The sequence below is a fragment of the Eurosta solidaginis genome, chromosome 4 (genome assembly GCF_040869045.1).
Source record: "Eurosta solidaginis isolate ZX-2024a chromosome 4, ASM4086904v1, whole genome shotgun sequence".
Lineage (NCBI taxonomy): Eukaryota > Metazoa > Arthropoda > Insecta > Diptera > Tephritidae > Eurosta > Eurosta solidaginis.
Window position 1 is genome coordinate 45,106,460 of NC_090322.1, and position 72,089 is coordinate 45,178,548.

Sequence of the window (72,089 nt, forward strand, 5' to 3'; positions counted from 1 at the left end):
TAAATTAAGAAATTGAATTTTTCAAATTACTTACATACATAAAACAATTATATTGAAATATAAACATATAAACATTTAAATATCGCCAAAAATTCGAATGCACATTAAATATAATTTCAAATATACGGCCATCACATGCATATTATCACGCATATATTACTATATTCTTTCTTTTTCGAACATTAATATGGAACTGGAATTTTTTATTTTAAATGCGAACATTGCTTCGTAATAAATACAATCGAAAAAATATTTTTTTCAAATTCATACATTTTTTTAAAAAACATTTTTTGGAACGCAAATTATACATCAATTTTATATGTATAATACCAAAAATATCAAATCTTTTCGCCAAAATTTTGCGATAGTTATTCAAACCTAATCAATTTTGAAAAATTCTCATTGACTTTAAATATCAACATAGACGGGTTACAGTCAATCAGGGTAATGGTGAAAATTTATTTTATCGGTGAAAGCTTACTTTTCTCTTTTTCCAATTATTTCTTCGGAAATTAAGCATCATAGATGTCTAAACATTTACATATTTTTTTTGCAACAAATACAGTGCCATTCAAATAGTTAACAATTCCTTCGAAGCATCACACGAATACAGTGTATTCCAAATATTTCAACATATCTTACATTTGCGACTCTTTTCAAACTGTGTATTATATACAGTGTCTTTCAAATATCCCAACAGTTTTTTCTCTTTGCATTATTAAACGAATACAGTGCGGTTAAAATATTTCAACATTCACTTGCATTTACAAAATAAGTCTTAAATACAGTGCCTTTCGAATATGCGAATCTTTACCATTTACCAATTAACTCATCGATTTTGAATATTTCGAATATTCTCTGATTTTTAAACAAAAAAAAAATTTTTTTTTTAAATTACAAACCACAATTACTGAGCGAATGAATAGTTTCAAATTCATTCTTATATAAACAGTGCCTACAGCGTTAGTTTTAACATTTTTCCGAATTTTTTTTATGAAACATTTTTTTTCTGCCACGGAGGTAAACATTTTCAATAAATGTAATAAAGTTTTCAGATGTCAGTTGTCAAATGTCAGATTTTGATTCCAATTTCAAAAATTTACGCTCTAATTTCACTAAAGTTACTAAACGAGTTTTAAATAACCGATCTATCTCAGCGAAAAAATCAATAGAATATGAAGATGCTTTAATTAAAAGCTATAACCAAATCATAATACAAGTAAATTCATATTTTGAAAATCGAGATAAGCCTAGTTCAATAATCGAAAGTTTGTCAAAGTGCAGAGAACAACTCACTAAATGTTTTTCTAGAATTAACTGCAATATAAAAATACCCAAAGATCTTTCTGAATTAATACAAGAAAGCGAATCAAGTTCGGATTTTGACACTGAGGAAGAATTATCTGACGCATCGACAACTTCAGCTTACAAAGCTAGTATTATTAAAAAAAGTCACGTATCTTTTCTTGAGGATTTCCCTGGATTTTCCAATTCACTCCACAATAATAATTTAGACACAATTAGCGAAGAACAACCAACAATGGCGACTTCAGAGCAAAAGAAAACTTTTATTACTATGTGTGCATCCATAATTAGAGAAAACTACAGCGGCGATCCGCTTTCACTTGCATCCTTTATAGATAAAATAGTTTTGATAGAAGATTTGATGGAAGAAAACTTGACAAATACTTTCATTTCGTTTATAAAATCCAAGTTAGAAGGGAAAGCGCGTGAGGCAATTCCAAATGAAGTAACAACAATTCAACAAATAAAAGATGCATTAAAAGGTAGAATAAAACCTGACAACTCAAAAGTTGTTGCAGGAAAAATTGCATCGTTAAAAGTTTTTAATAATAATCATACTGAATTCGCTAAACGTGTTGAGGAACTCTCCGATGCTTTAGAACGATCATTAGTTATAGAAGGAATGACTCAGGAAAAAGCGCACGAAATGGCAGTCGAACAAACCGTCAACGTTTGTCGGCTTAACACTCGCTCAGACCTAGTAAAATCAATTTTAGCGTCAACTACGTTTACTGACTCTAAGGATGTAGTTGCGAAAATGATCGTAGAACAAAATAACCAAACAAGTGAAAGGCAGGTACTAGCGTTCAGATCACGTTATAACAGGCAAAATAATAGTTTTCGAGGTAACTTCAGGTCAAATCATTATAATAGGAACAACTTTTCGAGGTACAACAACAATTTTAACAGAAACAACAATAGCAATTATAGGCATAATAACAACAATAATTATGGCTCGCGAAATAATGGTAATTTTCGAAATAATAGCAGGCCCGTAAACAGAAACAACAGCAATAACAACAGTAACAACAACAATCGACGTTCAAATACTACAAATAATGCTAGTGTACGCACTTTAAACGCCAACGGCCCTCAGGAGCGAACACTGGGGGACCAGAATCTGAATTAAATAACGTCTTTCAAAATAAATCAATTTATTGTTTAAACCTGAACTACTCAGATTTTATCGAACTGAATTGCAATGACTCTTTTAAAACATGCACTTTCTTAGCAGATACACAGGCTGACATATCAATTATAAAACTTTCAAGTTTAAAACAAAATGTTTCTATAAATAACAACAATATTATAAATATAACGGGTGTTACGACAGATACAGTTTCAACATTGGGTACCATTAAAACAACTTTTTTATTCAAATTTTTCAATTCCACATACTTTAAATGTAGTAGATGACAAATTCAATATACCGTCAGATGGTATTTTAGGCAAAGACTTTTTGAAAAAATACAATTGCATCATAGACTATGCAAACGAGAGCATAACTATTGGCATTGGCAAAAATATTCATAAAATTTCAATTTTACATAATACAACCGATAATACATTGATAATTCCTCCTAGATGCGAAGTTTATCGCTTATTTAAGCTGAAAAAATCTAAACATCCAGTTTTTATAGACGCACAGGAAATTTGTAGTGGTGTGTTCACCGCAAAGTGTATTGTTGACACTAACAATCCGATAATAAAGGTATTAAACGTCACTGACGAGGTAAAATACGTAAGAAATTGTAACATAGTTACGGATGAAATCACCAACTATAACGTGTATAAAATCAATGATCTTTCAAAAGATTCGAAAAGGTCAGAGGAATTAAAATCAATTTTAGAAAAACAAATGCCAAACTATGCCAAACCAAAACTTCTCGATTTATGTCTAAAATATGATGATATTTTTGCACTAAAGACCGATCGTATGACACTTAACAACTTTTATGAACAGAAATTACGATTGACAGATACAAATCCTGTTTACATAAAAAACTACCGTTTACCATATTGTCAGAGAGAGGAAATTAATAAACAAGTTGATAATTTATTGCAAAACGATCTTATAGAACACAGCTATTCCAACTATAATAGTCCATTGATACTTGTGCCAAAGAAAAACCCAAATGGACAGAAATCCTACAGGATGTGTGTTGACTTTAGAGCCGTAAACAAAAAATTGATAGCAGACAAATTCCCACTTGCACGAATAGACGATATTCTTGATAATCTAGGCAGAGCCAAATATTTTTCTACATTGGATCTGTATTCAGGTTTTCACCAAATCCCATTAAATAAAGATTCTAGAGACATCACTTCATTCAGCACTGATCGCGGTGCTTTTCGATGGAAAGTTTTACCATTCGGCTTAAACGTAGCTCCGAATTCATTCTCAAGAATGATGTCAATTGCCTTTTCAGGAATTTCTCCAAACCAAGCCTTTTTATATGTCGATGATCTTATAGTCATTGGGTGCAGCGAAGCTCACCATCTTAAAAATTTAGAACAAGTCTTTCAAACATGCAAAAAATTTAATTTGCGTCTTAATCCCGAAAAATGCAACTTCATGCGTTCAGAAGTCACTTTCCTAGGACACAAATGTTCGTCAAAAGGTCTACTTCCAGACGATTCCAAAATAATTGCAATAAAGAAATATCCGAAACCTTCCGATAAAGATGCAGTAAGACGATTCGTGGCATTCGCCAATTATTACAGAAGGTTTATACCAAATTTTGCTTCCATAGCAGCACCTTTAAATAAACTTAGCAGGAAAAGAGTGGAATTTAAATGGGATCAATCATGTGATATAGCATTTGAAAAACTTCGAAAATCTTTAATTTCTCCTCAAATTCTCCAATACCCAGACTTCAAAAAGGAATTTATAATTACTGTCGACGCTTCAAAAATTGGTTGTGGTGCCATTTTAAGTCAAAATAAAGATGGCATTGACTTACCAATTTGTTTCGCGTCCAAATCATTTAATAATTCAGAACAAAAGAAATCAATAATTGAGTTAGAGCTTTTAGCTATATTTTTTGCAATAAAACAGTTCAGACCATACATATATGGCACACACTTTACAGTCAAGTCCGATCATCGTCCATTAGTTTACTTGTTCAATATGAAAGATCCCTCTTCAAAACTTTCACGTATCAGACTTGAACTGGCAGAGTACAACTTCACTATTGAATACATAAAAGGTAAAACGAACGTAGGAGCAGATGCACTCTCTCGCATCACAATAGAAGAAATAAAAAATTCAGGAACATCAATTTTAGCAGTACAGACAAGATCACAGACAAAACAAGAACAATTAATGCAACAAGAAATACTCAAAGAAGAAAAAGTAAAAGAAAAGATAAAATTACAAGTTTATGATAATTTTTCAAACAAATTTTCAAAGAAAATACCCAGAGCAAAATCCCAAATACGTTATGATAAAAGTGGTAAAATTACGAATTTTGAATTAAATGCGCATCTAAAACACAAAAAGATTGAGTTAATTAAGGTTGCGTGTGCTAACAAAATAATACATTTAGATGAATTACTTTTGAAGCTACAAAAAGAAGCTGGCAAGCGCAATATTAATATAATTGAATTGCAAAAAAATGATAATCTTTTTAAATATTTTTCGATATCAGATCTGAAAACCACTGGGAATAAAATTTTAAAACATTTAGTAATCGTCCTAACCGAACCCGTAGAAACTGTGACAGACGAAGACAAAAAACAACAATTAATAACAATTTACCATACCGACCCAATTTTAGGAGGACATTTCGGTAGCAAAAAAGTTTATGCAAAACTCAGAACCAAATATTATTGGAAAGGCATGACGCGCGATATAGCGAAATTTGTTAAAAACTGCGAAAAATGTCTTTTGAATAAGGTTAAGCCAAAAACAAAAGAAAATTTAGTCCTAACCGAAACACCATGTAAGCCATTCGACATTGTTGTCATTGACACTATAGGACCTCTACCTCAATCCGATAATGGTAACAAGTTCGCTGTCACCATTATATGCGATCTCAGCAAATACTTAGTAACGATTGCGATACCTGACAAAAGTGCAAAAACGGTCGCATCAGCTATTTTTGAAAATTTCATACTAATATATGGCATTATGAAGACGATTAAAACTGATTTAGGTACCGAATACAAAAATGAAATTTTTTCAGAGTTAACAAAACTATTAAAAATAGAACATAAATTTTCCACAGCGTACCATCATGAAACCCTTGGCACAGTAGAGCGAAATCACAGAGTTTTCAATGAATATTTAAGATCTTTTCTAAATCCCAATTTTTCCGACTGGGATGTTTACTTGAAATATTTCACTTTTCTTCATAACACAACAACAAACACAGTATTCGATAATAAATTCTCACCATATGAATTAGTCTTTGGCAAAGCAGCTAATTTACCAAAAGAACTGCAAACCGATAAAATAGACCCGATTTATAACATAGAAAACTATTCGAAAGAAGTTAAATTTCGTTTTCAAAAAACTCACGAATTAGCGAATAAAACAGTTACAGAACACAAATTAAAAAATCAAACCGGATATAACAAAAGTTCACAACCAATATCTGTCAAGGTATTTGACAAGGTATTGCTTGAAAAAGAACCCCGCGACAAGCATAGTAGTATCTATATTGGTCCGTATACCGTAATAGGTATTGACGGCGTAAACGTCACGTTAATTGATGACGAAACGAAAAAGAAAAAAATAGTACATAAAAATAGAATAAGAAAAATTAATTAAATTAAATTTTTAAATTCAAGATTATTTAAAGTTAATCTCTATTGTTAAATTAGAAATAAAATGTTTTTCTTCCAAACCTGAAAAAAAGACAATGAATTCAAATAAATTTAAACAATCATTAAAAATTAAGAACTTAATTCATACAGTAGAATTAAAACACAAAAAAATTGTTTTTAATTATAAAAATTAAATTTAAGTCCTACTTTAGAATTAGACTTTAGAATTTCATTTTTAATTTAGATCTAAACATAGATGTAGATTTAAATTTAGTTTAACAGTCTTAAACTTTTATTAAGATAAAATACATCACGTTTGGGACAGAAGAATTTGGCCAATTCTTCTTTTCCAAAGGGGGATGATGTAAGGCAACCCTTATGATAAGTGTTGAGTGACCATAACATCAATCATTAAATATTAACCACGTCAATTTTTTGACCACACCAATCACTCACCATGAGGGTTACCTTCATAAACGTCACTTTGAATGACGCCAATTAATTTCGCGCATTCAACTCGTCAAGAAGCAAAAGTTTTCAGCAGCTCACATATATATATATAAATACATATATATTAAATTCTCTAAGTTTGTGAACATTTTATATTCAACAAATAAAATTTTAAAAAGACTATATTTAAAAAGTAAAGTTCATCAGTTTCTTGTTTTGGTATTAGAAGCAGTGTATGTGCGAGAAGTCTACGCAATTAATATTGTGTGCTTTACTTAAGTTGCGCTAAAGCGTTTGGGCGATAACCTGCGTCAACTACGACGCAAGAATAAAGATGACCACGATGGTCATCTTACAGTGCTGGAAATCCTTCCGATATTGAAAGTCCTTGATTAGTGTAATCCCCACGTAGTGAACTACTCCTGTGACCGCGTCCGCGGTAACTATTACATCTGAAGGCGCTTAAGTTACAGGCATAGCTGACATCGCTTATATAACAGGTTGACTCTAAAGTAAAAACCAAAACAAAATATTAGAATCAGTGTTTATGAATAACATATTTAAAATAAGCTCTTACAACAACGTGATCGGTGGCTACATCCCCGTGAAAGTAGTGTGGTGTTCCTCCTTGTATAAACGTAGATACTGGATGTGCTCAACCGTGCAGTTTTCTTCTAATTTGAGCAAATGTATGTTCTTACAGCCACAGCTGGAATATTTGGGATATTTCTATCCTCACATCGTCAAAATCAAATTACCTAGAATGAAAAAGAAACTCATATCAGTAAGAATAAATTAAAAGTTTTTAATATAAGCCGAAAAGTGTTCCATAAATAGGGCTCCACACATAGCTCTTTTCCAAAGGCACAAGAGAAATTTCAGATAACTAGAATCAGGACCTGGTAAAGTAACTTCAAAGGCGATTTAGTCCCCACTACTTCGTATGCGCATTTCTCTACGCTCCCTTTCGGCATGCATCATCAATTTCGTCATTACTATAAAGGCCATCTTGCTCACAGCAATCCAACAATCTATTTGTCCGCAAATTCGTGGAACTAAATTCCTAATGGAAGGTTCCTCTCCAAAAACTCTGTTTACAGACAGTCTTTCACCGTGAAAACGAGGGCAGTGAAATATTACATGTTCTGCGCCTTCCAATTCGGACGGACAGCTTGGACAGAAAGGATCCTCCTCTATCCCACGCTTATGTAGATATTCCTTCAAGCCACCGTGCCCGCTTAATATCTGTGTGAGATGGTAATTTAGTTTGCCGTGTTTTTGCTCGTACCATTCCGCTATATTCCGGACTAGCATGAAGGTTCAGCGCTCTTTTCTCGAATCTTCCCGCCGTTCTTGCCACCTAACTATTGTTCGTGACCTTGCGGTTTTCTTAGCATCTTCAGATGGTCGGCTGAATCCAATGCCATACAGATCGGCCATTTCACCTGAGAGTAGATCTACTGGGATTTTCCTGGATAAAACATGGATCGCGTCGTCGGAACAGCACATGCTATTCGTATAGCAGTAATGCGGTAGGCTGCTAGTATATCTTTTTGGTGGACCATTTTAGATCTGTGCCATACTGGTGCTGCATATAATATTATAGAGCTGGTTACGTTGGATAATCGCTGACGGGTAGCTTCGCTTGGGCCGCCGATGTTGGGCATTATTCGCGTTAGGGTCCCCCACCGCCCTGAAGTGCTCCCTAAAAGTTAGTTTTGAGTCAATGATTACTCCTAGATATTTCAAGGAGGGCTTTGAATTTATTTGAAAATCTCCTATGGTTAGGACCAACTCATCCACAGTCCGCTTTGAGCTCATCAGAACCACTTCTGTCTTATTGCTAGCCATCTCCAGCCCCGTGTTCGTTAACCATTCCTCTATTCTTCCCATGGCGTCATTACATAATGCTTGGAGCAGATCAAGTTTCTTGGCCACTGCTACTACGACAATATCATCTGCATAGCCGACAATTTCCGTGCCTCCGGGAAGGTGGTTTTGTAGCACCCCGCCATACACCGCATTCCAAAGAGTTGGACCTAAAACAGATCCCTATCTAATCTATCTATCTATCAAATTATTCGGAGCAGGTACGGAACTTGTCTTGGGACACCCAAAGTGCACCCACGCTTCTCATGGCTCCAGCGGGTTAGCGGCTTCCTAGAACTTAAGCCACTTGCTGCTTCTAGATCTGACATCTGTCAGCTGGAGTCTTAGCCCGGCAAGCGCAGGGCACGAGCACAGAATGAAATCGATCGTTTCCTCCTCCAACTCGCACTTCCTACATCTGCTATCACTGACCAAGCCTAATTTAAAGGCATGTGACGCCAGGAGGCAGTGTCCAGTAAGAATACCCGTCATGAGTCTAGTCTACAGTTTAATGATAATAAAAATATAAGAATCAGTGTTCCACCTTGTATAAACGTAGGTACTGTATGTGCTCAACCGTGCAAATTGACATTAGCAGTAACATTATTTACATAAACATAGCTTGGTATTTGTGCAGGCCTCAATATAGCATACATTGGTCCAGTTCGGTGTGCACCAGTCACTGGTACAACCACTTTTGAATGCATAGCTTTCATATAGGATGGATGTCCAGCAGTGCTCCGGTTGTGCCAATATGTAATGGGCTGCTCCGTCTCTTGGTACGGCTGTATAGGTATAGGCGGGTGCAATGTATTACTAGGCTCAAGATCGGAAGGTACATAGATGGCTCGAAGACGCCAGAGGGGATTGGAGCCAGAGTTTTCGGACCCAGAACCAAAATATCAGTAACTCTAAAAGCACATCCGAGCATTTTCGAGCGGAAGTATTCGCCATAAGTTAGTGCGCTAAGCTGAACCTTCAGCGCTGATACCCCAAAGAAACAATTGCCATACTCAGTCAGGCAGTCAGGTTCCACTAAAGGCACTTGCGGCGTTCGAAATAAAGTCAGCACTTGTCCTTCAGTGCGTAGAAAAGCTGAATCAATTAGGAGCACACAACGTAGTACTGTTGGCCTGGGTCCTAGGCCACAGGGGAGTGGAGGGCAATGAGCAGGCGGACTCCATGTTTAATTTGTTGCGTCTCTCCCACAAATTGTCAACCCCCCAGCAGATCCTTGCAGCGGGTCTGCGCCATACTCTCCTCTTCCGGGAAGGTATCGACCCCAATCCGGGTCCTTCTCCTGACCCCAGTACTGAGAAATGGGTTTGCTGCGTTTGCCGGAAAAGAATCTTTTTAGGACGGTCATATATATAAGGGCCTGAAATATTTCAATGAACTTCCTAATCACATAAAAAGTAGTAATAACTTCAATACTTTTAAAAAAAGTTTATTGGAGCATTGTAAAACCCTTCGAATAAGATAGTTTTTTTTTCTTTTATTTTTTTACATGATATACCGATACTGGAGCGCGAAAAGGGAATGGTAATAATGGTAGCAGCAAAATACAATGCATCCGGCCCTAAGGAAAAGAAAATCGGTCGCCACCTGTAACTCCAGACAGTTCCAACAACTAATTTCGCTGGAATTCGGTATTTCCAGCTGGTATTTACTGTTGCTGATCGGAATCATTCCCATTCCGACAGCATAAATATAACAATAAAATTATATAATGTGTAACAAAATTAACGAAAATAAGGCCGAATAAAAGTTGGAGCAAGGGGGATTGGAAACACGTCCTTTTCAACCTCCCATTATATGTTGAGCTGTGCTAATCGGAATCTTCATGCATTCCGACAGCGTCTTTACTAAACAAAGTTGAGGGGTGATTGGATACACTTATTTTCAATTTCCAACATCCAAAAACATGTTTAGCTTCATTGATCGGAGACTAATACATTCCGAAAGCTTAAAATACACATATAATTGAAAAATATAAGTTCCAAATTTTGTTGCCTTAAGCTGGGAGCACTGACTCGTCCCTCTGTCACGCTAGTAAATATGCTGATCGGAATCACATGGCATTCCAACAGCATATTCAATAGAAATAAGTGATTATAACAATGAATTGTACTTAGTAGTTTAAGTTTTGGGCCTAAACAGCCGTAATAATAAATAAATTAAATTAAAAAAATAAATACTCTTGTCAGTGTTTCACGTGCAAGGGATGGTTGCATCGGACAGGTTGCTCTGGGCTAGATTCCAAAATCCAGCGTCCTCGTAACTTTTATAAATCTTTTGTGGCTCTTGTTGTTCACGGCCTCATTACATTATGAGGAAATACGGCACCTGAGAACACAGCCGTTTGAAGCTAAAAAACACAAGCATGTCTTCAGTGAACTCCACAAACAGGCGTCGGACCTCTATGCCGGTGATTACTGTACTCAAAGAACAAAACTAGCAGAGGAGGAACGCACTCTCCCTAGGGAAACGAGAGTAGTCACTCTAGCCCAACTTCGAGCTGGATAACGTAACAGGTTAAACTCTTACCTATCCACAATCAACCCCGACATACAAAACATTGTCCTGCTTGTAATGTGTCCCCACATGTCACCAACCATCTCTTTAACTGTATTGTGCAACCAACGCCTCTAACACTCCTTCCATTATGGCCCACCCCTGTTGAAACGGAAAGTTTCTTTGGACTCCCATTAGAGGACATTGATGACAATTTGTGATCGGTCGCACCTATTGGATGGGGCGAAGCACTGCTACTACAACAACAACAGGCGGACAACACGGTAAGAGAGGCAGCAACTGCATGACCCATCGATCCCGAGCCGTTCCTGCCAGTTGGCCCACAGGGGCATCTATTAGTAGAAGAAAGGGAAATAGGGAAGAACACTGGCGCAATATGCCAGGCCTGAGTCAATCTAAGTTACTGTTAGGGGGTTACAGGACAACTCGATATAGGGCATTAATAGGCCTCTCAAAAAGATAACCTAAGAACCCCAACGGCTATTCTTACAAGACACTGTAGACTGAACAGTCACATGCAAAAGCTGGGTATAGTATCGAACAACATATACTGATTTTGTGATGGATCAGCAGACGGTGGACCATATCCTTCTAGATTGCGGCGCAATTTCAAGACGTAGGGCTAAGTTTATGGGCTCACCATGGCCAGAGCATTCCCACATTTAATCCCTCAAGCAAAGAACACTGCTGGGGTTCATCAAGGAAGTCGGCTAGGATGAGGTGCTGTGAAGGAGATGTGCAAGTCACTGTGCAATCCTCAATAAATGATCTATCTATCTACGTTCCGGTAACAAGCACCATTGTGGTACTAGCCCCACCATCTCGGGAACTATTGATATGACTACATTAAACCTTCTAGGGATTGAATATTAATAATGCCGGCAATGCGAAAGTCTGCTAAAATGCACCATTCTCCATGGAATGCTCGATATATAACTTTCCACGTTTTGAAACAGTGATGAAAAGAGCAAAATTTACAATAATTTTAACTGGCTGTGGGTAGTAAGGTGTTGATGTCCTCTCTTAACGCAATGTAATGACAACTGCGATGCAGGGGAAATGACAAAAATCTTGCAAATCTACTGATAATAATTCATTTTTCCTCCCCTTCTATGCAGTTCTATGCATACATACATATGTATTTTTCTCTCCAAATGCTAATTAAAAAAATTAATTGGTTTTCACATGAACTTCGAACTCTGTCGTATTTGCATTCTTCAGTTGATTATCAACAAAAGCATGACAAATTATCACTAAAAAATTCATACATGTTGCTTATATATTTAATATGGTAGCCAATTTACTTACCCTTTCTGGTGCGATGATTCCTGGACAATCGGGCCTGACTAGACGCGATTTTTTTTGCCTTAAGAGAGCGTGCTTAACGCGAACCCTATCATGTTATGGCACAACTTTGGTGATGCAAAAAATCAAAGACATTTCTGCTTCTAATGCTTCTAGGATAGCAGCAGCAGCTCCCGGTGGCACCACATAAATAACAGTTGCAGGCCGATCAGTTGCCTTTTTTGCTCCGGCTACCTATTCAATTTTAATTCACATTACATTATCTACTATTGCAATTTTTAATCACTACAAATCAACATAAATTACCGAAGCAAATACTGGCAAACCAAGATGCGTAGTTCCAGCCTTTTTTAGGGAAATACATCCAACCAGTTTGGTACCGTATTCCAAAGCATGTTGCTTGTAAAGTACCTTGTTTTTGTAGATTTCCTTTGATTTTGGCATATTCTGAGCTGAATCGCAACCCGGCGGAGATGCTATCTATTAGAATAATATAACATTTTTTTTATTATTTAAAAATGCACATACGTATGAATGAAAATCAGTAAGTAAATAATGTTGTTGTTGTTGTAGCGATAAGGACACTCCCCGTTATGGACTTTGGTGGTCCTTTGCCGGATGCAGATCGGGTACGTTCCGGGAAGCCCCATATCGGGAGCGATTTAGTTGACATAAAACCTTGTAGGCCATCCCGTCGATTCTATACAACTTAATATGGTAACGATTTAAAAGACGGTGCACCACCCAATTTTTATCAAAAATTATCAAACGTGGAATCAAAAGGCGCGCTTCGAGCTCCGTTTTTATTATTATTTGATATTTTTAAATTAGGTGGTGTACCGTCTTGTAAAACTTTACCCTTAATATTATTTTGGGCGAAGGCCGCCAACGCAAAAAGATGGTCTCTGCAGCAATATTCTTAATTTCCGTCACATTTCACAACTCAAATTAACTTAATGTTATTTTGGGCGAAGGTCGCCAACGCAAAAAGGTGTTCTCTGCAACAAAATTTTTAATTTCCGTCACATGTCACAACTAAAAGCACAAGATATTTTTCGTTGTAAACAATTTATATTTTTTTGCGTTTCAATTTTTCCGGAATAATTAATGAACTGTCATTTCGATGACAGCATGAAACGTCGATGTGTTAGTGGAGAGCGAAAAAAGCTTTGAATGTGTGGGTGAACTGGTTACCTCCGTCTTGTAGGGCAGTAACGTTTTAAGCGCCAAATACACGACACGAACATTTCCGCGAACATTCCGCAATCTTGTTCGCAGCTTTGACCATATACCATACGAACTTTTGGCCGAACATTAGTTCTCTTTCAGACAGCGATGAATACGGACAACAATTGTGCTGCAGCAATATTGCTCGCTGTGGCAATTAAGCGTAAAAAATTAAAGAAAAAAAACTTTTAAAAATAAGCTTTTATTATTTTGGTTAATAAAATTAACTAAAAAGTAAACAATAAATTGACTCTAAAGAAATATAACACTTTATAAGTTCATTGTAAGATTAAACGATAATTAGGCTTTTTCGTCTGCGACAAAAAAATTCTATATTGTACATAATTATATATTTTTAACATTAAAACTTTACACCTAAATTATTAAATCTTACAGTTTATATCACAGTCCTAATTGTTCTAATAAAAAACGTGTTAAATTTTGATGGTATAATTAAGAACATTTAGGATCTCATTTTCTTGCTATCGCAATGTAACACGCTTTTATTAGAACAATTAGGACTGTGATATAAACTGTAAGATTTAATAATTTAGGTGTAAAGTTTTAATGTTAAAAATATATAATTATGTACAATATAGAATTTTTTTGTCGCAGACGAAAAAGCCTAATTATCGTTTAATCTTACAATGAACTTATAAAGTGTTATATTTCTTTAGAGTCAATTTATTGTTTACTTTTTAGTTAATTTTATTAACCAAAATAATAAAAGCTTATTTTTAAAAAAGTTTTTTTTTCTTTAATTTTATTTTTTACTTTTTAGTTCGTTTTATTAACAAGTAATAGAAGCTTGTTCTTAGAAAAGCTTTAAATATAAGTAAAGGAGGTGAAACAAAAACACATATTTCAGTTACATCTGCGTATAATGCGGATTGGAATTTATTAGTACACATTTTATGCGCAGCAACTTCAGAGGTGTATTCAAAGTTTAAAGCATAGTAAACATAAGTATTGAAGTCATGAGCCTGGGCATTCGCGCAATTTTAGTGATGTAAATTGCATGGCGCCAGCGCCAATGCGGTGCCAGCTCAATGGGTGCTCATTGACGAAATGACTCCAAGCGAATTTTGACGCTACTTAGTAGTGAGTGCGTAGTATATTTCACTTGCGCTATTGAGTGAAACGACTTTTGTGTGTCAGGCACGAGTTTGGTGTTATTGGCGCTACTGGCAATGATGACACTGAGCTGTTGGCGGTAGCGCTGGTAGTTCAGATTTTGAATCAGAGAAAGAATTGATGACCCGTGTAAATTATTATGGCTTTGGCCGTGTAAATTATTATGGTGTATTTGTATATTTTAGATTTAATGCACAATTAATATATGTGTGTTTGAGCGGCCAAATAATAACAGTAGTATTGCTAAAGTGCTGCTTAGTTGATGGAATGTCGCTAATTTCCTAGCGATGATCAGCAGATTGTCAATATTTCGTTCAACGGACGCGCGAAATTGCCACATCGGCTCAAATTTTCCATTCTTGATTTAACTTCAGCTGTTATGCCAATATTTTTCAGCCAGCTTTTTTCAAATAGGTAATTTTTCCAAAAGCAAAATAAATTACAGAAAAGATTACAGAGTTAAACAGCCTTAAAAATTCAGCTATGTTGGTTATACACAGAAATACAACAGAGGGTTGTGTCTCCGCTTTTCGTAAGCGTTGAGATTCACCACGCGTGACACGCGTGATTCACCACGTCCAAATATCACAATCCACGGATAGGTACCGGCGGGTTTGTATGGGACTTAGGCTGTTATGCCAAAGTAAATACAAATCTTTATCGATAACTGTGTTATCGATTAATTCATCGAATTCTAACAAATTAATATTGCATTGTCATCGGAGTTATACATGTGTGCAAAATTTCAGCTCAATCGGACACCGGGAAGTGTATCAAATTTAACTTGCAAGATTCCATTACAGACAACAAAAGTGAAACTAAATAAAAGCTTATAAAAAAGATAGAAGATCGCAAAAAAAGAATTCGGTGCAAAAAAAATGAAATAATTTCAGCAATCAAGTCCTTAAAAAAGGGCAAGGCCCCAGGAACTGATGACATATATGCTGAAGACCTCATAGCAGATCCAGATACCGCAGCTGAAACCTTACTTCCAATCTTCCGTCAGGTATGGGAAGAAGAATCCGATTGTAACAACTACAGAGGTATCACCTTACTCTCGATTCCTAGCAAAGTGTTCTCCACGATCTTACTATCCCGAATTCAAGAGGCGGTGTATGGAACTCTAAGAGAAAATCAGTTTGGCTTTAGACAAAACCGATCCTGTGTTGATCTAATAAATACCGTCCGAATCATTGTTGAACAATGCTGTGAATACAGAACATCAGCTTATTTACTTTTTATCGACTTTAAAAAGGCTTTTGATAGTCTCGACAGGAAATATATTTGGGAAATACTACGAAAACGAGGGATGCCCAATAAAATAATCAACATTATAAAGGCAATGTATGCCGAATTTAAGTGCCGGGTCAGTCACGATGGGCGCCTCTCAGAACCCTTCGAAATTAAAAGCGGGGTGCGACAGGGATGCATACTCTCGCCGCTCTTGTTTATCTTGGCATTAGACGAGATTATGAGGAACGCAGAAAATGGTGGACACGGTGTACAGTGGACGCCTTTCACTCAGCTAGGGGATTTAGAATATGCAGACGATGTCTGTCTGCTAAGCCACAGAAGTACTGACCTTCAACACAATTTAGAAGCTGTCAACACACATGCAAAGGAGGCCGGACTAAGCATCAATACAGCGAAAACCAAAGTCATAAGATGCGGCTATAGTATTTCATCAAGGCCATTGACGCTTACGGTTGACGAAAATGGAATCGAAGGTGTAGAGTCCGTTGTTTATCTTGGTAGTATTGTCTCAAATAAGAGCGGTGCAGATGAGGACGTTCAGTCTCGCATAAACAAAGCAAGAATGGTTTTTGGGCAACTGGCAAACGTGTGGAGGTCCAGCCAAATATCTTTAAAAACGAAGCTTCGACTGTTTAATTCGAATGTTAAATCAGTACTGTTTTATGCTTGCGAGACGTGGAAAAGCTCAACTTCAATTCAGAAACGTTTACAAGTTTTTATTAATAAATGTCTGCGCCGAATCCTGAAAATTCGATGGCCGGAAAGAATTTCAAATGACGACTTATGGTCTAGAACAAATCAACCTAAGGCTACCACAGAAATAACCAAGCGTAAATGGTCGTGGATTGGTCACACTCTCAGAAGACCTCCAGTAAATATAGCCAGACAAGCATTGCGATGGAATCCACAAGGAAGCCGACGACCTGGTGCACCTGCGAAAACTTGGCGCAGAACTGTGGATAAAGAACTCGAAGACGCAGGATATACGTGGAATGACATCACAAGAACTGCACCTAACAGAAAAAGATTTAAGTCGGTGGTCGAGGCCCTATGCTCCAATAGGAGTTGAGGAGGATGATGATGATGATAATAATCTTCGCTTTTTACTTGTTATACATTTCAATAAATTCACTCAGAAATTTTTTATTGTCCATTTTACTTTTCCGCGCACGTCTGTTCCGTTCAGAAATTACTACGATTATGAGCTATTTCGCCATACACGCACGAACAGTTCGCGCAAATCAATATTTTAATTTTTGGCGAACATTTGCGCGAACTGGCAAACACCACCATACACGACAGAAAAGGTCGGAGAAACTTGACATAACGGAAATGTTCGCGGAAATGTTCGTGTCGTGTATTTGGCACTTTATTACTAGACGGTGCACCACCTAATTTTTATCAAAGGTGGTATCAAAACACGCGTCTCGACCTCGGGTTTTAGAATCCGGAATCGAAAATGGTAACGTTTTAGAAGACGGTGCACTACCTAATTTTTATCGAAAATTATCAAAGGTGGTATCAAAACACGTGCCTCGATCTTCGTTTTTAGAATCCGAAATTATTTTTGTCAACAGTTATAAGCAAAAAATCGGTTGAAATTTTTATGTGGTTGCGCATTTAGTTTTATATACAAGTAGAAGTGGTGTTATGTACCTAGTGGCAGAGGTAGTGCTTGTATGTACATTGCAAGCGCTTGTACAATGCAACGTCGGTAGTGCGTAGATTAATGCTATAAAGAACTACCCCCGGATCCCACACCAAATTGAAACTTATCTACCTCGGTCTGCGAGAAATAGTGTTAGATTACACATGGTAATGCGGTCCATCAGAAAACCTTCAAATAGTTTATGACTGAATGACCTTACCTGGTTTTAAAGCCAAATTAAACTTCCTTAACCCTAACGCCATAGTCGTAACCATACCCATATCCATAACAATCTCAATGCGATCGATTAATGGTGCCTTAACCTAAAAATCGTGAAAATTTCATAAAAATGATGAAAACGCAAAAAATTACAAACATATTCCACAAAAAATAAGTCTCTTAGTCATAACGTATCCAAAACAATGAAGCAAATCTAAAAAAAGTTATTAAATTCACCAACTCAAATATTTTTAGGTTATGGATATGGCGAGAAACCAAAAACCAATTGATTGGCTATGGCGTTAGCGTTATGGTATGGCACCATTAAATGATTACATTCCTTTCCATAAGCTAGGTTCGATCAGCTGATTTATCTGGTTATGGCTTTATGGTTATAAGTCACCATTAATTCGCCCTTTAGCCTTAAACACATCTTTATACTGATGGCCAGTTTACCCGTAGGTTATTTGATGGTGAATGACGTTTAGAAAGTTTCATACTTGTGTGAATTTTTTATTAAGGTTCAACATTCTTTAATTTTTAGCCACGTAGATAAGGGGTTGTTGTTTTTGTGCTTTGGGGCGAATCTCAGATGGGGCAGCGAGACGTTCGCCATATGATGTTGCAGTCGCACGATTCGATGCTCCGCCCGACATGGCAAACTGAAATGATCGTATTGGATCCGGCTGCCTGAGTAATTTTGGTAATGCCCTGGTTACCGGGTATAGTGTTAAACTATATATTTAAATACATTTATTCTATGGATTATTTATTATTTTCACTTTTTACAAATTTTAAAAATATCTAACTAGAACATTTTCATTTTTAAATAAGATTAAAAGTATTATAACATACAAAATAATTTACAAAATTAAAGTATATTTTACAAAGTAGATAACCCTACATATACTCCCCCTCCAGTGAAACGAAATATTTATTTTTTTAATGTTAATTTACAGTGTATATTGATTATTGTAAGAGTTTTGTGTTGTAGTTTGAAAAATGTTTGAATTTTGTGTTGTAGATATATGGTATTTTTTTGTTTTAAATTGTCAGAAATTTGAGAAATGTATTTTTGTGTTAATTGTGTTATAAGTTTATGTTGGTATTGATATAAGTACTCAATCTGTTGATGATTCGATGTACTTGATAGTTTATTTTTAGTTGTTGTTATTGTTTACTTATTGTATTAATATTTTATGTATATTAATGTTTGGGTGTATTATTGCTATGTTGTTGAGGTTAAAAATAATTTAAAAGCTGTTTGTTAAATATTGTGAATTATAATATGTTTGAAGAACCTAGAATGAGGTTGAATGATAGTAGATGGCAACTCTGTGTGCACAATTACTCAAAAATTAAAAACTTGTATTATGCAGAATATATGTTCAATATATAATTGTACTCTGCATAATGTATGTCCAAGTTGTTGATAAGGAATGAAAAGTTGATTCCTTAATTCGTTTGAGGGTGATATGAAATTGTCCATAATTCGTGTCATGTTAATGAGTTTAATATTGAGTTTTTATATGATTTTAATTTCAATATGAAATAATTGATATATACAAAATATGTCGATAAAATTATTTTAAGAAATCTTTAGAGATTTTTTAAAATTGTAAAAAAATTTTTTTTATTTTATTTTAAAAATCAAAGTTATTGCTTTGTTTTGTAGTGTTTTGTGTAATTTTCGATTGAAAATGAGGTTATTATTTAGATATGAATCTATTTGTATTGTGGAGTTTGAATGTCGTTGTTGTAAAATGATAATGATTGTATATAAATATTTTTGAAAATAAACTGGAGAAGGAGTGTACATAATTAAAATGTACTTAACGAAACTATAATTTAGAAAAATTAATTACATTTTTGTATATATTTAACAATTTTATCAATAATTTGTATTAAAATATATATTGAATATTTTGTTTATAAATTGGTTCAACGAAAGATTTAACAACGAAATTTATTAAAAAAGAATATTTTGAACAAAATAGCTCACCAAATGTTGAGGGCAGGTAGATGTTGGAGTTAAAATCATAAATTGATATTGAGATTGAATGTAAAATCCAAATATAACGTGATAATATCGTTGTCCATACATTAGGACATAAAATTGTAACAGCTAATATAATTAATACAAAGTAAAGGATAAGGTTTTCTTTAGCGATTTCAGTAGTTGTGAGCAATAAAGCACAATAAGCACACGTGAAACAAATAAGTATTCCAAAAAAGTTGATTAATTGATTTGAACGCAAGCGAGTCATATACATATATGTGTTAAAATAAAAAAATAAATGTAAGGCGCGATAACCTCCGAAGAGATCTAAGGCCGAGCTTCTCTTCCAATTTGCGTCGTGCTCCTCTTGATTCTTCCCTACAAATTGGCCGGACGGGACCTACATGTTTTATGCCGACTCCGAACGGCATCTGCAAGGCAGATGAGTTTTCACTAAGAGCTTTTCATGGCAGAAATACAATCGGAGCGCTTGCCAGACACTGCCGAGGGGCGACCCCGCTTAGAAAAATTTTCTTCTAATTGAAAAATCTTATTTCTAAAATTTTTTGATGTTTCTTTGCCCGGGAGTTGAACCCAGGGCATACGGTGTGATAGGCGGAGCACGCTACCATCACACCACGGTGGCCGCCATATATGTGTTACATCATCGAATATTGTATAGGCGGTGTTAATGGCACAGCCAAGCGTCCCGCATCGATTCGACTCGATGGCCACACATTCCAATTCAGGCGCACATCACCGCGATCTTTATTTTGATAAAATGAATTCCTCGTATGTTGTCGTCATGGATGGATGGGTTTTTAGGAAAATTTGTTAATAAATAACACGAAAAATAGCTTTAATAAAATTCCTTTGGTTCGATGGAAGGATCGCCATAAATATATAGTGTTAAACTATATATTTAAATAAATTTAGTCTATGTATTATTTATTATTTTCACTTTTTACAAATTTTAAAAATATCTAACTAGAACATTTTCATTTTGAAATAAGATTAAAAGTATTATAACATAAAAAATAATTTACAAAATTAAAGTATATTTTACAAAGTAGATAACCCTACACCGGGTAATTGGATAGCCGGATATTATCCCAACTTTATGGTACTCCCTAATAACTCATGCTCGGATTAATTTACAAATACATACCGTTATCTTTATTCAGAAAGGCCCAAACAATTTGTCGAAACTACATTGATCACAGATTTTGCGTAATGCTCGGGTGCCTGAGGTTTTTGGTACTCAAGTAATACCCGGCAGTTGGATCCCGACACCTGAGTACCCGGGTACCTCATTACTCATGTAAAATTATCAGCCCGACCTCCCATCAGACGCATGTGCAAACTATAGGAGCACACTGGTATTTTCATCGTCAGCGCCACCTTCTTCGCCCACTACATCTACAATAATACGTCACCTTGAAAAGGAGCTCTCGCTGCTCTTTTAACCGTCCGAGATAGCGAAAGTTATTTCGGCAAAGTATCTGCTTATTCTACGACCAGCTAACTGTAATATTTAAATTAACTGGCAGCATTAAGGCAGGAGTGTGGTCTTCATTAAGTTGCTCCATACAGTGCGCTGTTTATTCTTCTTATAATTGACTAGCAGACCCGGCAGACGTTGTTCTGCCCCAAGTTGTCTATCTGCATACATTTTAATAAGCTTTTTCCGTCTAACTCTACCCTCCCCCTCTTCACTTTTTCCTAATCCTTTTATTCACTCCTTTCTCCTTCTTTTTGCTTCATCTATCTCTATTTTCGTCTCATTTTATCACTTTCTCAGTCTCCTTCTTCTCTCGTTTCTCCTCTCTCTTCTTCTCATTCTTCTTCATCCCTTATTGCCAGTCCCAGAGGGTGGTATACATTTTGTTCCAGTCCCATTCCGAGTCTCAGTTCCACACCGAGTCTCAGTGCCAGTCCTAGTTCTAATCCCAGTCCCAGGCTATCTCTGGTCGGAAAAAAGGATCGTAAATACTAATATAGGCAAATTTATATACCAAAATTCAAGCAAATCGAATAGGAAGTATGTAAATAGGTATGTTAGTATTATTAATTCATGTCTTTATTTCGGCTTCGCATGCATATTTATTGCAGTTTTGCCAGGTTGATGCGACTAAATCGAATATCACAATGAAAATTACTTTGAAGCTCTCAGCAACAGCTTTCATTTGATATCCATATTACACACACATTCTAGAGGTACCTGGGTCCTTTTTTTTTTGCCTATATCTCGAGACCCTAGTCACCAAGGGGTACGAAAAATACACCGTATCAAAGTACTCATAAACAGCTTTCATTTGATACCCATATTATACAAACTCATCCCAGGATTACCCAGGACCACGTTTTGATCTCAAGACCATAGCATTTGTGCGCCGATCGCCACCAAACCTATGTAATAACCACGTGACATATACACAACTTATATGAAAGTTTGAACAAAATGGACCGACGCATCTCTTCAAACACCGGCGACCCATAGTGTACATTGTTTACTATATAGTTTGGCAGCTTAATTCGAGGTTATGTTGCGAATAGAGTGGAAGGCACTCGCAGGCCGTGAAAATTGGCACTCGAATGGGGTGAAATGAAGAACAGTAGGAAGACCAGAGTTGCATTGGATCAATCATTGCATCAATATTAAAGATAAATTTAGAAAAAATAATTAAATACTTGAGTATAAGCAAACATTTTCTTTCAATTACTGCAATTAAGGTGTCCTAGATGCTATATATTCCAAAATTATAACATTTTATGTCTGTTTAAAAATTTAACTTCAATTTCCCTAAGATTTCCGTAATATGGCCATTAGTGATGTTTGTGTATGTGTGCAAATTTTGAGCGATCAGCTGTTAGTTGCGCTACTTGGTAAAGTTTACAATGATAGTGTACAAGTACAAGGTGCTGACTTCTTTCTGACAGGCATTCGCTTAAGTGAGCCATGGCAGAACGATACAAGGTGGCAGCATGGTGACATACCTACAAACATAAATAAAAATCCCATGTACTTTGTTTTTGTAAATTCGATGGACAAATGTCAAAATCGTACTGCGGCGGAAGTTGACGTATCAAATAAAAAAAGTTTATAATCAGCTGTTCCATGCTGCCACCTTGTGTCGTTCCGCCATGAAGTGAGCATAACGGGAAAATCTGGGTTGCAATTGTTGTTTCGGTTGAAAACGGTCAATTAGGGTTCTGTGCAGAGACGTATAAGATTGAAACAGGGTTTATGTAGTCACAAAAGTGTTGCTCCTGTTCCACAGCATTTTAATTTTATATCATGGCGAAAAGTTCAGTTCAGAGTTATTGATTTTCATTAAAAGTTTAATTTATTACGGAGGGTTACTCCTTTAAGTGTAAAAAGCAGAAAAAAATTTTTAATTTGAATTTCTGTACCCAAGTTCACTATATTTGTGTAACACAAGAATCTGGAGGCCAATTCCTTAATTATGAAAAACTGAAAAATGTACACTTATTGAAAACTCATTTGCACACACAATTTACATTTTGAATTTAGTTGTGTTTTTATGCACAAAATTTTGAAACTAAAAACAAAATTTTCACTTGTCAGAAATAAATAAGGAAAAAACGGCCTAATGTCAAAAAACCCTATCGAAATACAAACTGGCTTGTTTGTTTTTAATGAACTACGTTGTATTTTTCTTGTATTTTGTTAAAAAAATAAAAAAATTAACAAATGTACGCGCGATAACCTCCGAAGAGATCTAAGGCCGAGCTTCTCCTCCAATTTGCGTCGTGCTCCTTTTAGTTTTCCCTACAAATTGGCCGGACGGGACCTGCATGTTTTATGCCGACTCCGAACGGCATCTGCAAGGCAGATGAGTTTTCACTGAGAGATTTTCATGGAAGAAATACACCCGGAGCGCTTGCCAAACACTGCCGAGGGACGACCCCGTTTAGAAAAATTTTCTTCTAATTCAAAAGCTTTATTCTAAAATTTTGATGTTGCTTTGCCCGGGGTGTGAACCCAGGGCGTACGGTGTGGTAGGCGGAGCACGCTACCATCACACCACGGTGGCCGTGGTTCACTTACACCAGTACTGAAACCTTATTGGCTCCCACAACAAAGAATATAAGAGAAAATACAAGAAAAATACATAGAAAATAAAGTAGCGGCATACTGGATTTGTTTGCACTTACAGCACCACTTTATTTGCAGGAGACTTTCACAGCTACAAAAATTAAGGCGCATTTACACAGACGCTTTGGTTGTGTTGCATTCATTAATTCATCTGTCGGGCGAAGTATCGAAAAATTTACATAAATGCTTTGGTTGCGTGCCTACGCTTTGACAACGCCATACAAAAACATTGAAACGCCGTACGTTATCTTTGCCTTGAAGCGACCAAAGCGTTTATATAATTTTGCCTTTATGCATTTGTGTAAACAGTCTTAGAAGTGAATTTTTTCCATGTTACACGTGTGACGCATAATATTTTGACTCTAATTTAAATAAATTTTGCTTTCCGTATGTTTCGCATTGTTGCAGGCTACAAATCTTCTAGTATTCTTATTTCCGCGGAAATATTTGCAACTATTTCATCTGTAAATACTACAAAGTTTTATTTAACTATCAAATGCAACTCAGCTTGAAGTACTCTTACGTATCAAAAATGCTACTCTAGACCTGAGATTTGCATCAGGCATGGTTCGATTATGTACAGGTTGGCTCATCTCATCAGCTGATTTCATTTATGTCATTGCATGGTCGAAGGGATTGTCAAAAGGAGATGGCTAACTCAAAATGAAACCAACACATTGGCAACATTTTACTTACACATACAAAAACTGCTAAGTTTTATGTTTCCATTCCATACCATTCGCACCAACACCAATACACAGATTTTGACAATTTGAACAGACATATTTTGTTGCTTTACAGATGAGCCAACCTGTATATACCCTTCAAAAAACGCGAGTACTCTATAAATAATGTAAGGAATACTACTTTTGGAGTATAGGACTGCTCCAAATCTAATCTGTATTCATACAAAAAATGTGCTCCAATTAACATTGCGATGTCCTAGGAGAGGAGTAGGTGATCCCACTCTCGCTTTGTTTGTGAGTATTCCATAGAGTACATACGTGAGAGTACATTCCAAAGTACTTTCACTGTGGAGCACCCACAGAGGATCATATGCCAAAGTACTAAAGAGGAATTGTGTCGGAAAAATTATCGAAGTAAATGAAGAGGGGCAATACAACTTTTATATTTTATACTACGAATATTCTTATGTTATTTAGCATTTGCGTGAATAAAGAAACTAATATTTCTCTATCATACTATAGTATGTATACATAAAACCAGTGCGCTGTTGCATTTTATCAGAGTTGCCAAAGTAAAATTTTATTATTAGTTATTTGCATGCAATATTTTACTTTTGGCAACTCTTTTCGATCGTCATCGTGTCGTGATCACTGTCGTTAAAAAACGAGCAATGATCGGCTGATGGTGGTCCGCAAACGCATTGCAAAGGAGTATTGTTAGAGTACTCCAACATGAAGAAAATGGAACACGTAATCCAACAATTTTTGCAGGGTAGTCGAACCATGGCATCAGGTGAGCGAGGCTGTTTGTAGTTTTGACGTCTATCGCTTAGTTGACACACTAGTATAGGTACACTATGCGGCGACCAACTAACATGCCAACCTAATATAAACGCACGCAAGTAATTTTCTGTCAAAAATGTCTCATGCACATACAACTTGTATGAGAGCAACCCAAATTGAATTTGCTGCGTGAAAACCTAACTCGATTTCCAATTTTTGTTCTGCGTGACATTTAGATTTGACGTTTGCACACATGCTTTACATTGTCGCAACGCATGCTTATTTGGGTTAGGGCCAAAAACGCCGGTTGTTTGCGTGCGCTAAAAAACGCAGTGCGGTTTTATTAGGTTGGCTTGTAACACACTTTTTATGCGGCAGTTACTCACGAACCTACGTACCAAAACGTGTCAGCTGACACGACCTCTCTTATGAGTGTGCAATGCAAACGAAAACTCACCGACGTGCAACGCCCGTACGTACGTAGCCCGAATCGTAGAAATCAAAACAATTTTGATTTGTTCCATAAGAACGTGTCAGCTGGTCGCTCTCTCACTAGACAGAGTTGCCTAGTAAACTTTTGTGCGCTAATTTTTGACCGTTTGCAGTTTTATACAAAACACCTAATTAAAGTTTGAAAAATTGTGAAAATAATTCGAAATAATTATGTAAAAGTGCAGATTATAAATATGTAATCTATTTATATTTATTTAATATTAATTCCAGCCTTTTACAACATCAAAAATTAAATTGGAAAAAGTTGATGTTTCCATAAGCATGTATGCAAAATGGTCAATGGAAACAGTGCTTATCTGTAAACAATACACGCACAAATATGCAGGCATGCTTAACCAACGAACCGATATCATTTCGTTACGATAATTAACGTTAATAAACGAAACAAAGTCATTAGCGTTAAGAACGTCAAATTAACGAAATGATTTTGTTTCGTTTTCTGCCATATCAAAACGAAATCAAACCGTTTATGTTGATTATTAATTTCAAACTATGCTGGCAAAGCTGATTGATGGCGGAGTCATTAAAGGTGAAAGCATTAGCCAAGCTGATTGCAACTTTTCTCATGAATTTTGACAGTACGAACATTTCTCAGAGTATTTTTGACATTACCACCAACGAATTACACAAACAAATTACGTGGAGTTTGTGTGTGTATGTTCGCTCGCTGTTAGCACCTTACGGCTTCACCATGGCTATAGCATTGCCAGCACAATTCAAACATAAATTATCAAGTTTTTGTTAACGTTTTTAACGTTAACGAAAGCTTTTCGTTTCGGTTAAAAACGAGATACAATTTATCTTGATAATTTCTTTATCGATAATATTTCGAAGTGTTTCAACGGAAACGGTGGAATTTTTTTGATAAACGATTAGCTTAACGTTAAGGTGCATCCCTGCAAATATGTTATGTACATGTACACAGACGCACACATTGATTCCTACGGGCTTGAGCCCTGCAAGTACTCCATGCATGCATGTATGGAGTACTCGCTATGGACCAACCGAGTGCTCCAAAATTAACCACAATTCATACAAAAAATATGGTCCAATTAACATTAAGATGTCCTAGGACGGGACCATATACTTCAGCTGCGCATTACATCAGAGTAATCCATGGAGTACCCACAGTCCAATAAACATCGTGTAGTGATTACAATCGTTAAAAACGAGCAATGATCGGCTTACAATGTGTTCGTGTAGAAAGCACAATGGTAAGTACTCCAGTGGACCACATGATCCAACGAATTTTGCAGGAAGGGTTCGGTCAAACGTGTTTCGTACGACAAACATCCGTACGTACGGCACTCGTCGGTGGGTAATAGCCGCTTTAGCCTTTCTTTTTATAGATATGTGACCCGGCCTATGAAAATGTGGCTTATGACTCAAAAAAAAACTACTACTACTAAGAAACTGAAGAAATGCATTGTTTATCTTTAACAGCTGTTTCTCGCAATTTCTTTTTTGAGTCATATTTCCTATGTAATATTTCTCATTTTACCTCCCTCATCACGCTGTTCTTAAACCCGACAGCAAAACCACAAAGGTTCGCGTGGTATTTAATGCATCAAAGACATCGCACTCAGGAAACTCTCTGAATGATGTTTTATACCCAGGCCCGATTCTCCAAAACGACTTGACGTCAATAATTCTCAATTGGCGCCTCTACAAGTTCGTGTTCAATGGCGATATCGAAAAAATGTATCGCCAAATTCTCGTCAAGGAAGAGAATCAAGACTTTCAGAGAATTCTCTTTCGGAAAGCTCCTCACCAGCCGCTCCAAGACTTTAAGTTGAAAACCGTCACTTTCGGTGTAAACTGCGCTCCATATCTCGCAATCCGTACACTCCACCAACTCGCTCAGGATTGCAAAGAAACTCACCCGCTCGCTAAAGACATCATTCTTCGAGAAACTTACGTAGATGACGTCCTCTCAGGCGGGCACAATATACAGTCCACTCTCGCTTCCATGAATCAAACTATCGAAGCTCTAAAATCGGCTGGCTTTCCACTCAAAAAAATCACTGCAAACAGAGCAGAAATTCTCAATTCGATTCCAGCCTCTGATTTCTTAGATGCGGAATTTCTTAAATTCCATGACACCAGCTCCACTAAAACTCTGGGCATAAGATGGAATGCTCTAACTGACTCCTTTTCGTACTCTTACGACCCAATACCGGACTCTACGTCACACACAAAACGGCAAATACTCTCGGCCGTAGCTAAGCTGTTCGATCCCGCAGGATGGCTTTCGCCAATAATGATCCAAGCCAAAATTCTCCTCCAACAGCTATGGTTAGAAGGTACCGACAGGGATGAACAGGTCAAACCCGCATCTGTTCATAAGTGGAACACTTTCCGGGAAAGTCTCCCAGGCATAAGCAATATACGTATTCCACGATGGGTGCAATTCGCCCCAAATAAATGCATCCAAATACACGGTTTCTCAGATGCCTCAGAAAAAGCATATGCAGCATGCGTCTATATCTGAGTACAACATGATGAAAACCCCTTCTCATCTCAGCTTTTCGTGGCTTAAACCAAAGTCGCTCCTCTACAGACGATTAGCTTACCACGATAAGAACTCTGTGGCGCAGTACTGTTATCAAAATTAGTAGCAAACACTCAATCCCAATTAAATCTGCCACCACACGAACTGACACTCTGGTCAGACTCCGCCATCGTGTTGGCTTGGCTACAAAAACCCCCACATACATGGAAAACCTACGTGGCAAATAGGATCACCGTGATTCTACAGAACGTTAGTAACGCATCTTGGCGCCACGTACCCAGTGCTGACAACCCCGCCGATTTAGGAACCCGAGGATGCAAGCCGCAAGACTTAGCTGACTCCTCGTTATGGTGCAATGGACCCCAATGGCTCTCTAAACTGAGCTCGTTCTGGCCAAAATATGTCCCTTCTGCCTCAACCCTTCCGGAGAAGAAAATCGTCGAAGCCTGGCATGCTGTCGATCACGCCGATATACTGGAACGATTCTCATCATATCCGCGTGCGTTAAGAGTTGTGGCCTTCATGTACCGGTTTATCCGCCAAACCCAGAAACAACCAATTTCCAGTTCCCTAGTTCTCACGCAAGAAGAACTATATGTCGCAAAAATTAAACTCATCATGTTAACGCAACGCCATCATTTCCCAGCAGAATTCGCGCAATTAGAAGCAGCAAAGCCAATCAGCAAGAAAAGTTCATTGTTGACCCTCAATCCCGTGCTAGGTAACGCTGGCATCCTGCGAGTTAAGGGTCGTTTAGTTAATGCCGACATCAGCGATAATGAACGGTACCCGATAATTATCCCAGATAACTCCAAGTTATGCTCACTGCTATTAGACTTTCTCCACAAAGTATTGCTTCATGCTGAGGTGCAACTGATGATTCGCATGATACAAGCGGAATACTATATTCCCCGCATCAAGCAGAAAGTAAATAAATGCGTATTCCAATGCAAGACGTGCACGATATACAAACAACAAATGCGTTCACAAATAATGGCCCCTCTACCCCCGTGGGTAGAGTGCCACTTACTCAGTGCCATTTCACGTAACAGGAGTTGATTTCGCTGGGCCATTTATGGTGAAAACGTCCCCCTTACGACGAGCTTCTCACACGAAAGCATACGTTTGCGTATTCGTCTGCTTCTCCACTAAAGCAGTCCACCTCGAATCATGCACAAATTTGACAACTGAAGCCTTCAGAGCCGCCTTCACCCGCTTCGTAGGGCGACCCGGATTACCCCACAAAATAATGTCTGACAACGGAAAGACGTTTGTTGGCGCACAACGAGCGATCCAGAGGGAGATAGCCCTATTCCTCAAAGAAGCAGCTGTTGATATTGCACAAAGGTATGCGGTACAGGGCCTCTCTTGGCAATTCATACCGCCGTATGCCCCACACAAGGGCAGCCTATGGGAAGCCGCAGTAAAAAGCTTCAAAACCCATTTCACAAAAGTAGCTGGAAATCAAAGGTTTACATTTGAGGAATTCACCACTCTCCTCATTCGAATCGAAGCAGTGCTTAATTCTCGCCCTCTCTCTCCTATGTCACAGGATCCAAGCGACTTATTAGCCCTAACTCCTGAACAGTTTCTTCGAGGAGCCCCCTTAACCTCCTTACCCGAACCGAATGCCGAAAACGTATCCCCTACTACGAAATGGCAAAGATTAAAGGTTCTGCATCACCAGTTCAGCTCACGTTGGAAGAGCGAGTATCTACAAACCTTGCATAAAAGATATAAATGGAAACATCCCCAACAAAATATTCGCGAAGGAGATATGGTCGTTATCAAAGACGACCTTCACCCCCCCCCCCCCCCCCCCCCCAAAGAATGGCACTTGCGCCGAGTTATCAAACTCCATGCGGGGGCCGATCAACGGGTTCGTGTGGTAGATGTCCGCACCCAAGCAGGTATAGTCACGCGAAACATTGCTAAACTCTGCCTCCTTCCATCTCAGGAACTGCCGCCATAGCAACTCTCTACATCAGCGACGACTCTTCAACAAAGTCGACGGAACTTCAGAGGATCTCGAAGAGCGTCTACATCCCTCAGCTCCGCAGGCCGGCCGCCATGTTGAAGACATGAGTCAAATATACATATGCATACACGTACAATATTAATATATATAATCCTTACATCTTAATACTTACCTTAAATTTGTAATATATACCTACCCTTTTTAATTATGTATAGACATTTCAGAAATACTTACCCTTACTTGAAATACTTACCATTCAGAAATATTTACATTGTATAAAATCACATACTCATACTCATACTCATATTTTACATTCACCCTGTATCGATTTAGTAAGCTACCGTTTGCCTAAAATATGCAGATTTAAGAAATACATACATATTTTCCTATTTACCTATTTATATACTTACCGTTTTTCTCTCTCCTTAAGTTAAAAAGTAAGCGGTCCAACTGAATGCATTGGACCGCTTTTAAGTTAGTTAATCGTCATCCGCCTAACTATACACGCCTTTAAATTAAAGAACCTAAAATCGCCTCAAATTAAATATACATACACACTAAATAAATAAAAGTGTAAAATCCTCACTTGTGAAAACAAATACTTAAATCATAAACATTAATATTAATAAAGTTTATATTTATATATACATAGATAAAACGAAAGTTGCTGCGCGTTTTATTTCCTTGGCAGTGAAGTGCTTTGAAGCAGGCATGCTTAACCAACGAAACGATATCATTTCGTTACGATAATCAACGTTAATAAACGAAACGAAGTCATTTCGTTTCGTTTATTAACGTTAAGATCGTCAAATTAACGAAATGATTTCGTTTCGTTTTCTGCCATATCAAAACGAAATCAAATCGTTTATGTTGATTATTAATTTCAAACTATGCTGGCAAAGCTGATTGATGGCGGAGTCATTAAAGGTGAAAGCATTAGCCAAGCTGATTGCAACTTTTCTCATGAATTTTGACAGTACGAACATTTCTCAAAGTATTTTTGACATTACCACCAACGAATTACACAAACAAATTACATAGAGTTTGTGTGTGTATGTGCGCTCGTTGTTGCCACCTTACGGCTTCACCACTGCTATAGCATTGCCAGCACAATTCAAACATAAAGTATCACGTTTTTGTTAATGTTTTTAACGTTAACGAAAGCTTTTCGTTTCAGTTAAAAACGAGATACAATTTATTTTGATAATTTCTTTATCGATAATATTTCGAAGTGTTTCAACGGAAACGGTGGAAATTTTTTGATAAACGATTAGCTTAACGTTAAGGTGCATCCCTGCTTTGAAGTGAAGAAGCTTTCCCCTTAACTCCCTTGTGCACATACCCCACATAGTGCATTTTTATACAGCCACCTTTTCATAGGCCGGGTCACATATAGATTTTGCCCTTCGGAACACAAACTAAGCGACGCATCTATGGTTTTGCTTTAAAAAGTTTCTGAGCGATATCTTAGCAGCCCTAGCATATGCAGTTTGGAGTTTGCATAAAACATGCAAGGCCGGCCACTTAAAGGTATATCTCTATCATTTCTTCAAATGCTTCTTGTACCTAATGTTCTTGAATTCATGTGTAGTATGGCAAACTTGAAGTACATTCGGAGAGCTTGTCATAAACTTGTATTAATATTTTAATGAAAAATGTAAAAAAAATGCACTTAGTGATTTGATACAAAAGAGTACCATATTTAATACTATTTCACAAAACGGCCTCTTCTGTTCTTCCCCTTTATCTCATCATTCGTATTGTATGATTCATGATTTAATAAAGACAAGGTGGTATATGTAGTGACAGCTCATTTTGAAAACTCCCATACAATACGAAAGATGAGAGAAAGGGGAAGACCAGAAGGGGCCGTTTTGTGAAATAGTATTAAATATGGTACTTTTTTGTATCAAAGCACTAAGTGCATTTTTTTTTTTTTATTTTTCATTAAAATATTAATACAAGTTTATGCAGGCTCTCCGAATATACTTCAAATTTGACATACTACAAATGAAGTCAAGAATATTAGGTACAAGAAGCATTTGAAGAAATGATAGAGATATATCTCTAAGTGGCCGGCCTTGCATGTTTTATGCAAACTCCAAACTGCATATGCTAGGGCTGCTAAGTTCTCACTCAGAAACTTTTTATAGCAAAATCAGATGTGCGTCGCTTAATTTGTGTTCCGAAGGGCAAAATCTATATATATAATAAGTAAGGAAGGCTAAGTTCGGGTGTAACGGAACACTACATACTCAGCTGAGAGATTTGAAGACAAAATAAGGGAAAATCACCATGTAGGAAAATGTACCTGGGGTAACCCTGGAATGTGTTTGTATGACATGGGTATCAAATGGAAGGTATTAAAGAGTATTTTAAAAGGGATTGGGCCATAGTTCTATAGGTGGACGCCTTTTCGATATATCGTCATAAAAGTGGACCAGGGGTGACTCTAGAATGTGTTTGTACTGTAACGAATTTTCTGCAAATCCTCTTATTTGCAATCCTCTTCTAAGTTCGAATCACTAAACTGTTGAATAAATAACTCCAATATTGAATAATAGAAAAATGGCCTTTATTAAAGTACTTCACAATTACACTTATACTTTGCTACTCGCTGGCTTAATAACCAAACTGATTGATAACTCAAATGAAACTCTACTATTGGCCGCCAGATCGCGTGCTTAATCAAACTGATTGATAGCTCAACTCAAACTGAATTGCAGCGCCTCTACATCTGTTGCCTTTTATACCCTTTGGTTTCCTCGTTCGCATTTTTCCAGAATGTACTAGCATTGTCCATGACCCCTCAAACTTCTCAGCTATAACTAAAATTGCACAATTTTATACATCTTTTAGGCGCTTCCAGAATCTACTGGTCCAGTAGCTCTCAAACTTCTCAGATATATGCATGTGTTTGCGCATTGACTCTCCGCTGCTCGTATTCGTAGATGGTACATATGTGTAGACGCAATTATTTATTCGTTTATGTAGATACATAAAAATTGAATTATTGATGTGAATGTTTGTAGTTTACAGTCTCTCGCACGCACATAGGCGTATAAGTAAATGCATCTGTGTGTGACATCTCTTTGGGCTGCCTTATATATGTGTATACTTGATTTGATTATTAACGTAAATACTGCTTGGCATGGCCTTAGCATCGCCTTAGTGATGGGATAACTTAGTGATGCTAATATCCGTGACACTGCCGTCCACCTAAGTCTGATCGTCCCGATCAGACAAATCTCTCGATCTAAACGTTGCCAGCCTTTCCAAATGGACCACTTTCATTTTGGTTCGTGGTTTACCGATAGTTTGTATGCGGCACACTACATCGTTGATCCGTTTTACAATTTTGTATGGGCCTTCCCAGTTACACTGCAATTTCGGGGACAAACCTTTTTTACGTTGTGGGTTGTATAACAGCACCAAATCTCCTTCCTGAAAACCTTCTGAATTAATTGCTTTACCATATCTGGCTTTCATCTTGTCACTCATAATCTTTGTTCGTTGCCTTATCAGATCATGTATTTCTCTTAGCTCTTCTTTCAAATCACTAGTGGATTTCCTGTCATTTCTCTCCGCATTGGCATCTATCCCAAACTTCAAATCAGCTGGCAGTCTAAGGTCATTGCCAAAAATTACTTTTGCAGGGGTTTGGCCCGTTGTCTCATGCACTGCTGATCGGTAAGCTATCAAGAATAATGGTATGCGGGTATCCCATTCTTTATGGTACTTGTCTACTACTTTCCTTAAGTGCTCCTCCAATGTTCTATTGAATCGTTCTGCCATACCATCGGATTGATGATGCAATGCAGTTGTCCGTGTTTTTCGAATGCCCAATGACTTACACATTTCCTGGAACACAGCTGATTCGAAATTCCTGCCTTGGTCAGAATGTAACTCCATTGGTACACCATACCTTGCAACCCATTCGTTTTTAACCACTTCTGCTACTGTTTCTGCTTCTTGGTTTGGGATTGGGTATACCTCTGGCCATTTACCGAAATAATCCATAACCACCAGTATGTATTTGTTTCCGCGGTTGCTAGTAGGAAATGGACCTGCGACATCCATGGCGATCCTTTCAAATGGCGCACCTGAGTTATATTGCTTCATCTGGCCATGACTTCGTGTTCTGGGCCCTTTCGCGCTGCTGCAAACCTCGCAGTTCGCAATCCACTCAGTGACCGACTGACGGCAACCAACCCAAAAGAATCTCTGTTTAATCTTCTCGAGCGTCTTCGTGATTCCAAGATGACCTCCGCTTGGACCATTATGCAGCTCGCTGAGCACGTCAGGAATCCTCTTTCTGGGAACAACTATCAGTTTATTCTTGTATTTACCATCCTCACTCTCCCATACTCGATGAAGGCAACCGGATATCAATTCTAAACTGTTCCACTGTGCCCAATATGACTTCGCAGTAGGACTCTCGGCTGACATCTCTTCTCTGTTTGGTCTTTCATTTCGTTCGAGCCCTTGCATAACACGTGACAGATCTGCATCTTCTAGCTGGCACTTTCTTAGCTGTTCCTTGTCCCATTCATCTGTACATGTTATATTCATTAGCCGGACATCTATAATGGCTTCTTTAGCCTCGGCTTTTGAACAGTGCTTGCATTCCAGACTACATGGTCTTCGTGACATTGCATCAGCATTTCCATGGGTACTACCTTTTCGATGCTCAATGGAAAAGTCATAGCTTTGTAGTCGCTCGATCCACCGTGCAACTGTCCTGACACGGAATCGCTGGCCGTAGAGGTATTTGTGAAAATGTTTAATGCACTCTACCAATGCCAACAGCTCTCTCCGCGTAACACAGTAGTTCTTCTCTGGTTTTCCAATCGAACGGCTGTAATATGCAACTACCTTCTCCTGTCCATCGACCAGTTGTGATAAAACGCCTCCTATAGCATATCCGCTCTCATCTGTATCTAGAATAAACTTTGCTCCTGGAATCGGGTATGCCAACATTGGGGCAATGCACAAACGCTCCTTCAATGTTTGGAAAGCCACTTCTTGCTCCTTCTTCCATTCAAAAGCTTTGTTTTTTCTTGTAAGCTCATGGAGGCTATGGGCTACGCTGGAAAAATTTGGTACAAATCGGCGGTAATATGTGCACAGCCCAAGAAAACTTCTCAATTCATGTAGGTTCTGTGGTCTTGGCCTATCCTTTACAGCCTCTATTTTTTCGTTCGCAGTGCAGATGCCCTCTGTCGTTACCTTGTGACCCAAATAATTGACTTCCTTTTTAAACAGCGCACACTTTTTGGGACTTAACTTCAGACCAGCGCCAGCTATTCTCTGGAAAACTTCCTCCAAGTTCTTAAGATGTTCATCAAAGTTCTTGCCCAATACGATGATGTCGCCAGGTACACCAAGCATGTTTTCCAATGTAGTCCTTTCAGTACCTGGTCCATGAGTCTCTCAAAAGTAGCTGGTGCATTACAAAGTCCAAAAGGCATCACTGTAAATTGCCAAAGACCATCACCGACACTGAAGGCTATTTTCTCTTTATCTTCCTCCTTCACCTCCACTTGCCAGTAGCCGCTTTTCAAGTCCAGCGTGGAAAACCATTTCGTACCAGATAGCGAGTCCAGAGTGTCGTCAATTCTTGGCAATGGGTAGCTATCCTTTTTCGTTACGTCATTCAACTTCCGGTAGTGCACGCAAAACCTCATTTTTCCATCCTTCTTTTTTACAAGTACTACCGGTGAGCTCCATGGACTAGCTGATGGTTCGATGACGCCGCTGTCGCTCATTTCTTGAATGATTTGACTCACAACTTCCCGCTTCGCCAGTGGAACACTACGTGGAGCTTGACGGATCGGCCTCGCATCTCCAGTGTCAATTTGATGTTTCACAACGTTGGTGCGGCCTGGTTTAGAATCATCCTGGTCAAATATGTTCGCGTACTTTAGGAGCAGTTGTTTTGCCTTACTCTGATATGCTTCCTCTAGCCCCTGCATCCATGCCGTGATGTCCTTTGAAAGATCAGTATTACTAGCTGAAACGTATTCCTGGAGCTGTTCACAGTTAATAACTACTTCAGCCTCTTGGCATCTTCCCAAAATAGCTCCTTTAGTCAGTTTGAGTGGTGACTTGAACTCATTGAGTACTCTTACCGGAATACGTCCATCTTGTTTTGTCATAGCCAGGGTTTTTCCTACAAGTATGTTTAGTGCTGATTTGTTTGCTGCTTCGACAACCCACAATTTGTTTGTCCCACAATCTCCATCAACCTTTGCCCAGATGACTGCTTCGGATTTTGGTGGTATTTGCTGACTCTCTTCCACCAGCACTCGTTTACTGCTGTAGCTTCTCTCGTAGCCGAAATTAAGTGGTACATCCATGTTTTTATATCGCATCGTCTTGCTTTGCATGTCGATCTTGATGCCCTGGTCGATTAAGTAGTCCACTCCAATTATGATTTCATCAACAATTTCTGCCACTATAAAATTGTGTACTACCGTGACGTTTCCAATTACGACTTCACATTCTACTTCTCCAATTACCTGGGTGTCCTCTCCCGTGGCTGTACGTAATCTTGCTCCAAGCAATGGTCTTATCTTTTTGTTGACTAAATCCGCTCGAATGATGGAATGAGATGCACCCGTATCTACAGTCAGTAACCGTTCCTTTCCGTCCACATGTCCTCCAACAGTAAGATTGCTCGATCTTCTTCCAATCTGCGAGATAGAGATTATGGGGCATTCAATTGCGGGAGCCAGCTGTCGCCCCTTGCGGCTGACTCGATTTAGTTTAACGATTGAGTGGTCTTGGATATTATCACCTTCTGCTCTGCGTTTACGACCACCCACATTGTTGGAGCTATTGGGACCGCTGCTGCAATGTTGTGCAATATGACCTGGGTTGCCGCACTTGAAACATTTAATAACTCCGGCATTTTTCTGTTGTGATCCCTTCAGTGCTTCCAAAATAGTGTCTACCCAATCTGGTCTTTCCACTTCTACACGATGAGCTTTGTATGCTGGTTTACTCAATAGTGAGGCCGTTTGCTGAGTCAATGCATGTGATACCGTTTCAGCAAATGTCAGCTTTGGGTATGCGTATATAGCTCGCTTCGTTTCAACGTCCCGTATGCCATTTATGAAACTCTGGATTTTTACCCTTTCAGTGTATTGCACCGGTGCGTCCGCATTTGCAAGATGAGCCAATCTTTCAATATCTGAAGCAAACTCCTGCAATGTCTCATTTGCTTTTTGGTAGCGGTTTTGCAACTCAATTTGGAATATCTGTTTTCTATGCTCGCTTCCATAACGTCGTTCTATAGCAGCCATCAATGCTTCATAATTGTTCCGCTCTCCTTCGGGAATCGTCTGTAGAATTTCCGCTGCTGGCCCCTTCAATGCCACGAACAGTGCAGCAACTTTATCTTCCGCATTCCAGTTGTTTACTGCTGCGGTCTTCTCAAACTGTAGCTTAAAGACCTGGAAAGGAACATAACCGTCAAAGGATGGTGTTTTTACCTTTGTATTGCTTGCTGAAACAGCTGGGCGGTTTAATTGCAACTGTATACGACCTCTCAAAGCATCCACCTCGGCTTCAATTTTTTCCTCAAACTGCGTTATTTTCTCGTCCATACGTGCTTCGAGTTTTGATGATATACGCGCCTCTTGCGCTTCGAGTTGTACTGTTATGCGTGCCTCTTGTTCTTTCAGTTGTGCCTCCATCTTTGATGTAATCTGTGTCGACATTTCTGCCATACGCGTTTCTTGTGCTTCAATCTTGGATGTTATGCGTGTCTCCTGCGATTCCAGCTGAGATGACATGTTGGTGGATATTTGTGATGACATTTCTGTTATTTGTGCCGATATTGCAGCCAACATCATGTTCAGGTCTGTGTTCGCCATTGTCTGCGGTGTTTCATTTTTCTCATCAGGATAAAAGACGTACTCGTCCACATCAATTCCTTCTGCTTCCATTGCCTCTCGTAGTCGTGCCTGAAGTTCGAGTTTAACGCCGCTTGTATTCAATCCACGGCTCTCCAACTCCTTCTTCAGTTGCTGGATCTTCAATTCACTGAACTTTGCCATGTCCAAGTTGTATTCCCAATCCTCGGAATTTATTCAACAATTCCTCTTCTGACACCAATTGTAACGAATTTTCTGCAAATGCTCTTATTTGCAATCCTCTGCTAAGTTCGAATCACTAAACTGTTGAATAAATAACTCCAATATTGAATAATAGAAAAATGGCCTTTATTAAAGTACTTCACAATTACACTTATACTTTGCTACTCGCTGGCTTAATAACCAAACTGATTGATAACTCAAATGAAACTCTACTATTGGCCGCCAGATCGCGTGCTTAATCAAACTGATTGATAGCTCAACTCAAACTGAATTGCAGCGCCTCTACATCTGTTGCCTTTTATACCCTTTTGTTTCCTCGTTCGCATTTTTCCAGAATGTACTAGCATTGTCCATGACCTCTCAAACTTCTCAGCTATAACTAAAATTGCACAATTTTATACATCTTTTAGGCGCTTCCAGAATCTACTAGTCCAGTAGCTCTCAAACTTCTCAGATATATGCATGTGTTTGCGCATTGACTCTCCGCTGCTCGTATTCGTAGATGGTACATATGTGTAGACGCAATTATTTATTCGTTTATGTAGATACATAAAGATTGAATTATTGATGTGAATGTTTGTAGTTTACAGTCTCTCGCGCGCACATAGGCGTATAAGTAAATGCATCTGTGTGTGACATCTCTCTGGGCTGCCTTATATATGTGTATACTTGATTTGATTATTATCGTAAATACTGCTTGGCATGGCCTTAGCATCGCCTTAGTGATGGGATAACTTAGTGATGCTAATATCCGTGAAAGTACGATATGGGTATCAAATTAAAGGTATTAGCCGCGTTCTATTCTAAGCGAGTGCGAAAAGAACGCCAAACTCGGTTAAAATTTCCCTGCATGTATTTAACAACACTGGTAACATTTCAGCTGTCAAAATCATCTTGTTTATTATTGACGTTTTCTTTGTTATTTATATTACTATAATGTCCGATAATGAAGATGATTTTATATGCGAAGACGACGAATTTTAGTAAATAATGAGTGATTCTCAACGTTTGGTAATAGCAGAATGTGAAAGCACATCACAGGGGCCACCCATAGTGGCAATGGACATAGATGAGGTAGAGGTTGTTGGGGAAGATGCTGATGACAAGGAATTCGAAAAGCTGCTGTGGTCTATTGACGATGATACATTATTCCAGCCGCTTGGCTTAACCAATCATGGTACAGATGCTGGAAAGACGCTTTTTGTAACATGGAATGATGAATATTTGCTTAATTTTTATTCAAAAGAGCCCGACGTACAAAGAAAATCAATTTGATCAAGGTGCGCTTGCCGTTGCCATTGGGAGAAATTGTGAACGATATATTCATACTAGAAATGAAATCTTTGTTATTATGCGAAGCGGTCAGGTTTATTATTTTAGTTCGGTAAAATCAATACATGTAGTTGACTGGCTAAATGATGCTGGAGGTGGTGTACGTTGTATGGCTCCTGCACCCAATGTAGGATTTAGCTGTATAAGTTACGTAGCAAGTGTAAAGGCACTTACAATGGAAATGTATCGCGATGTGCCAGATATAGGTCGAAGTGTACCCATACTTTTACAGCGTTGTGATATAACATTTGATGATATAAATATATTCAACTGCTCGTGAGAAAGTGAACGTTATACGCTCGTATCTGAACAAGCAACAGCGGATATTTTGAACTTTTTGCACCATTTATTAAAGGGCGAAATGGAGTTAACTACAGGACAATGGCTGCATATCTTCACGGTATCCACAATTATCTTTGCTTTGGTTGTAGGTACTTGGTACGCTATATTAAAATAAAGTTTTTTATATATATGACGAGTATATTTTCCTACTTATAGCTTTATCGGAATCGAAAACAACTGAGCTTGAAAAGGCTAATAATTGTGAGTACGGTATACACCAGCTATGCGCATATGCGACTAATATAGATTGCATACAGTTGGATTGCGAAGAGCGCCGTTGTCTTATATTTCTACAATGTGGTAGCATTGATATTTTGTATCATTCACAACTAACGTATGGATTGCGACGTATGCAACACCATACAGGAGCACAGTAGTCATTACGTATATGCACCACGTAGGCGTTGCTTGTATTTTACAGATGAAGAGCAGGTGTCGCAATTGCATTTCAGCTACGATAACCAAATGGATACTTGTTTAGTTCAAGAAACGTGCAAAGCCATACCTGGGATTGTGGTATGTACTTGGGTTGAAACACAGCAACATTTAATATGTAAGAGTTGCAACAATATATTTTATAATTTTGAAAATCCTGCCAGTTTTCACCAGCCCTTAACGCATTCGTCAAGTGTATTTTAAAGTTATCTTGCTGTTAAACTAATGGGTTATGAACCAAAATTTATAAGCATAAAATAAAATTAAATAACATTATATAAACTGTAATAAATACAGTCCCATATAATTATTTAAATAAGAGATTCAAATTAGTTAGCAACTACGTAAGTATATGTGGATTAGAGGTTTACGGAGTAGCTCCTTGCGGAGGGATTGTCCTTCGTTCACTTACTCCAGAGAGGCTTCGAAAATAAAATGGTCACACTTTTGTCTGTATATTTCGGCGTAGTTTGTGGCTCCTTGGCGGTCACGCATAAAGGCGACTTACCGTTGCTATTAATGGTTCTTTTAATACTCATGCCTCTAGTTGCACAGGTAGCCTCCAGTTGTTTCGGCTGTTTTTAGGAGCTACAATTCCCGATGTGCGAACAGTAGTAATCCCGACCACCAGCCGCTACCACACCTCATGACCCTCACACCATATGACAGCACGGAAGCTATAGGACTGCCACTTCAAACTCATAATTAAGATTAATAATCATCAAACATTTTAATAATGAACTTACACCTGCGAACAGAAAATAGCGGTCTCAATTATTAATAAATTTCGTCAATTAAATACTTTTTTTATTTCCGATACTACACGAAAAAACTTCCATAATTTTTTTTAACTGAAGCTATGAAGAACAATATCGAAAGCGTTTTCGAAAAACGCAAAAATTTACCGAAATTTTGAACTTCTTATTTATGGTTCTATGCATTTTTGGAGTATACAACTTTGTAGCAAAATCAGTTTTAGTATAACAAAGGACATGCATGCTATAGGTCTCTAAAAATTCTCGTTGATTTTTGAGGTTTTTTGAAGGGTGTTTGAGATTTTCTTCTGTACAAATTGTGGAACAGTTTTTTTATGAAAGAAAATCTGAAAAACTTTTCGGTAAAAAAAATACTCAAAAATCAATGCAAAATACAAAATAAAACTTGTACTTTGTTATACTAAAATTGACAAAATTGTATACTCAAAAAAGTTTAAGAACCCCAAATAAAAAGTTAAAATTTAGGTAAAATTTTCTCAAATTTTTGAAAACGTTTTTGAGATGGGTTTGCAAAGTTCATAGAAGCTTTTCTTCAAATATCGGAAATAAAAAAAGAAGTATTTAATTGACGAAATTTGTTGAAAATTGACACTGCTATTTTTCTCTTCACAGGTTTATGTTTATCGCAAGTATTAAAAATTTGATTCAACTTTTTTGAAAGTAAAACTAAGCTTAAGGAAAGGGTATTCTGTCCAACAAATTTATTTAAAACATATCATTAGATTTAGTAATTTTTTTCCAAATAAAGAATATTATATATGTATGAGGCGCCTAGATGCAAAACCAGATATTTTAAAATAATATTTAAATTGCGACAATATTGCATCGCCTACCAACATTCTAAAAACCCGTATTGAAAATACATAACAATTCTCATTCATAACAAATTTACAATTTTTTTGTGCTTTTTTAAATTTATATATATCATGGATTCATCTGGTTTTGCATCTTGGAGCCTCATATATACATGAAATTGCAACTTAAATTAATACATTTAATATAAAAAAGAAGTAAATACTTTAATAATAACATAAATATATATCAATTGCTTTGAGCTATATTGCTGCAGCAGCTAACTTTATATTTGGACAATTCAGAAGTGTGTTATATTCATGTAAAATTTGAGTTGTTTCCATGGTTTCGAATAAAAAATTTGATTATTTGAATCAATTTAAGCCTACAACTTAAAGCTAAGTAGAAATTTTGATTAGATTTTCTCTTTTTTCAGATCAAGCATATTCAAAGGTGTCGTGGAATTCGATTGCTGTCGTAATTGGTGAACGTAAAAATGTACGACTAGTAATTGAGTCAGACTTATTATTGTTCTAAATCTAATCATTCAAGCAATAATTCTGCACCCTTAGCAGGAGTATTGATTAGTTTCAAATCTAATTCCGACAGCAATCATTCCATCCCTTATTATATATGCACATGAAATTGTAACTTAAATTAATACAGTTGATATAAAGAAAAGTAAGTACTTTAATAATAAATAAACTATCTTAATTGGTTTTTGTTTTCCTATTGAAATATTTTCCTGTGCAAGCACATTGCTAACCTGTGTTCATTGTAAAGTTTACCAAGTAGCGCAACTAACAGCTGATCGGTGAAAATTTGCACATTCACACGCACAGTTCTCGACTCAGTTTCAAACAAAAACTTTAGATTATTTAACTCAAATTTTAAAGTGAGATAATCCTTACGAATTTATGTATATAGAATATATAAAGCGTTTTTGTTGTTATTAAAACAATAGTTTTATTTATATTAAAGCTTTATCATTTTTTTTTTTTAACTTTGAAAAAACTCCGAACACCATTCCTTCATTATATGACATTCGACTGCCTAGTCCACTGCCTTCCACTCTATTCGCAACATAACCTCTATTTAAGCTGCCAAACTATATAGTAAACAATGCCTGTGTTGGCAAAAGATATGATTATACTGTCTTCGATAGATATTCGGACGAGCCGCTACTCGGCGAAGTAAAGATGACCGTTGTCTCGGTGGCAGCAGTTACAACAGCAGTTGTGGAGAGCACCATCCGTACAGTGTGATGAATGCTTCACTGCCTTTCCAATTGCTTGACGCTAACAATTTTTGCTGTTTGTAAAGCTTTAGCTGTATTGTAAATATATAGATGAGTTACAGTGGTTTTCGTAGGGTATTCAACAACTCACCCTTTACCATCATCACAGCCTTCTCATCGATTTTGAATATGCGTACTGTTTCAGTATTCAGACCCAGTTGGTTTGGTGCAATATTTTCGATTAGGCAGACAATTAGGTGCGTTCGATTCATTCATATACTGTGGGTATTTGAGCCGTAAACGCAATGGCAGATATTTTGATTCTTTTTGAAGTGTAACATTTGTAAACAGTTGGGTTTCTCTGCTGTCACCATCACCACATCTGCCTATCACATTTCACGTGTGCGAAAATTTCACGACATCTGCTTCTGAAGTCTCTCAGTGATCCAGAGCATTCCCGTGAGAATTGAGCGTAAGCCGGAGCTGTAAAACTCACTGAAAGACGGCAAATATATTAGTGCATTACCCTGCAAAAATTGTTGGATTACGTGTTCCATTTTCTTCATGTTGGAGTACTCTAACAATACTCCTTTGCAATGCGTTTGCGGACCACCATCAGCCGATCATTGCTCGTTTTTTAACGACAGTGATCACGACACGATGACGATCGAACAGAGTTGCTAAAAGTAAAATATTGCATGAAAATAACTAATAATAAAATTTTACTTTGGCAACTTTGATAAAATGCAACAGCGCACTGGTTTTATGTATACATACTAAAGTATGTATAGAGAAATATTAGTTTCTTTATTCACGAAAATGCTAAATAACATAAGAATATTCGTAGTATAAAATATAAAAGTTGTATTACCCCTCTTCATTTACTTTCATTTTAAATTAAATTCACTTCGATAATTCTTTCCGACACAATTCCTCTTTAGTACTTTGGCATATGATCATCTGTGGGTGCTCCATGGAGTACACAGCGAAAGTACTTTGGAAAGTACTCTCACGTATGTACTCTATGGAATACTCACAAACAAAGCGAGAGTGGGATCACCTACTCCTCTCCTAGGACATCGCAATGTTAATTGGAGCACATTTTTTGTATGAATACAGATTAGATTTGGGGCAGTCCTATACTCCCAAAGGAGTATTCCTTAAATTATTTATAGAGTACTCGCGTTTTTTGAAGGGTAAGATCGAAAAAGTTATCAGTAACGTTTTAAGCGCCAAATACACGACACGAACATTTCCGCGAACATTCCGCAATCTTGTTCGCAGCTTTGACCATATACCATACGAACTTTTGGCCGAACATTAGTTCTCTTTCAGACAGCGATGAATACGGACAACAATTGTGCTGCAGCAATATTGCTCGCTGTGGCAATTAAGCGTAAAAAAATTAAAGAAAAAAAACTTTTTTAAAAATAAGCTTTTATTATTTTGGTTAATAAAATTAACTAAAAAGTAAACAATAAATTGACTCTAAAGAAATATAACACTTTATAAGTTCATTGTAAGATTAAACGATAATTAGGCTTTTTCGTCTGCGACAAAAAAATTCTATATTGTACATAATTATATATTTTTAACATTAAAACTTTACACCTAAATTATTAAATCTTACAGTTTATATCACAGTCCTAATTGTTCTAATAAAAAACGTGTTAAATTTTGATGGTATAATTAAGAACATTTAGGATCTCATTTTCTTGCTATCGCAATGTAACACGCTTTTATTAGAACAATTAGGACTGTGATATAAACTGTAAGATTTAATAATTTAGGTGTAAAGTTTTAATGTTAAAAATATATAATTATGTACAATATAGAATTTTTTTGTCGCAGACGAAAAAGCCTAATTATCGTTTAATCTTACAATGAACTTATAAAGTGTTATATTTCTTTAGAGTCAATTTATTGTTTACTTTTTAGTTAATTTTATTAACCAAAATAATAAAAGCTTATTTTTAAAAAAGTTTTTTTTCTTTAATTTTATTTTTTACTTTTTAGTTCGTTTTATTAACAAGTAATAGAAGCTTGTTCTTAGAAAAGCTTTAAATATAAGTAAAGGAGGTGAAACAAAAACACATATTTCAGTTACATCTGCGTATAATGCGGATTGGAATTTATTAGTACACATTTTATGCGCACCAACTTCAGAGGTGTATTCAAGGTTTAAAGCATAGTAAATATAAGTATTGAAGTCATGAGCCTGGGCATTCGCGCAATTTTAGTGATGTAAATTGCATGGCGCCAGCGCCAATGCGGTGCCAGCTCAATGGGTGCTCATTGACGAAATGACTCCAAGCGAATTTTGACGCTACTTAGTAGTGAGTGCGTAGTATATTTCACTTGCGCTATTGAGTGAAACGACTTTTGTGTGTCAGGCACGAGTTTGGTGTTATTGGCGCTACTGGCAATGATGACACTGAGCTGTTGGTGGTAGCGCTGGTAGTTCAGATTTTGAATCAGAGAAAGAATTGATGACCCGTGTAAATTATTATGGCTTTGGCCGTGTAAATTATTATGGTGTATTTGTATATTTTAGATTTAATGCACAATTAATATATGTGTGTTTGAGCGGCCAAATAATAACAGTAGTATTGCTAAAGTGCTGCTTAGTTGATGGAATGTCGCTAATTTCCTAGCGATGATCAGCAGATTGTCAATATTTCGTTCAACGGACGCGCGAAATTGCCACTTCGGCTCAAATTTTCCATTCTTGATTTAACTTCAGCTGTTATGCCAATATTTTTCAGCCAGCTTTTTTCAAATTGGTAATTTTTCCAAAAGCAAAATAAATTACAGAAAAGATTACAGAGTTAAACAGCCTTAAAAATTCAGCTATGTTGGTTATACACAGAAATACAACAGAGGGTTGTGTCTCCGCTTTTCGTAAGCGTTGAGATTCACCACGCGTGACACGCGTGATTCACCACGTCCAAATATCACAATCCACGGATAGGTACCGGCGGGTTTGTATGGGACTTAGGCTGTTATGCCAAAGTAAATACAAATCTTTACCGATAACTGTGTTATCGATTAATTTATCGAATTCTAACAAATTAATATTGCATTGTCATCGGAGTTATACATGTGTGCAAAATTTCAGCTCAATCGGACACCGGGAAGTGTATCAAATTTAACTTGCAAGATTCCATTACAGACAACAAAAGTGAAACTAAATAAAAGCTTATAAAAAAGATAGAAGATCGCAAAAAAAGAATTCGGTGCAAAAAAAATGAAATAATTTCAGCAATCAAGTCCTTAAAAAAGGGCAAGGCCCCAGGAACTGATGACATATATGCTGAAGACCTCATAGCAGATCCAGATACCGCAGCTGAAACCTTACTTCCAATCTTCCGTCAGGTATGGGAAGAAGAATCCTACCCTCGTCAGTGGAATGAAGGCATACTTGTAAAAGTCGCAAAAAAGGGAGATACCTCTGATTGTAACAACTACAGAGGTATCACCTTACTCTCGATTCCTAGCAAAGTGTTCTCCACGATCTTGCTGTCCCGAATTAAAGAGGCGGTGTATGGAACTCTAAGAGAAAATCAGTTTGGCTTTAGACAAAACCGATCCTGTGTTGATCTAATAAATACCGTCCGAATCATTGTTGAACAATGCTGTGAATACAGAACATCAGCTTATTTACTTTTTATCGACTTTAAAAAGGCTTTTGATAGTCTCGACAGGAAATATATTTGGGAAATACTACGAAAACGAGGGATGCCCAATAAAATAATCAACATTATAAAGGCAATGTATGCCGAATTTAAGTGCCGGGTCAGTCACGATGGGCGCCTCTCAGAACCCTTCGAAATTAAAAGCGGGGTGCGACAGGGATGCATACTCTCGCCGCTCTTGTTTATCTTGGCATTAGACGAGATTATGAGGAACGCAGAAAATGGTGGACACGGTGTACAGTGGACGCCTTTCACTCAGCTAGGGGATTTAGAATATGCAGACGATGTCTGTCTGCTAAGCCACAGAAGTACTGACCTTCAACACAATTTAGAAGCTGTCAACACACATGCAAAGGAGGCCGGACTAAGCATCAATACAGCGAAAACCAAAGTCATAAGATGCGGCTATAGTATTTCATCAAGGCCATTGACGCTTACGGTTGACGAAAATTAAATCGAAGGTGTAGAGTCCGTTGTTTATCTTGGTAGTATTGTCTCAAATAAGAGCGGTGCAGATGAGGACGTTCAGTCTCGCATAAACAAAGCAAGAATGGTTTTTGGGCAACTGGAAAACGTGTGGAGGTCCAGCCAAATATCTTTAAAAACGAAGCTTCGACTGTTTAATTCGAATGTTAAATCAGTACTGTTTTATGCTTGCGAGACGTGGAAAAGCTCAACTTCAGTTCAGAAACGTTTACAAGTTTTTATTAATAAATGTCTGCGCCGAATCCTGAAAATTCGATGGCCGGAAAGAATTTCAAATGACGACTTATGGTCTAGAACAAATCAACCTAAGGCTACCACAGAAATAACCAAGCGTAAATGGTCGTGGATTGGTCACACTCTCAGAAGACCTCCAGTAAATATAGCCAGACAAGCATTGCGATGGAATCCACAAGGAAGCCGACGACCTGGTGCACCTGCGAAAACTTGGCGCAGAACTGTGGATAAAGAACTCGAAGACGCAGGATATACGTGGAATGACATCACAAGAACTGCACCTAACAGAATAAGATTTAAGTCGGTGGTCGAGGCCCTATGCTCCAATAGGAGTTGAGGAGGATGATGATGATGATGATGATGACAATAATCTTCGCTTTTTACTTGTTATACATTTCAATAAATTCACTCAGAAATTTTTTATTGTCCATTTTACTTTTCCGCGCACGTCTGTTCCGTTCAGAAATTACTACGATTATGAGCTATTTCGCCATACACGCACGAACAGTTCGCGCAAATGTTCGCCAAAAATTAAAATATTTTGATTTTTGGCGAACATTTGCGCGAACTGGCAAACACCACCATACACGACAGAAAAGATCGGAGAAACTTGACATAACGGAAATGTTCGCGGAAATGTTCGTGTCGTGTATTTGGCGCTTTATTACTAGACGGTGCACCACCTAATTTTTATCAAAGGTGGTATCAAAACACGCGTCTCGACCTCGGGTTTTAGAATCCGGAATCGAAAATGGTAACGTTTTAGAAGACGGTGCACTACCTAATTTTTATCGAAAATTATCAAAGGTGGTATCAAAACACGTGCCTCGATCTTCGTTTTTAGAATCCGAAATTATTTTTGTCAACAGTTATAAGCAAAAAATCGGTTGAAATTTTCATGTGGTTGCGCATTTAGTTTTATATACAAGTAGAAGTGGTGTTATGTACCTAGTGGCAGAGGTAGTGCTTGTATGTACATTGCAAGCGCTTGTACAATGCAACGTCGGTAGTGCGTAGATTAATGCTATAAAGAACTACCCCCGGATCCCACACCAAATTGAAACTTATCTACCTCGGTCTGCGAGAAATAGTGTTAGATTACACATGGTAATGCGGTCCATCAGAAAACCTTCAAATAGTTTATGACTGAATGACCTTACCTGGTTTTAAAGCCAAATTAAACTTCCTTAACCCTAACGCCATAGTCGTAACCATACCCATATCCATAACAATCTCAATGTGATCGATTAATGGTGCCTTAACCTAAAAATCGTGAAAATTTCATAAAAATGATGAAAACGCAAAAAATTACAAACATATTCCACAAAAAATAAGTCTCTTAGTCATAACGTATCCAAAACAATGAAGCAAATCTAAAAAAAGTTATTAAATTCACCAACTCAAATATTTTTAGGTTATGGATATGGCGAGAAACTAAAAACCAATTGATTGGCTATGGCGTTAGCGTTATGGTATGGCACCATTAAATGATTACATTCCTTTCCATAAGCTAGGTTCGATCAGCTGATTTATCTGGTTATGGCTTTATGGTTATAAGTCACCATTAATTCGCCCTTTAGCCTTAAACACATCTTTATACTGATGGCCAGTTTACCCGTAGGTTATTTGATGGTGAATGACGTTTAGAAAGTTTCATACTTGTGTGAATTTTTTATTAAGGTTCAACATTCTTTAATTTTTAGCCACGTAGATAAGGGGTTGTTGTTTTTGTGCTTTGGGGCGAATCTCAGATGAGGCAGCGAGACGTTCGCCATATGATGTTGCAGTCGCCCGATTCGATGCTCCGCCCGACATGGCAAACTGAAATGATCGTATTGGATCCGGCTGCCTGAGTAATTTTGGTAATGCCCTGGTTACCGGGTATAGTTTTAAACTATATATTTAAATAAATTTATTCTATGTATTTTTTATTATTTTCACTTTTTACAAATTTTAAAAATATCTAACTAGAACATTTTCATTTTTAAATAAGATTAAAAGTATTATAACATAAAAAATAAATTACAAAATTAAAGTATATTTTACAAAGTAGATAACCCTACATATACTCCCCCTCCAGTGAAACGAAATATTTATTTTTTTAATGTTAATTTACAGTGTATATTGATTATTGTAAGAGTTTTGTGTTGTAGTTTGAAAAATGTTTGAATTTTGTGTTGTAGATATATGGTATTTTTTTGTTTTAAATTGTCAGAAATTTGAGAAATGTATTTTTGTGTTAATTGTGTTATAAGTTTATGTTGGTATTGATATAAGTACTCAATCTGTTGATGATTCGATGTACTTGATAGTTTATTTTTAGTTGTTGTTATTGTTTACTTATTGTATTAATATTTTATGTATATTAATGTTTGGGTGTATTATTGCTATGTTGTTGAGGTTAAAAATAATTTAAAAGCTGTTTGTTAAATATTGTGAATTATAATATGTTTGAAGAACCTAGAATGAGGTTGAATGATAGTAGATGGCAACTCTGTGTGCACAATTACTCAAAAATTAAAAACTTGTATTATGCAGAATATATGTTCAATATATAATTTTACTCTGCATAATGTATGTCCAAGTTGTTGATAAGGAATGAAAAGTTGATTCCTTAATTCGTTTGAGGGTGATATGAAATTGTCCATGATTCGTGTCATGTTAATGAGTTTAATATTGAGTTTTTATATGATTTTAATTTCAATATGAAATAATTGATATATACAAAATATGTCGATAAAATTATTTTAAGGTGCAAAGAATGGTTTAAAAAACGAGCAGTTCTTGGACTAAGTGAGCATATTAAAGAACTGAAATTCACGTCACAAAATGATTTTAAAAATTACGTTCGTATGAGCAAGGCAACATTTGACCAACTTTTACAAACAATTTTGCCACTCATAACGAAACGGGATACAATAATGAGAGAAGCGATTCCCCCTCATCACCGCCTTGCTTTAACTTTGCGCTTTCTAGCTAGTGGCAATAGCTTTGAAGACTTAAAATTTTTGACAGCAATTGCGCCCCAAACGATTGGGAAAATGGTTACAGAGACTTGTGATGCCATAATAAGTCAATTGAAAGATTTTATTAAGGTAATTATTTATTGATTAAATTATTTGTTTTCGACTAAACAAGAAAAGTTTCATGTGTACATATGTGTGTCTGAAAATTATTGGTTTTTTGAAGTAAAAATAAAAATAAATTATTCGTCCGTTTCAAACGATTCAAAGAAATTTTGTAAGTTTTCTACCGAGCTCGAATTAATGGATGATGTATCTTCAACGATTCGTACGTTTTGTGTGACTTGAGGTGACATTCTACTACTGTTTATGGACGAGCCGCTACTTAAAGGAGTCGGAACTCTTATTGTATAATTCTGCATGTGTTTGGGCACCGCGTAGTTAAGTTGCGTAGACGTGCGCATTGGGTATTGCGGAATGACATTTGGTGTTAATATTTGACTTGGGTTAAAAAAAATTTTGGATTTGAATCGCGTGTCTGAATTCCAATGCTCCCAAGCAACCTTGAAATAAAACATCTGATATGATTTTTCGCGCAATCGTTTTCTGGGAGGCCTCTATTTCACTATATTGCGAAGCCCACGATTGAGCCAAGGAGTCACCTTCTGTGGGTTCGCTGCTGTTGGCAAGTCTCTCGCATGCAATTTTAATAAGTGTATCTTCTGCAGAAACTTTTCTTTTGCTTGGTCGAACAGTGAATTCCTAAAAAGAAAGATTTATAAGTTTTTCATTACTTTTCAGCTTCCACAAACAGAAAAAGATTGGAAGGTAGAAGCGAAAAATTTTGATGCACGCTGGAACTTCCCAAATTGTATAGGCGCAATTGATGGAAAACACGTCAATATAACAAAGCCACCTGGATCTGGATCTTTTTATTATAATTATAAAAAAAAATTTTCCAACATTTTAATGGCAGTGGTTAATGCTAATTACGAATTTCTGATGGTGGATGTTGGCACAAATGGAAGAGCGTTTGATGCCGGTCTTTTTAGCGAAACAAAATTTTTTTCATCTCTAAAAAATAAAACATTGAAAATTCCTGACCCTCAGCCGCTTCCAAACTGCGAAGAAAAACTACCATTTGTATTCGTAGCTGACGATGCTTTTCCCCTGTTAGAAAATATCATGAAGCCATTTAGCCACAATACACTCAAGGAAGAAGAAATAATTTTTAACTACAGGCTTTCTCGGGCGAGAAGAATTGTTGAAAACTGTTTTGGCATTTTAGCATCAAGATTTAGAATTCTCCTACAAACTATTAATTTATCACCAGAAAAAGTCACGAAAATTGTGTTAACCTGTTGCTACTTGCATAACTTTTTACGGAGGCAAAATGAGGAGACGTATTTTGAAGGTGGATTCGATGTTGAAGAAACAGATCCCGGAGCGATAGAATACGCCGATTGGCATAATGACCATGGGCTTACAGCTCTTCAAGCTTCAAGTGCAAAGAATGCATCCAATTTAGCAAAAGCTACTCGAGAAAAATATTGTAATTATTTTAATACAGTGGGAGCAGTTCCGTGGCAGAACAATATATAAGAAAGTGAATCATTTACGGAATAAAAACAAAATGAATGTTTGTGTTCACAAAAAAAAAGAAACAATAAAATTTTGTCTTTTTTTCTTACCTCAAATCTGTTTGTATTTTCATCCTGCATTGTGGTAACGCCTGCCAAAGGTTCTTCTTGATCTTTCAAAAAGCATAGCAAATCATAGCACCAAAGAGTAGGAACATATTCATCCTCAGCACCAGCACCAGACTTCAAACTATCTCTCTTTTTTTTTGATTCACGCCGGTATTGCGCCCGCAAACTACTTATTTTTTTAAAACTGTATCCTTTGTGGCATCAGGATCTACTTCTTTTAATTTTTCGATTAAAGTCGCATAATCATTGTTCTTTTTAATTCTATTACAATAATCTTATTACTGAAAGCGAACAACAAATGAGTGTATGGGTGGAACACTTCAAGAAAGTATTAAATAATCCTGTAGGTGAAGCGACCTTAAATTCCAACACTATTGCTGCAAACTACAACAACCAACCCCACTTCAATGGGGTAAACAGCGCGGCCCCTACGAAAAATGAAATAATTTCAGCAATCAAGTCCTTAAAAAAGGGCAAGGCCCCAGGAACTGATGACATATATGCTGAATACCTCATAGCAGATCCAGATACCGCAGCTGAAACCTTACTTTCAATCTTCCGTTAGGTATGGGAAGAAGAATCCTACCCTCGTCAGTGGAATGAAGGCATACTTGTAAAAGTCGCAAAAAAGGGAGATACCTCTGATTGTAACAACTACAGAGGTGTCACCTTACTCTCGATTCCTAGCAAAGTGTTCTCCACGATCTTACTGTCCCGAATTCAAGAGGCGGTGTATGGAACTCTAAGAGAAAATCAGTTTGGCTTTAGACAAAACCGATCCTGTGTTGATCTAATAAATACCGTCCGAATCATTGTTGAACAATGCTGTGAATACAGAACATCAGCTTATTTACTTTTTATCGACTTTAAAAAGGCTTTTGATAGTCTCGACAGGAAATATATTTGGGAAATACTACGAAAACGAGGGATGCCCAATAAAATAATCAACATTATAAAGGCAATGTATGCCGAATTTAAGTGCCGGGTCAGTCACGATGGGCGCCTCTCAGAACCCTTCGAAATTAAAAGCGGGGTGCGACAGGGATGCATACTCTCGCCGCTCTTGTTTATCTTGGCATTAGACGAGATTATGAGGAACGCAGAAAATGGTGGACACGGTGTACAGTGGACGCCTTTCACTCAGCTAGGGGATTTAGAATATGCAGACGATGTCTGTCTGCTAAGCCACAGAAGTACTGACCTTCAACACAATTTAGAAGCTGTCAACACACATGCAAAGGAGGCCGGACTAAGCATCAATACAGCGAAAACCAAAGTCATAAGATGCGGCTATAGTATTTCATCAAGGCCATTGACGCTTACGGTTGACGAAAATTAAATCGAAGGTGTAGAGTCCGTTGTTTATCTTGGTAGTATTGTCTCAAATAAGAGCGGTGCAGATGAGGACGTTCAGTCTCGCATAAACAAAGCAAGAATGGTTTTTGGGCAACTGGAAAACGTGTGGAGGTCCAGCCAAATATCTTTAAAAACGAAGCTTCGACTGTTTAATTCGAATGTTAAATCAGTACTGTTTTATGCTTGCGAGACGTGGAAAAGCTCAACTTCAATTCAGAAACGTTTACAAGTTTTTATTAATAAATGTCTGCGCCGAATCCTGAAAATTCGATGGCCGGAAAGAATTTCAAATGACGACTTATGGTCTAGAACAAATCAACCTAAGGCTACCACAGAAATAACCAAGCGTAAATGGTCGTGGATTGGTCACACTCTCAGAAGACCTCCAGTAAATATAGCCAGACAAGCATTGCGATGGAATCCACAAGGAAGCCGACGACCTGGTGCACCTGCGAAAACTTGGCGCAGAACTGTGGATAAAGAACTCGAAGACGCAGGATATACGTGGAATGACATCACAAGAACTGCACCTAACAGAATAAGATTTAAGTCGGTGGTCGAGGCCCTATGCTCCAATAGGAGTTGAGGAGGATGATGATGATGATGATGATGACAATAATCTTCGCTTTTTACTTGTTATACATTTCAATAAATTCACTCAGAAATTTTTTATTGTCCATTTTACTTTTCCGCGCACGTCTGTTCCGTTCAGAAATTACTACGATTATGAGCTATTTCGCCATACACGCACGAACAGTTCGCGCAAATGTTCGCCAAAAATTAAAATATTTTGATTTTTGGCGAACATTTGCGCGAACTGGCAAACACCACCATACACGACAGAAAAGGTCGCAGAAACTTGACATAACGGAAATGTTCGCGGAAATGTTCGTGTCGTGTATTTGGCGCTTTATTACTAGACGGTCCACCACCTAATTTTTATCAAAGGTGGTATCAAAACACGCGTCTCGACCTCGAGTTTTAGAATCCGGAATCGAAAATGGTAACGTTTTAGAAGACGGTGCACTACCTAATTTTTATCGAAAATTATCAAAGGTGGTATCAAAACACGTGCCTCGATCTCCGTTTTTAGAATCCGAAATTATTTTTGTCAACAGTTATAAGCAAAAAATCGGTTGAAATTTTCATGTGGTTGCGCATTTAGTTTTATATACAAGTAGAAGTGGTGTTATGTACCTAGTGGCAGAGGTAGTGCTTGTATGTACATTGCAAGCGCTTGTACAATGCAACGTCGGTAGTGCGTAGATTAATGTTATAAAGAACTACCCCCGGATCCCACACCAAATTGAAACTTATCTACCTCGGTCTGCGAAAATAGTGTTAGATTACACATGGTAATGCGGTCCATCAGAAAACCTTCAAATAGTTTATGACTGAATGACCTTACCTGGTTTTAGCCTTAAACACATCTTTATACTGATGGTCAGTTTACCCGTAGGTTATTTGATGGTGAATGACGTTTAGAAAGTTTCATACTTGTGTGAATTTTTTATTAAGGTTCAACATTCTTTAATTTTTAGCCACGTAGATAAGGGGTTGTTGTTTTTGTGCTTTGGGGCGAATCTCAGATGGGGCAGCGAGACGTTCGCCATATGATGTTGCAGTCGCACGATTCGATGCTCCGCCCGACATGGCAAACTGAAATGATCGTATTGGATCCGGCTGCCTGAGTAATTTTGGTAATGCCCTGGTTACCGGGTATAGTTTTAAACTATATATTTAAATAAATTTATTCTATGTATTATTTATTATTTTCACTTTTTACAAATTTAAAAATATCTAACTAGAACATTTTCATTTTTAAATAAGATTAAAAGTATTATAACATAAAAAATAATTTACAAAATTAAAGTATATTTTACAAAGTAGATAACCCTACATATACTCCCCCTGCAGTGAAACGAAATATTTATTTTTTTAATGTTAATTTACAGTGTATATTGATTATTGTAAGAGTTTTGTGTTGTAGTTTGAAAAATGTTTGAATTTTGTGTTGTAGATATATGGTATTTTTTTGTTTTAAATTGGCAGAAATTTGAGAAATGTATTTTTGTGTTAATTGTGTTGTAAGTTTATGTTGGTATTGATATAAGTACTCAATCTGTTGATGATTCGATGTACTTGATAGTTTATTTTTAGTTGTTGTTATTGTTTACTTATTGTATTAATATTTTATGTATATTAATGTTTGGGTGTATTATTGCTATGTTGTTGAGGTTAAAAATAATTTAAAAGCTGTTTGTTAAATATTGTGAATTATAATATGTTTGAAGAACCTAGAATGAGGTTGAATGATAGTAGATGGCAACTCTGTGTGCACAATTACTCAAAAATTAAAAACTTGTATTATGCAGAATATATGTTCAATATATAATTGTACTCTGCATAATGTATGTCCAAGTTGTTGATAAGGAATGAAAAGTTGATTCCTTAATTCGTTTGAGGGTGATATGAAATTGTCCATGATTCGTGTCATGTTAATGAGTTTAATATTGAGTTTTTATATGATTTTAATTTCAATATGAAATAATTCATATATACAAAATATGTCGATAAAATTATTTTAAGAAATCTTTAGAGATTTTTTAAAATTGTAAAAATTTTTTTTTTTATTTTATTGTAAAAATCAAAGTTATTGCTTTGTTTTGTAGTGTTTTGTGTAATTTTCGATTGAAAATGAGGTTATCATTTAGATATGAATCTATTTGTATTGTGGAGTTTGTATGTCGTTGTTGTAAAATGATAATGATTGTATATAAATATTTTTGAAAATAAACTGGAGAAGGAGTGTACATAATTAAAATGTACTTAACGAAACTATAATTTAGAAAAACTAATTACATTTTTGTATATATTTAACAATTTTATCAATAATTTGTATTAAAATATATATTGAATATTTTGTTTATAAATTGGTTCAACGAAAGATTTAACAACGAAATTTATTAAAAAAGAATATTTTGAACAAAATAGCTCACCAAATGTTGAGGGCAGGTAGATGTTGGAGTTAAAATCATAAATTGATATTGAGATTGAATGTAAAATCCAAATATAACGTGATAATATCGTTGTCCATACATTAGGAGATAAAATTGTAACAGCTAATATAATTAATACAAAGTAAAGGATAAGGTTTTCTTTAGCGATTTCAGTAGTTGTGAGCAATAAAGCACAATAAGCACACGTGAAACAAATAAGTATTCCAAAAAAGTTGATTAATTGATTTGAACGCAAGCGAGTCATATACATATATGTGTTACATCATCGAATATTGTATAGGCGGTGTTAATGGCACAACCAAGCGTCCCGCATCGATTCGACTCGATGGCCACACATTCCAATTCAGGCGCACATCACCGCGATCTTTATTTTGATAAAATGAATTCCTCGTATGTTGTCGTCACGGATGGATGGGTTTTTAGGAAAATTTGTTAATAAATAACACGAAAAATAGCTTTAATAAAATTCCTTTGGTTCGATGGAAGGATCGCCATAAATATATAGTGTTAAACTATATATTTAAATAAATTTATTCTATGTATTATTTATTATTTTCACTTTTTACAAATTTTAAAAATATCTAACTAGAACATTTTCATTTTGAAATAAGATTAAAAGTATTATAACATAAAAAATAATTTACAAAATTAAAGTATATTTTACAAAGTAGATAACCCTACACCGGGTAATTGGATAGCCGGATATTATCCCAACTTTATGGTACTCCCTAATAACTCATGCTCGGATTAATTTACAAATACATACCGTTATCTTTATTCAGAAAGGCCCAAACAATTTGTCGAAACTACATTGATCACAGATTTTGCGTAATGCTCGGGTGCCTGAGGTTTTTGGTACTCAAGTAATACCCGGCAGTTGGATCCCGACACCTGAGTACCCGGGTACCTCATTACTCATGTAAAATTATCAGCCCGACCTCCCATCAGACGCATGTGCAAACTATAGGAGCACACTGGTATTTTCATCGTCAGCGCCACCTTCTTCGCCCACTACATCTACAATAATACGTCACCTTGAAAAGGAGCTCTCGCTGCTCTTTTAACCGTCCGAGATAGCGAAAGTTATTTCGGCAAAGTATCTGCTTATTCTACGACCAGCTAACTGTAATATTTAAATTAACTGGCAGCATTAAGGCAGGAGTGTGGTCTTCATTAAGTTGCTCCATACAGTGCGCTGTTTATTCTTCTTATAATTGACTAGCAGACCCGGCAGACGTTGTTCTGCCCCAAGTTGTCTATCTGCATACATTTTAATAAGCTTTTTCCGTCTAACTCTACCCTCCCCCTCTTCACTTTTTCCTAATCCTTTTATTCACTCCTTTCTCCTTCTTTTCGCTTCATCTATCTCTATTTTCGTCTCATTTTATCACTTTCTCAATCTCCTTCTTCTCTCGTTTCTCCTCTCTCTTCTTCTCATTCTTCTTCATCCCTTATTGCCAGTCCCAGAGGGTGGTATACATTTTGTTCCAGTCCCATTCCGAGTCTCAGTTCCACTCCGAGTCTCAGTGCCAGTCCTAGTTCTAATCCCAGTCCCAGGCTATCTCTGGTCGGAAAAAAGGATCGTAAATACTAATATAGGCAAATTTATATACCAAAATTCAAGCAAATCGAATAGGAAGTATGTAAATAGGTATGTTAGTATTATTAATTCATGTCTTTATTTCGGCTTCGCATGCATATTTATTGCAGTTTTGCCAGGTTGATGCGACTAAATCGAATATCACAATGAAAATTACTTTGAAGCTCTCAGCAACAGCTTTCATTTGATATCCATATTACACACACATTCTAGGGGTACCTGGGTCCTTTTTTTTTTGCCTATATCTCGAGACCCTAGTCACCAAGGGGTACGAAAAATACACCGTATCAAAGTACTCATAAACAGCTTTCATTTGATACCCATATTATACAAACTCATCCCAGGATTACCCAGGACCACGTTTTGATCTCAAGACCATAGCATTTGTGCGCCGATCGCCACCAAACCTATGTAATAACCACGTGACATATACGCAACTTATATGAAAGTTTGAACAAAATGGACCAACGCATCTCTTCAAACACCGGCAACCCATAGTGTACATTGTTTACTATATAGTTTGGCAGCTTAATTCGAGGTTATGTTGCGAATAGAGTGGAAGGCACTCGCAGGCCGTGAAAATTGGCACTCGAATTGGGTGAAATGAAGAACAGTAGGAAGACCAGAGTTGCATTGGATCAATCATTGCATCAATATTAAAGATAAATTTAGAAAAAATAATTAAATACTTGAGTATAAGCAAACATTTTCTTTCAATTACTGCAATTAAGGTGTCCTAGATGCTATATATTCCAAAATTATAACATTTTATGTCTGTTTAAAAATTTAACTTCAATTTCCCTAAGATTTCCGTAATATGGCCATTAGTGATGTTTGTGTATGTGTGCAAATTTTGAGCGATCAGCTGTTAGTTGCGCTACTTGGTAAAGTTTACAATGATAGTGTACAAGTACAAGGTGCTGACTTCTTTCTGACAGGCATTCGCTTAAGTGAGCCATGGCAGAACGATACAAGGTGGCAGCATGGTGACATACCTACAAACATAAATAAAAATCCCATGTACTTTGTTTTTGTAAATTCGATGGACAAATGTCAAAATCGTACTGCGGCGGAAGTTGATGTATCAAATAAAAAAAGTTTATAATCAGCTGTTCCATGCTGCCACCTTGTGTCGTTCCGCCATGAAGTGAGCATAACGGGAAAATCTGGGTTGCAATTGTTGTTTCAGTTGAAAACGGTCAATTAGGGTTCTGTGCAGAGACGTATAAGATTGAAACAGGGTTTATGTAGTCACAAAAGTGTTGCTCCTGTTCCACAGCATTTTAATTTTATATCATGGCGAAAAGTTCAGTTCAGAGTTATTGATTTTCATTAAAAGTTTAATTTATTAAGGAGGGTTACTCCTTTAAGTGTAAAAAGCAGAAAAAAATTTTTAATTTGAATTTCTGTACCCAAGTTCACTATATTTGTGTAACACAAGAATCTGGAGGCCAATTCCTTAACTATGAAAAACTGAAAAATGTACACTTATTGAAAACTCATTTGCACACACAATTTACATTTTGAATTTAGTTGTGTTTTTATGCACAAAATTTTGAAACTAAAAACAAAATTTTCACTTGTCAGAAATAAATAAGGATGTCAAATAATGTCAAAAAACCCTATCGAAATACAAACTGGCTTGTTTGTTTTTAATGAACTACGTTGTATTCTTCTTGTATTTTGTTAAAAAAATAAAAAAATTAACAATTGTACGGCGCGATAACCTCCGAAGAGATCTAAGGCCGAGCTTCTCCTCCAATTTGCGTCGTGCTCCTTTTAGTTTTCCCTACAAATTGGCCGGACGGGACCTACATGTTTTATGCCGACTCCGAACGGCATCTGCAAGGCAGATGAGTTTTCACTGAGAGATTTTCATGGAAGAAATACACCCGGAGCGCTTGCCAAACACTGCCGAGGGACGACCCCGTTTAGAAAAATTTTCTTCTAATTCAAAAACTTTATTCTAAAATTTTGATGTTGCTTTGCCCGGGGTGTGAACCCAGGGCATTGGTGTGGTAGGCGGAGCACGCTACCATCATACCACGGTGGCCGTGGTTCACTTACACCAGTACTGAAACCTTATTGGCTCCCTCGACAAAGAATATAAGAGAAAATACAAGAAAAATACATAGAAAATAAAGTAGCGGCATATTGGATTTGTTTGCACTTACAGCACCACTTTATTTGCAGGAGACTTACACAGCTACAAAAATTAAGGCGCATTTACACAGACGCTTTGGTTGTGTTGCATTCATTAATTCATCTGTCGGGCGAAGTATCGAAAAATTTACATAAATGCTTTGGTTGCGTGCCTACGCTTTGACAACGCCATACAAAAACATTGAAACGCCGTACGTTATCTTTGCCTTGAAGCGACCAAAGCGTTTATATAATTTTGCCTTTATGCATTTGTGTAAACAGTCTTAGAAGTGAATTTTTTCCATGTTACACGTGTGACGCATAATATTTTGACTCTAATTTAAATAAATTTTGCTTTCCGTATGTTTCGCATTGTTGCAGGCTACAAATCTTCTAGTATTCTTATTTCCGCGGAAATATTTGCAACTATTTCATCTGTAAATACTACAAAGTTTTATTTAACTATCAAATGCAACTCAGCTTGAAGTACTCTTACGTATCAAAAATGCAACTCTAGACCTGAGATTTGCATCAGGCATGGTTCGATTATGTACAGGTTGGCTCATCTCATCAGCTGATTTCATTTATGTCATTGCATGGTCGAAGGGATTGTCAAAAGGAGATGGCTAACTCAAAATGAAACCAACACATTGGCAACATTTTACTTACACATACAAAAACTGCTAAGTTTTGTGTTTCCATTCCATACCATTCGCACCAACACCAATACACAGATTTTGACAATTTGAACAGACATATTTTGTTGCTTTACAGATGAGCCAACCTGTATATACCCTTCAAAAAACGCGAGTACTCTATAAATAATGTAAGGAATACTCCTTTGGGAGTATAGGACTGCTCCAAATCTAATCTGTATTCATACAAAAAATGTGCTCCAATTAACATTGCGATGTCCTAGGAGAGGAGTAGGTGATCCCACTCTCGCTTTGTTTGTGAGTATTCCATAGAGTACATACGTGAGAGTACATTCCAAAGTACTTTCACTGTGGAGCACCCACAGAGGATCATATGCCAAAGTACTAAAGAGGAATTGTGTCGGAAAAATTATCGAAGTGAATTTAATTTAAAATGAAAGTAAATGAAGAGGGGCAATACAACTTTTATATTTTATACTACGAATATTCTTATGTTATTTAGCATTTGCGTGAATAAAGAAACTAATATTTCTCTATCATACTATAGTATGTATACATAAAACCAGTGCGCTGTTGCATTTTATCAGAGTTGCCAAAGTAAAATTTTATTATCAGTTATTTGCATGGAATATTTTACTTTTGGCAACTCTTTTCGATCGTCATCGTGTCGTGATCACTGTCGTTAAAAAACGAGCAATGATCGGCTGATGGTGGTCCGCAAACGCATTGCAAAGGAGTATTGTTAGAGTACTCCAACATGAAGAAAATGGAACACGTAATCCAACAATTTTTGCAGGGTAGTTGAACCATGGCATAAGGTGAGCGAGGCTGTTTGTAGTTTTGACGTCTATCGCTTAGTTAACACACTAGTATAGGTACACTATGCGGCGACCAACTAACATGCCAACCTAATATAAACGCACGCAAGTAATTTTCTGTCAAAAATGTCTCATGCACATACAACTTGTATGAGAGCAACCCAAATTGAATTTGCATGAAAACCTAACTCGATTTCCAATTTTTGTTCTGCGTGACATTTAGATTTGACGTTTGCACACATGATTTACATTGTCGCAAAGCATGCTTATTTGGGTTAGGGCAAAAAACGCCGGTTATTTGCGTGCGCTAAAAAACGCAGTGCGGTTTTATTAGGTTGGCTTGTAACACACTTTTTATGCGGCAGTTACTCACGAACCTACGTACCAAAACGTGTCAGCTGACACGACCTCTCTTATGAGTGTGCAATGCAAACGAAAACTCACCGACGTGCAACGCCCGTACGTACGTAGCCCGAATCGTAGAAATCAAAACAATTTTGATTTGTTCCATAAGAACGTGTCAGCTGGTCGCTCTCTCACTAGACAGAGTTGCCTAGTAAACTTTTGTGCGCTAATTTTTGACCGTTTGCAGTTTTATACAAAACACCTAATTAAAGTTTGAAAAATTGTGAAAATAATTCGAAATAATTATGTAAAAGTGCAGATTATAAATATGTAATCTATTTATATTTATTTAATATTAATTCCAGCCTTTTACAACATCAAAAATTAAATTGGAAAAAGTTGATGTTTCCATAAGCATGCATGCAAAATGGTCAATGGAAACAGTGCTTATCTGTAAACAATACACACACAAATATGCAGGCATGCTTAACCAACGAACCGATATCATTTCGTTAGATAATTAACGTTAATAAACGAAACAAAGTCATTAGCGTTAAGAACGTCAAATTAACGAAATGATTTTGTTTCGTTTTCTGCCATATCAAAACGAAATCAAACCGTTTATGTTGATTATTAATTTCAAACTATGCTGGCAAAGCTGATTGATGGCGGAGTCATTAAAGGTGAAAGCATTAGCCAAGCTGATTGCAACTTTTCTCATGAATTTTGACAGTACGAACATTTCTCAGAGTATTTTTGACATTACCACCAACGAATTACACAAACAAATTACGTGGAGTTTGTGTGTGTATGTTCGCTCGCTGTTAGCACCTTACGGCTTCACCATGGCTATAGCATTGCCAGCACAATTCAAACATAAATTATCAAGTTTTTGTTAACGTTTTTAACGTTAACGAAAGCTTTTCGTTTCGGTTAAAAACGAGATACAATTTATCTTGATAATTTCTTTATCGATAATATTTCGAAGTGTTTCAACGGAAACGGTGGAATTTTTTTGATAAACGATTAGCTTAACGTTAAGGTGCATCCCTGCAAATATGTTATGTACATGTACACAGACGCACACATTGATTCCTACGGGCTTGAGCCCTGCAAGTACTCCATGCATGCATGTATGGAGTACTCGCTATGGACCAACCGAGTGCTCCAAAATTAACCACAATTCATACAAAAAATATGGTCCAATTAACATTAAGATGTCCTAGGACGGGACCATATACTTCAGCTGCGCATTACATCAGAGTAATCCATGGAGTACCCACAGTCCAATAAACATCGTGTAGTGATTACAATCGTTAAAAACGAGCAATGATCGGCTTACAATGTGTTCGTGTAGAAAGCACAATGGTAAGTACTCAAGTGGACCACATGATCCAACGATTTTTGCAGGAAGGGTTCGGTCAAACGTGTTTCGTACGACAAACATCCGTACGTACGGCACTCGTCGGTGGGTAATAGCCGCTTTAGCCTTTCTTTTTATAGATATGTGACCCGGCCTATGAAAATGTGGCTTATGACTCAAAAAAAAACTACTACTACTAAGAAACTGAAGAAATGAATTGTTTATCTTTAACAGCTGTTTCTCGCAATTTCTTTTTTGAGTCATATTTCCTATGTAATATTTCTCATTTTACCTCCCTCATCACGCTGTTCTTAAACCCGACAGCAAAATCATGAAGGTTCGCGTGGTATTTAATGCATCAAAGACATCGCACTCAGGAAACTCTCTGAATGATGTTTTATACCCAGGCCCGATTCTCCAAAACGACTTGACGTCAATAATTCTCAATTGGCGCCTCTACAAGTTCGTGTTCAATGGCGATATCGAAACAATGTATCGCCAAATTCTCGTCAAGGAAGAGGATCAAGACTTTCAGAGAATTCTCTTTCGGAAAGCTCCTCACCAGCCGCTCCAAGACTTTAAGTTGAAAACCGTCACTTTCGGTGTAAACTGCGCTACATATCTCGCAATCCGTACACTCCACTAACTCGCTCAGGATTGCGAAGAAACTCACCCGCTCGCTAAAGACATCATTCTTCGAGAAACTTACGTAGATGACGTCCTCTCAGGCGGGCACAATATACAGTCCACTCTCGCTTCCATGAATCAAACTATCGAAGCTCTAAAATCCGCTGGCTTTCCACTCAAAAAAATCACTGCAAACAGAGCAGAAATTCTCAATTCGATTCCAGCCTCTGATTTCTTAGATGCGGAATTTCTTAAATTCCATGACACCAGCTCCACTAAAACTCTGGGCATAAGATGGAATGCTCTAACTGACTCCTTTTCGTACTCTTACGACCCAATACCGGACTCTACGTCACACACAAAACGGCAAATACTCTCGGCCGTAGCTAAGCTGTTCGATCCCGCAGGATGGCTTTCGCCAATAATGATCCAAGCCAAAATTCTCCTCCAACAGCTATGGTTAGAAGGTACCGACTGGGATGAACAGGTCAAACCCGCATCTGTTCATAAGTGGAACACTTTCCGGGAAAGTCTCCCAGCCATAAGTAATATACGTATTCCACGATGGGTGCAATTCGCCCCAAATAAATGCATCCAAATACACGGTTTCTCAGATGCCTCAGAAAAAGCATATGCAGCATGCGTCTATATCTGAGTACAACATGATGAAAACCCCTTCTCATCTCAGCTTTTCGTGGCTTAAACCAAAGTCGCTCCTCTACAGACGATTAGCTTACCACGATTAGAACTCTGTGGCGCAGTACTGTTATCAAAATTAGTAGCAAACACTCAATCCCAATTAAATCTGCCACCACACGAACTGACACTCTGGTCAGACTCCGCCATCGTGTTGGCTTGGCTAGAAAAACCCCCACATACATGAAAAACCTACGTGGCAAATAGGATCACCGTGATTCTACAGAACGTTAGTAACGCATCTTGGCGCCACGTACCCAGTGCTGACAACCCCGCCGATTTAGGAACCCGAGGATGCAAGCCGCAAGACTTAGCTGACTCCTCGTTATGGTGCAATGGACCCCAATGGCTCTCTAAACTGAGCTCGTTCTGGCCAAAATATGTCCCTTCTGCCTCAACCCTTCCGGAGAAGAAAATCGTCGAAGCCTGGCATGCTGTCGATCACGCCGATATACTGGAACGATTCTCATCATATCCGCGCGCGTTAAGAGTTGTGGCCTTCATGTACCGGTTTATCCGCCAAACCCAGAAACAACCAATTTCCAGTTCCCTAGTTCTCACGCAAGAAGAACTATATGTCGCAAAAATTAAACTCATCATGTTAACGCAAGGCCATCATTTCCCAGCAGAATTCGCGCAATTAGAAGCAGCAAAGCCAATCAGCAAGAAAAGTTCATTGTTGACCCTCAATCCCGTGCTAGATAACGCTGGCATCCTGCGAGTTAAGGGTCGTTTAGTTAATGCCGACATCAGCGAGAATGAACGGTACCCGATAATTATCCCAGATAACTCCAAGTTCTGCTCACTGCTATTAGACTTTCTCCACAAAGTATTGCTTCATGCTGAGGTGCAACTGATGATTCGCATGATACAAGCGGAATACTATATTCCCCGCATCAAGCAGAAAGTAAATAAATGCGTATTCCAATGCAAGACGTGCACGATATACAAACAACAAATGCGTTCACAAATAATGGCCCCTCTACCCCCCGAACGTGCCACTTACTCAGTGCCATTTCACGTAACAGGAGTTGATTTCGCTGGGCCATTTATGGTGAAAACGTCCCTCTTACGACGAGCTTCTCACACGAAAGCGTACGTTTGCGTATTCGTCTGCTTCTCCACTAAAGCAGTCCACCTCGAATCATGCACAAATTTGACAACTGAAGCCTTCAGAGCCGCCTTCACCCGCTTCGTAGGGCGACCCGGATTACCCCACAAAGTAATGTCTGACAACGGAAAGACGTTTGTTGGCGCACAACGAGCGATCCAGAGGGAGATAGCCCTATTCCTCAAAGAAGCAGCTGTTGATATTGCACAAAGGTATGCGGTACAGGGCCTCTCTTGGCAATTCATACCGCCGTATGCCCCACACAAGGGCAGCCTATGGGAAGCCGCAGTAAAAAGCTTCAAAACCCATTTCACAAAAGTAGCTGGAAATCAAAGGTTTACATTTGAGGAATTCACCACTCTCCTCATTCGAATCGAAGCAGTGCTTAATTCTCGCCCTCTCTCTCCTATGTCACAGGATCCAAGCGACTTATTAGCCCTAACTCCTGAACATTTTCTTCGAGGAGCCCCCTTAACCTCCTTACCCGAACCGAATGCCGAAAACGTATCCCCTACTACGAAATGGCAAAGATTAAAGGTTCTGCATCACCAGTTCAGCTCACGTTGGAAGAGCGAGTATCTACAAACCTTGCATAAAAGATATAAATGGAAACATCCCCAACAAAATATTCGCGAAGGAGATATGGTCGTTATCAAAGACGACCTTCACCCCCCCCCCCCCCCCCCCCCCCAAAGAATGGCACTTGCGCCGAGTTATCAAACTCCATGCGGGCGCCAATCAACGGGTTCGTGTGGTAGATGTCCGCACCCAAGCAGGTATAGTCACGCGAAACATTGCTAAACTCTGCCTCCTTCCATCTCAGGAACTGCCGCCATAGCAACTCCCTACATCAGCGACGACTCTTCAACAAAGTCGACGGAACTTCAGAGGATCTCGAAGAGCGTCTACATCCCTCAGCTCCGCAGGCCGGCCGCCATGTTGAAGACATGAGTCAAATATACATATGCATACACGTACAATATTAATATATATAATCCTTACATCTTAATACTTACCTTAAATTTGTAATATATACCTACCCTTTTTAATTATGTATAGACATTTCACCGGCCACCGTGGTGTGATGATAGTGTGCTCCGCCTATCACACCGTATGCCCTGGGTTCAACTCCCGGGAAAAGCAACATCAAAATTTTAGAAATAAGATTTTTCAATTAGAAGAAAATTTTTCTAAGCGGGGTCGCCCCTCGGCAGTGTCTGGCAAGCGCTCCGATTGTATTTCTGCCATGAAAAGCTCTCAGTGAAAACTCATCTGCCTTGCAGATGCCGTTCGGAGTCGGCATAAAACATGTACGTCCCGTCCGGCCAATTTGTAGGGAAAAATCAAGAGGAGCACGACGCAAATTGGAAGAGAGGCTCGGCCTTAGATCTCTTCGGAGGTTATCGCGCCTTACATTTATTTTTTTTTATAGACATTTCAGAAATACTTACCCTTACTTGAAATACTTACCATTCAGAAATATTTACATTGTATAAAATCACATACTCATACTCATACTCATATTTTACATTCACCCTGTATCGATTTAGTAAGCTACCGTTTGCCTAAAATATGCAGATTTAAGAAATACATACATATTTTCCTATTTACCTATTTATATACTTACCGTTTTTCTCTCTCCTTAAGTTAAAAAGTAAGCGGTCCAACTGAATGCATTGGACCGCTTTTAAGTTAGTTAATCGTCATCCGCCTAACTATACACGCCTTTAAATTAAAGAACCTAAAATCGCCTCAAATTAAATATACATACACACTAAATAAATAAAAGTGTTAACTCCTCACTTGTGAAAACAAATACTTAAATCATAAACATTAATATTAATAAAGTTTATATTTATATATACATAGATAAAACGAAAGTTGCCGCGCGTTTTATTTCCTTGGCAGTGAAGTGCTTTGAAGTGAAGAAGCTTTCCCCTTAACTCCCTTGTGCACATACCCCACATAGTGCATTTTTATACAGCCACCTTTTCATAGGCCGGGTCACATATAGATTTTGCCCTTCGGAACACAAACTAAGCGACGCATCTATGGTTTTGCTTTAAAAAGTTTCTGAGCGATATCTTAGCAGCCCTAGCATATGCAGTTTGGAGTTTGCATAAAACATGCAAGGCCGGCCACTTAAAGATATATCTCTATCATTTCTTCAAATGCTTCTTGTACCTAATGTTCTTGAATTCGTGTGTAGTATGGCAAACTTGAAGTACATTCGGAGAGCTTGTCATAAACTTGTACTAATATTTTAATGAAAAATGTAAAAAAAATGCACTTAGTGATTTGATACAAAAGAGTACCATATTTAATACTATTTCACAAAACGGCCTCTTCTGTTCTTCCCCTTTATCTCATCACAATTGTTACACAAATATAGTGAACTTGGGTACAGAAATTCAAATTAAAAATTTTGTTCTGCTTTTTACACTTAAAGGAGTAACCCTCCGTAATAAATTAAAATTTTAATGAAAATCAATAACTCTGAACTGAACTTTTCGCCATGATATAAAATTAAAATGCTGTGGAACAGGAGCAACACTTTTGTGACTACATAAACCCTGTTTCAATCTTATACGTATCTGCACAGAACCCTAATTGACCGTTTTCAACCGAAACAACAATTGCAACCCAGATTTTCCCGTTATGCTCACTTCATGGCGGAACGACACAAGGTGGCAGCATGGAACAGCTGATTATAAACTTTTTTTATTTGATACATCAACTTCCGCCGCAGTACGATTTTGACATTTGTCCATCGAATTTACAAAAACAAAGTACATGGGATTTTTATTTATGTTTGTAGGTATGTCACCATGCTGCCACCTTGTATCGTTCTGCCATGGCTCACTTAAGCGAATGCCTGTCAGAAAGAAGTCAGCACCTTGTACTTGTACACTATCATTGTAAACTTTACCAAGTAGCGCAACTAACAGCTGATCGCTCAAAATTTGCACACATACACAAACATCACTAATGGCCATATTACGGAAATCTTAGGGAAATTGAAGTTAAATTTTTAAACAGACATAAAATGTTATAATTTTGGAATATATAGCATCTAGGACACCTTAATTGCAGTAATTGAAAGAAAATGTTTGCTTATACTCAAGTATTTAATTATTTTTTCTAAATTTATCTTTAATATTGATGCAATGATTGATCCAATGCAACTCTGGTCTTCCTACTGTTCTTCATTTCACCCCATTCGAGTGCCAATTTTCACGGCCTGCGAGTGCCTTCCACTCTATTCGCAACATAACCTCGAATTAAGCTGCCAAACTATATAGTAAACAATGTACACTATGGGTCGCCGGTGTTTGAAGAGATGCGTCGGTCCATTTTGTTCAAACTTTCATATAAGTTGCGTATATGTCACGTGGTTATTACATAGGTTTGGTGGCGATCGGCGCACAAATGCTATGGTCTTGAGATCAAAACGTGGTCCTGGGTAATCCTGGGATGAGTTTGTATAATATGGGTATCAAATGAAAGCTGTTTATGAGTACTTTGATACGGTGTATTTTTCGTACCCCTTGGTGACTAGGGTCTCGAGATATAGGCAAAAAAAAAAGGACCCAGGTACCCCTAGAATGTGTGTGTAATATGGATATCAAATGAAAGCTGTTGCTGAGAGCTTCAAAGTAATTTTCATTGTGATATTCGATTTAGTCGCATCAACCTGGCAAAACTGCAATAAATATGCATGCGAAGCCGAAATAAAGACATGAATTAATAATACTAACATACCTATTTACATACTTCCTATTCGATTTGCTTGAATTTTGGTATATAAATTTGCCTATATTAGTATTTACGATCCTTTTTTCCGACCAGAGATAGCCTGGGACTGGGATTAGAACTAAGACTGGCACTGAGACTCGGAGTGGAACTGAGACTCGGAATGGGACTGGAACAAAATGTATACCACCCTCTGGGACTGGCAATAAGGGATGAAGAAGAATGAGAAGAAGAGAGAGGAGAAACGAGAGAAGAAGGAGATTGAGAAAGTGATAAAATGAGACGAAAATAGAGATAGATGAAGCGAAAAGAAGGAGAAAGGAGTGAATAAAAGGATTAGGAAAAAGTGAAGAGGGGGGAGGGTAGAGTTAGACGGAAAAAGCTTATTAAAATGTATGCAGATAGACAACTTGGGGCAGAACAACGTCTGCCGGGTCTGCTAGTCAATTATAAGAAGAATAAACAGCGCACTGTATGGAGCAACTTAATGAAGACCACACTCCTGCCTTAATGCTGCCAGTTAATTTAAATATTACAGTTAGCTGGTCGTAGAATAAGCAGATACTTTGCCGAAATAACTTTCGCTATCTCGTACGGTTAAAAGAGCAGCGAGAGCTCCTTTTCAAGGTGACGTATTATTGTAGATGTAGTGGGCGAAGAAGGTGGCGCTGACGATGAAAATACCAGTGTGCTCCTATAGTTTGCACATGCGTCTGATGGGAGGTCGGGCTGATAATTTTACATGAGTAATGAGGTACCCGGGTACTCAGGTGTCGGGATCCAACTGCCGGGTATTACTTGAGTACCAAAAACCTCAGGCACCCGAGCATTACGCAAAATCTGTGATCAATGTAGTTTCGACAAATTGTTTGGGCCTTTCTGAAGAAAGATAACGGTATGTATTTGTAAATTAATCCGAGCATGAGTTATTAGGGAGTACCATAAAGTTGGGATAATATCCGGCTATCCAATTACCCGGTGTAGGGTTATCTACTTTGTAAAATATACTTTAATTTTGTATATTATTTTTTATGTTATAATACTTTTAATCTTATTTCAAAATGAAAATGTTCTAGTTAGATATTTTTAAAATTTGTAAAAAGTGAAAATAATAAATAATACATAGAATAAATTTATTTAAATATATAGTTTAACACTATATATTTATGGCGATCCTTCCATCGAACCAAAGGAATTTTATTAAAGCTATTTTTCGTGTTATTTATTAACAAATTTTCCTAAAAACCCATCCATCCGTGACGACAACATACGAGGAATTCATTTTATCAAAATAAAGATCGCGGTGATGTGCGCCTGAATTGGAATGTGTGGCCATCGAGTCGAATCGATGCGGGACGCTTGGTTGTGCCATTAACACCGCCTATACAATATTCGATGATGTAACACGTATATGTATATGACTCGCTTGCGTTCAAATCAATTAATCAACTTTTTTGGAATACTTATTTGTTTCACGTGTGCTTATTGTGCTTTATTGCTCACAACTACTGAAATCGCTAAAGAAAACCTTATCCTTTACTTTGTATTAATTATATTAGCTGTTACAATTTTATCTCCTAATGTATGGACAACGATATTATCACGTTATATTTGGATTTTACATTCAATCTCAATATCAATTTATGATTTTAACTCCAACATCTACCTGCCCTCAACATTTGGTGAGCTATTTTGTTCAAAATATTCTTTTTTAATAAATTTCGTTGTTAAATCTTTCGTTGAACCAATTTATAAACAAAATATTCAATATATATTTTAATACAAATTATTGATAAAATTGTTAAATATATACAAAAATGTAATTAATTTTTCTAAATTATAGTTTCGTTAAGTACATTTAGTTATGCACACTCCTTCTCCAGTTTATTTTCAAAAATATTTATATACAATCATTATCATTTTACAACAACGACATACAAACTCCACAATACAAATAGATTCATATCTAAATAATAACCTCATTTTCAATCGAAAATTACACAAAACACTACAAAACAAAGCAATAACTTTGATTTTTAAAATAAAATAAAATAAAAATTTTTACAATTTTAAAAAATCTCTAAAGATTTCTTAAAATAATTTTATCGACATATTTTGTATATGTATATCAATTATTTCATATTGAAATTAAAATCATATAAAAACTCAATATTAAACTCATTAACATGACA

The 72,089-nt window shown here is 37.2% G+C and overlaps 1 protein-coding gene, 1 long non-coding RNA gene and 1 pseudogene across 2 annotated transcripts; 2 read left to right on the forward strand and 1 right to left on the reverse strand.

Moving 5' to 3' along the window:
* Positions 1-39,292: 39,292 nt before the first annotated feature.
* Positions 39,293-41,211, forward strand: LOC137249674 (uncharacterized; annotated as a pseudogene).
* A 755-nt stretch (positions 41,212-41,966) lies between these two features.
* On the reverse strand, positions 41,967-43,970 carry LOC137247865 (uncharacterized). Its single transcript, XR_010951914.1, has 2 exons — positions 43,475-43,970; positions 41,967-43,415 (listed from the first exon to the last, which is right to left on the reverse strand). It is a non-coding gene; the product is annotated as an uncharacterized lncRNA (long non-coding RNA).
* A 6,559-nt stretch (positions 43,971-50,529) lies between these two features.
* On the forward strand, positions 50,530-52,380 carry LOC137247866 (uncharacterized). Its single transcript, XM_067778799.1, has 2 exons — positions 50,530-50,833; positions 51,503-52,380. Exons 1-2 carry the CDS (start codon positions 50,591-50,593, stop codon positions 52,301-52,303), a joined length of 1,044 nt encoding a protein of 347 aa, XP_067634900.1. The 5' UTR covers positions 50,530-50,590; the 3' UTR covers positions 52,304-52,380.
* Positions 52,381-72,089: the final 19,709 nt, after the last annotated feature.

What these genes read in the sequence shown, in the direction of transcription:
- LOC137247866 (XM_067778799.1), top strand. Translation starts at nt 50,591, where the DNA reads ATGAGCAAGGCAACATTTGACCAACTTTTACAAACAATTTTGCCACTC. An exon ending in AATTGAAAGATTTTATTAAG is followed by an intron (nt 50,834 to 51,502) that starts GTAATTATTTAT and finishes ATTACTTTTCAG; the next exon opens with CTTCCACAAACAGAAAAAGA.